Source organism: Oncorhynchus clarkii, chromosome 24 (assembly GCF_045791955.1).
Source record: "Oncorhynchus clarkii lewisi isolate Uvic-CL-2024 chromosome 24, UVic_Ocla_1.0, whole genome shotgun sequence".
Taxonomy (NCBI): Eukaryota; Metazoa; Chordata; class Actinopteri; order Salmoniformes; family Salmonidae; genus Oncorhynchus; species Oncorhynchus clarkii.
Window position 1 is genome coordinate 28128312 of NC_092170.1, and position 70981 is coordinate 28199292.

At 42.8% G+C, this 70981-nt stretch overlaps 4 protein-coding genes and 1 pseudogene across 6 annotated transcripts; 3 read left to right on the forward strand and 2 right to left on the reverse strand.

Moving 5' to 3' along the window:
• The first annotated feature begins 4913 nt into the window (after positions 1-4913).
• On the forward strand, positions 4914-11281 carry LOC139382443 (glia-derived nexin-like). Of its 2 annotated transcripts, none has more exons than XM_071126495.1 (9): positions 4914-5142; positions 6778-7080; positions 7401-7628; positions 7861-8058; positions 9042-9240; positions 9645-9742; positions 10115-10201; positions 10361-10444; positions 10708-11281. In XM_071126495.1, the coding sequence occupies exons 2-9, from the start codon at positions 6810-6812 to the stop codon at positions 10743-10745; spliced, it is 1203 nt and encodes a 400-aa protein (XP_070982596.1). In that variant the 5' UTR covers positions 4914-5142; positions 6778-6809; the 3' UTR covers positions 10746-11281. The 2 variants fall into 2 exon arrangements, with proteins under 2 accessions (XP_070982596.1, XP_070982595.1); XM_071126494.1 differs by having other exon boundaries at positions 4926-5242.
• Positions 11282-19645: 8364 nt separating this feature from the next.
• On the forward strand, positions 19646-38734 carry LOC139382200 (WD repeat and FYVE domain-containing protein 1). 2 transcript variants are annotated; one of them, XR_011628622.1, is made up of 13 exons: positions 19646-19821; positions 24536-24603; positions 26369-26442; positions 26653-26707; positions 27455-27605; positions 27752-27864; positions 32330-32456; positions 32687-32792; positions 34374-34475; positions 34859-34989; positions 35202-35310; positions 35801-38163; positions 38487-38734. XR_011628622.1 is itself a non-coding variant. In XM_071126082.1 (12 exons), the coding sequence occupies exons 1-12, from the start codon at positions 19685-19687 to the stop codon at positions 35858-35860; spliced, it is 1233 nt and encodes a 410-aa protein (XP_070982183.1). In that variant the 5' UTR covers positions 19650-19684; the 3' UTR covers positions 35861-38734. The 2 variants fall into 2 exon arrangements, 1 of the variants encoding a protein (XP_070982183.1); XM_071126082.1 differs by having other exon boundaries at positions 19650-19821; positions 35801-38734.
• Positions 38735-38809: 75 nt separating this feature from the next.
• On the reverse strand, positions 38810-46477 carry LOC139383060 (dehydrogenase/reductase SDR family member 12-like). Its single transcript, XM_071127363.1, has 10 exons — positions 46364-46477; positions 44947-45080; positions 44700-44782; positions 44499-44594; positions 44195-44276; positions 44054-44115; positions 43865-43969; positions 41490-41580; positions 41121-41258; positions 38810-40172 (listed from the first exon to the last, which is right to left on the reverse strand). The coding sequence occupies exons 1-10, from the start codon at positions 46432-46434 to the stop codon at positions 40057-40059; spliced, it is 978 nt and encodes a 325-aa protein (XP_070983464.1). The 5' UTR covers positions 46435-46477; the 3' UTR covers positions 38810-40056.
• An 808-nt stretch (positions 46478-47285) lies between these two features.
• On the forward strand, positions 47286-52439 carry LOC139382625 (AP-1 complex subunit sigma-3-like; annotated as a pseudogene).
• A 1297-nt stretch (positions 52440-53736) lies between these two features.
• On the reverse strand, positions 53737-57626 carry LOC139382684 (secretogranin-2b-like). Its single transcript, XM_071126777.1, has 2 exons — positions 57214-57626; positions 53737-56124 (listed from the first exon to the last, which is right to left on the reverse strand). Exon 2 carries the CDS (start codon positions 56110-56112, stop codon positions 54145-54147), a length of 1968 nt encoding a protein of 655 aa, XP_070982878.1. The 5' UTR covers positions 56113-56124; positions 57214-57626; the 3' UTR covers positions 53737-54144.
• Positions 57627-70981: the final 13355 nt, after the last annotated feature.

A 70981-nucleotide genomic window follows, 5' to 3' on the forward strand; every position in this document is an offset into this window, starting at 1 on the left:
ACCTACTGTTTTAGCTAGCTCTCCCAATTCAACACCTGTGATTACTGTATGCCTTGCTGTATGTCTCTCTCAAATGTCAATATGCCTTGTATACTGTTGTGCAGGTTAGTTATCATTGTTTTAGTTTACAATGGAGCCCCTAGTTCCACTCTTTATACCCCTGATACCTCCTTTGTCCCACCCCCCACACATGCGGTGACCTCACCCATTACAACCAGCATGTCCAGAGATACAACCTCTCTCATCATCACCCAGTGCCTGGGCTTACCTCCGCTGTACCCGCACCCCACCATACCCCTGTTTGCGCATTATGCCCTGAATATATTCTACCATGCCCAGAAACCTGCTCCTCTTATTCTCTGTCCCCAACGCCCTAGGCGACCAGTTTTGATAGCCTTCAGCCGCACCCTCATACTACTCCTTCTCTGTTCCGCGGGTGATGTGGAGGTAAACCCAGGCCCTGCATGTCCCCAGGCACCCTCATTTGTTGACTTCTGTGATCGAAAAAGCCTTGGTTTCATGCATGTCAACATCAGAAGCCTCCTCCCTAAGTGTGTCTTACTCACTGCTCTAGCACACTCTGCTAACCCTGATGTCCTTGCCGTGTCTGAATCCTGGCTCAGGAAGACCACCAAAAATTCTGAGATTTCCATACCCAACTATAACATCTTCCGTCAAGATAGAACTGCCAAAGGGGGAGGAGTTGCAGTCTACTGCAGAGATAGCCTGCAAAGTAATGTCATACTCTCCAGGTCCATACCCAAACAGTTCGAACTACTAATTTTGAAAATTACTCTCTCCAGAAATAAGTCTCTCACTGTTGCCGCCTGCTACCGACCCCCCTCAGCTCCCAGCTGTGCCCTGGACACCATTTGTGAATTGATCGCCCCCCATCTAGCTTCAGAGTTTGTTCTGTTAGGTGACCTAAACTGGGATATGCTTAACACCCCGGCAGTCCTACAATCTAAGCTAGATGCCCTCAATCTCACTCAAATCATCAAGGAACCCACCAGGTACAACCCTAACTCTGTAAACAAGGGCACCCTCATTGACGTCATCCTGACCAACTGGCCCTCCAAATACACCTCCGCTGTCTACAACCAGGATCTCAGCGATCACTGCCTCATTGCCTGTATCCGCTACGGAGCCGCAGTCAAACGACCACCCCTCATCACTGTCAAACGCTCCCTAAAACACTTCTGTGAGCAGGCCTTTCTAATCGACCTGGCCCGGGTATCCTGGAAGGACATTGACCTCATCCCGTCAGTTGAGGATGCCTGGTCTTTCTTTAAAAGTAACTTCCTCACCATTTTAGATAAGCATGCTCCGTTCAAAAAATGCAGAACTAAGAACAGATATAGCCCCTGGTTCACTCCAGACCTGACTGCCCTCGACCAGCACAAAAACATCCTGTGGCGGACTGCGCTAACATCGAATAGTCCCCGCGATATGCAACTGTTCAGGGAAGTCAGGAACCAATACACACAGTCAGTCAGGAAAGCTAAAGCCAACTTCTTCAGGCAGAAGTTTGCATCCTGTAGCTCCAACTCCAAAAAGTTCTGGGACACTGTGAAGTCCATGGAGAACAAGAGCACCTCCTCCCAGCTGCCCACTGCACTGAGACTAGGTAACATGGTCACCACCGATAAATCCATGATTATCGAAAACTTCAACAAGCATTTCTCAACGGCTGGCCATGCCTTCCGCCTGGCTACTCCAACCTCGGACAACAGCTCCCCCCCCCCCCGCAGCTACTCGCCCAAGCCTCTCCAGGTTCTCCTTTACCCAAATCCAGATAGCAGATGTCCTGAAAGAGCTGCAAAACCTGGACCCGTACAAATCAGCTGGGCTGGACAATCTGGACCCTCTATTCCTGAAACTATCCGCCGCCATTGTCGCAACCCCTATTACCAGCCTGTTCAACCTCTCTTTCATATCGTCTGAGATCCCCAAGGATTGGAAAGCTGCCGCAGTCATCCCCCTCTTCAAAGGGGGCGACACCCTGGACCCAAACTGTTACAGACCTATATCCATCCTGCCCTGCCTATCTAAGGTCTTCGAAAGCCAAGTCAACAAACAGGTCACTGACCATCTGGAATCCCACCGTACCTTCTCCGCTGTGCAATCTGGTTTCCGAGCCGGTCACGGGTGTACCTCAGCCACGCTCAAGGTACTAAACGATATCATAACCGCCATCGATAAAAGACAGTACTGTGCAGCCGTCTTCATAGACCTTGCCAAGGCTTTCGACTCTGTCAATCACCGTATTCTTATCGGCAGACTCAGTAGCCTCGGTTTTTCGGATGACTGCCTCGCCTGGTTCACCAATTACTTTGCAGACAGAGTTCAGTGTGTCAAATCGGAGGGCATGCTGTCCGGTCCTCTGGCAGTCTCTATGGGGGTGCCACAGGGTTCAATTCTCGGGCCGACTCTTTTCTCTGTATATATCAATGATGTTTCTCATGCTGCGGGCGATTCCCTGATCCACCTCTACGCAGACGACACCATTCTATATACTTCCGGCCCGTCCTTGGACACTGTGCTAGCTAACCTCCAAACGAGCTTCAATGCCATACAGCACTCCTTCCGTGGCCTCCAACTGCTCTTAAACGCTAGTAAAACCAAATGCATGCTTTTCAACCGTTCGCTGCCTGCACCCGCACGCCTGACCAGCATCACCACCCTGGATGGTTCCGACCTTGAATATGTGGACATCTATAAGTACCTAGGTGTCTGGCTAGACTCTAAACTCTCCTTCCAGACCCATATCAAACATCTCCAATCGAAAATCAAATCAAGAGTCGGCTTTCTATTCCGCAACAAAGCCTCCTTCACTCACGCCGCCAAACTTACCCTAGTAAAACTGACCATCCTACCGATCCTCGACTTCGGCGACGTCATCTACAAAATTGCTTCCAACACTCTACTCAGCAAACTGGATGCAGTTTATCACAGTGCCATCCGTTTTGTCACTAAAGCACCTTATACCACCCACCACTGCGACTTGTATGCTCTAGTCGGCTGGCCCTCGCTACATATTCGTCGCCAGACCCACTGGCTCCAGGTCATCTACAAGTCCATGCTAGGTAAAGCTCCGCCTTATCTCAGTTCACTGGTTACGATGGCAACACCCATCCGTAGCACGCGCTCCAGCAGGTGTATCTCACTGATCATCCCTAAAGCCAACACCTCATTTGGCCGCCTTTCGTTCCAGTTCTCTGCTGCCTGTGACTGGAACGAATTGCAAAAATCGCTGAAGTTGGAGACTTTTATCTCCCTCACCAACTTCAAACATCTGCTATCCGAGCAGCTAACCGATCGCTGCAGCTGTACATAGTCTATTGGTAAATAGCCCACCCATTTTCACCTACCTCATCCCCATACTGTTTTTATTTATTTATTTTTATTTTTCTGCTCTTTTGCACACCAATCTCTACCTGTACATAACCATCTGATCATTTATCACTCCAGTGTTAATCTGCATAATTGTAATTATTTGCCTACCTTCTCATGCCTTTTGCACACAATGTATATATAGTCTCCCCTTTTTTCTACTGTGTTATTGACTTGTTAATTGTTTACTCCATGTGTAACTCTGTGTTGTCTGTTCACACTGCTATGCCTTATCTTGGCCAGGTCGCAGTTGCAAATGAGAACTTGTTCTCAACTAGCCTACCTGGTTAAATAAAGGTGAAATAAAAAATAAAAATTGTTGGAAAAATTACTTGTGTCATGCACAAAGTAGATGTCCTAACCGACTTGCCAAAACTATAGTTTGTTGACAAGAAATTTGTGGAGAGGTTGAAAAACAAGTTGTAATGTCTCCAACCTAAGTGTATGTAAACTTCCGACTTCAACTGTATGTATGGATTTTCCCAAGTTTATACATTTGTTGGCAGACTTTTCTGAAATGGTGCATGCTGAAATTCAGTGTGAAACTTATGCAAGAGTTATAAATAAGGCCCCTGAAGTCTCCACCTGGGCAGAGGAGCAAAGGCTATGTCTCCGGGGTCTATTAAAGGGAAGGACAGAGAGGGCTCCAATATTTACTGTAGATATAGAGTAAGGGTCTATTAAAGGGGAAGGACAGAGATGGTTCTAATAACACCTGTAAATATACAGTACGGGTCGATTAAAGGGAAGGACAGAAAGGGCTCCAATATCTCCTATAGATATAACCAACAGTTGAGCATCTGTTATCAGCATACATGACTGTGCAGTCTGCAGGATCTGCTCTGCTTCTAGTTTCAGCAGCCTTTGAGCAGGACATGATGCCTCCCTCACCTGCTTTCATAACCTCATACTCCCCCTCCCCTTATTGATTACATGTACCTTCCCTCTTATTTAACTCAATTCCCCATACATTCACTAACACTTAAATAGTCATGTATTTTTATTATGGTGGAGGGGGTATAACTGAGCCAGGGCAGGGCCCCTCCTGTATGTGTATGTATGTGTGTGTGTGTGTGTGTTTGTGTCTGTGTGTTTGGGCAGCACACAGGTGAACAGAGGCACCGGGTGGTCCTTTTGTCCTGCCAACAGTTATCTGGGGGACCCATACAGGGACCACGGGGGGCAATTGACTTACAATACAAGCTGTCTTCCAATGTCTCCATATTGAGTGGGGGAGAGGTGAAGTTTGAGTTGGCTACTTGTAACTTTATGTTACAAACACTCTCTTCTGGGTCTGACATGTCATTGCTGGGTGAGAACACACACCTCCCTTGGGTGTGCATTAACAAAAATGAGTAAAGGCAATTAAGCACATTTTTTAAATCGGGCACCCACCACCTATCACATACACAAAGCTAAATGAAATACATGAACCATTTTAAATCACAAATGGTGGCTAACAGTTATAAGACAGTTATTTTTAACCGTTAAATAACAAGGACTATTCGATGTTGCGCGACATGTTCTTTGTCACTTCCTGTTGACAGCAGGCTACTAATTTAGTAGTAGTATTAAATACTTGCAAGTTGTCACTTTCTGCGTTGTTTTTTCCCGAATCGAGTTTCACTGTCGGGAGGGCGGAGTTCAACTCACCAAAACCCTCCATATTATAATCTAAGTGTCAGACAGAATCTTTACCTTTGGGACAAACATCGAAGGAGACCTTGTGCCTTGCTATTCACTCTTCTGGTAACTCGAGAGGCTGGTGTTGTATTTGTATTGAGTTACTAACCGGAGACGTTGTATGCTCAAATAACGTTTTTGGACCGTTTAAATCCAAACTATTCAAGTAAGGATCTACTATCTCCACATGGAGACGCGGTATACACTTTAAAAATGTATGTAGGATATGGCAATGTAACTATGTTTCAGGCTAGCCTACCTATTATGTTCTTTGTATAGTTAGAGAGAGATGAGTGACATTGCTGCCAGCCAGGATGGATTTAACTTCTAGTGCGACTCTTCAAAGTGGATGTATTCTAATTAGCTACTTTGTAAACAATGATCATTATTGGTCAACACTTGGGTCATATCCTCATTCTCTCGACTTCACGGTTACTGTACTGTTAGCAAAGCCTACACCCATTTCCATAACTGAAATGCAGAATTATACTTGTTTTTTTGTTTCAGTCATGGATAGTGTTTCTCAAAGTAAATGTCAAGGTGATTTAGTAGGCTGCTTGTCATCTCATTTCTTTAATCACATTTCCAGACTAGCATCCTTCATTTTTGTAACCAATTGTTTTGAATAGCCTACAGTAGGGCAGGCTTTAGCCTACATTTTCCTAGCCAACACACACAGAGCTCTGAAGGAGTTTACAGTCTGTACATGTCTGAACTGGAGTTAGTTTAATGAACTTGTGGAGGAGAGGAAGGGATATGTTGTCACCACCCTTAAATTCCTCTGCTGCAGGAGGCTATGACTGAGTGTTGTTGATAGTTCCTGGTCAAGATTGGGCTTGGTGTTGGGTTATCTTGTCCTGTATCTGTCAGTAGCCTACTTTTTGTTTCAGAATAAAGTAACTGTGAAGAGGATTAAAGATCCCAAGGAACATCAGAATTCCAAAGATTAGCATGGTAACTTAGTTGATATACTGTAGGCCATTGTGCAACTCTTTACAATTGTTTTAATTATTTTTATTTAACCTGTATTTAATTAGGCAAGTCAGTTAAGAACAAATTCTTATTTACAATGACTGTCTACCCTGGCCAAACCCTAACCCGGACAATGCTGGGCCAATTGTGCACCGCCCTATGGGATTTCCAATCACGGCTGGTTGTGATACAGCCGGGAATCAAACCAGGGTCTGTAGTGACACCTCTAGCACTGAGATGTAGTGCCTTAGACCACTATTTTTTTTATAATATAATTAACCCACCACATCTGTTTCTCATTCTGTACTGAGACAATGGCTGTCTGGGTTTTATTGCAAGCTGTTGCATAATTGAATTCATAAAGCCAGTATTTCCACAGGAAGGAGGCTAGAGCTAATGTGGTCTCCTAAAAATGTTATCTGACTTTATATGAACTATAGAGAGACTGGCAATAAGGTGCCAATAACAGGATAAGTAGTGCACTACTTGGTGCTGGTCTTGGGGCCTGACAGTGTCTATTAGTCATGTTTAGACAGCATGACTAACACTTCACTTGACAATGGTGATACTGAAGCCAGTGCCATAGGGGCACAGGACCTTGTAGCTCCTGTCAAAACCATAAGGAAGAAGGACATGCTAGACTGCTCTCTGTTTGGATTGTGGTGAACAACAGTGAGTCATAATCCTACATGCAAATGACTTCCATTACTCTCTCTCCCCCTCTTCCAGGTGGGTCAATCAATCAGTGAGTGAGACCTGAGATGGGCCTCCCCTCGTTACTTTGCATGTGTGTGCTGGTGACCCTGGGTGGCCACCGGGGGGTGATCTCCCAGGCCCCCTCCACCCCATCCTATGGCGAACGTGGCTCCGACCTGGGTCTCCAGGTGTTCCAGCAGGTGGCCCGCTCCAGACCCCAGGAGAATGTGGTGCTCTCCCCCCATGGTGTGGCATCCATCCTGGGTATGCTGCTGCCAGGCGCCCACGGAGAGACCCGCAGGCAGCTCCTCACAGCACTCCGCTACAAGAAGAATGGTAAGACTCCCTTAATACTAGTCCTTTCATAGCCTCATCCAGTGTCTCTCATTAAAGGGATAATGTGAGATTCTGGCAATTAAGCCACTTTTCTACTTGCCCACAGTCCGCTGAACTCATAGATACCATTTTTATGTCTCTGCGTGGTAGTTTTGTGAGCCAATGCTAACTAGTTTAACGCAATGACTGGAAGTCTACAGGTACACGAGCGTATGCTACTGTACCTGTTTACTGCCAGTCATACTCCTTCCCCGAGGAACGACACTGTTTTCAGAGAATCACAACATATCTCATTAAAATTCCCCAATTCTTCTTTCCAGGCCCTTATAAGATGTTGAAAAAGCTCCACAAGATGCTGACGGCCAAGTCCAACCAGGACATTGTGACTATCGCCAACGCTATGTTCTCCCAGCAGGGCTTCCCTATGGAGGAGGCTTTCATGTCCTCCAATAGGGCCAACTTCCAGTGTGAGAGCCGGACCTTGGATTTCACTGACACCCAGGCGGCTGCAGCCACAATCAACGTCTGGGTCAACAACCAGACCAAAGGTGAGACTCCAACTGGATTCAGAGTTACTGTTGGACAGTCAATAAAAAAATGACCATAGATCTCTAATGGTATGTAATTAGGCTACATTCATGTAGAACCAGATTTGATTTAACTAGGTCTTGTGATGATTTTACATTAAATAGAAGTCACTAACTTGAAGGTTTATTTTGGTCAGTGTGTCACTGGTGTTGGAATGATACATTTTTCTGACTGTTGTGTTCTCATTTACAGGCCACATCCCCACTCTGGTCAAGGCAGACATGTTGGATGGCGCTTTGACCCGCCTGGTGGCCGTCAACACCATCTACTTTAAAGGCCTATGGAAGTCCCGCTTCCAGACAGAAAACACCAAGATGAGAACCTTCAACGCGGGAGACGGCAATTCATACAAGGTCCCCATGATGTCCCAGCTGTCGGTCTTCAAAATTGGTGAGTTCTGCTCTAAACCTAAGACACCACTCTGAACCCTTCTGTCCTGCTCACTGGGCTAATATTCTGACCTGCTCACTGGGCTAATATTCTGTCCTGCTCACTGGGCTAATATTCTGTCCTGCTCACTGGGCTAATATTCTGTCCTGCTCACTGGGCTAATATTCTGACCTGCTCACTGGGCTAATATTCTGACCTGCTCACTGGGCTAATATTCTGACCTGTGTGTGAAATGATATACTGTCTGCTGTAGACCACACAATTCCATCTTGACTGTAGTTTAGCCATTTATGTGACGTGAGTTTGTCATGTCGGCCTAAGAGTAGTCGAGTTGGATATTTATCAATGCAGTTTTAGCACAGAATAGCTACTCTCTGGACGGTCTAGGATTATTTCCCTGACGTGCCTAGTTAATTTCTGAGAATAAATTGGGAAAACCTCTTGAATAAAATTACTGCAGTAAAACATTGCTCTTGGGAATCATTTCCACCCTCTATTTACAGAGAAAATGTTACAGAACAACACATTAGGCAAGTATACTTCTCAGACATAAATGACAGATTAAATCACTTTTGATATTTGTGAATAATGGGAAACATTGTTGCTTTATGACAACATGTGGAGTTCAGCTTTGATTACTTGTTTTATGGCTGTTTCACAGTATGACTGTATATAGTCCTGTCAATGATTGTGTTGTTGGATCGGTATCACTGTGGTTTTGGCGTCTTTGTCTTGCCATATCCCACCACAGATTTTTCTGGGAACCAACAAACTCCATCCTTCTCATTATGCAACTAAAGCCAAACTAGACTAGAAAACAAACATATTAATGTCACTATAGATGAGAGATATAGAATTTATTCACAAGATGACTATCCTCAAAGGTGTTGAATAATGTCAGAACTTCAGGTGGACCATGAATACAGTAACACTTCTTAGCCTACGGTATGAATACCCCTCACCCCTGACCCCTCATCTCCTAGGTCTGGCCAGCACACCCCAAGGGCTGAATTATAAGGTCATCGAACTACCATATCACGGCAACAGCATAAGCATGCTGATCGCCCTGCCATCGGAGGAGGACACGCCCCTAGGTGATGTCATCGCTCACATCAGCACAGCCACAGTACAAAGCTGGACCAAGCTGTTGCACCAGAGGAAGGTCCGCCTGCTGCTGCCCAAGTAAGACCCAAACACAACCCACTCACTGGTTCAAAAACCCTTACCCAGAATCCTGTACAGGAGGGTGCAATGTTCTAAACACATTGCAGGTAAACAATATATTGTATAGAGCTGATGTTATTGCCCACTACATGACAGAGAAGCGTGTCTGTAATGTTGCATCCCAATGACCAGGTAACTTCCAGGTATTGTTGCAGGGTCAGGTCAAAGACAAGACACACCCATTCCTAGCTCTTTTATTGACAGGAAGCACTTCCTGTCACCTGCTAACACTCATCAAATGTCACACATAAATGACTAACTCCTAGGTACAACATTGTGCAATCTTTCTATTTGTTATGTGTATGAAAAGTCTCCACTAATTGTTGAAGGAAAGGCTCAGTGTGTGTGTGTGTGTGTGTTAGGTTTACTGCTGAGGCCGAAGTGGACCTGCAAGCCTCCCTCTCAGCCCTGGGGATAACGATCCTATTTGATGAGGGCAAGGCCGACTTCAGACACCTCAGTGAGTGGCACTGGGATCATAAATCAAATATCACATAGAACTGTAATGTCTTCTTTCTGACAGTGTATCAATCATTGGTCTGTCTGACTTGACACAACAATGACTGGAGCTAATATATGAAAGGATTGTGGACTGTTTACTGCAGTGAGATCTCCAAATAGCCATGATTCATGACTAACTGTCTGGTGTGAAGTGCTGATAAAGCATAAGATGTTCTTTACTACTGACATCTTCTGCAGGCTTCCTTAAATTATGGATCAGAATTAGTGTGCATAATAATTGAGTTGTCCTTTAGCGCCACCTAGTGGGACATTGTTTTTAATCAATGGAACTTTACAGCACTAATATTTTGTCATCTAACTTTTCCCTTAGGTACAGAGCCTGTGTATATATCTAAAGCTCTACAGAAGGCCAAGATCGAGATCAATGAGGATGGAACTAAAGCAGCAGCTGTTACGAGTGAGTGGTTGTTGGTTTAGTCATTTTGGTTTCTGTTTGTATTTAGTTTAGTGTGTGTGAATTGGATTTTGCATCTGTGTGGATATTCTCTCTGAATATTAGAGATCAGGCAGGTTGAAGACTTAAGTGTTTTCATTTGTATTTCTAATTTTTCTCCAGCTGCCATCTTAATGGCCAGGTCTTCTCCACCTTGGATCATCGTAGACCGACCCTTCCTCTTCCTCATTCGGCACAACCCAACAGGTACAGCATGCTGTCTCTCTGTCAATCTCTCATTTTTCTATTACTTTTAGAATATACTCTAATGGCTTCAAAAGACTGGTATCCTCTTTGGCAAAGATCACTAGTTGTTGTGTAATTGACATGACATAAATCGGGACGCATGTCAGGTCAAATTCTGGTCTCTGGTCATATTCTGTCTTTGTTTTTCTTTCTTATTGATATGTTGACTATGTTAATTTTCTTCTATTTTCTGTAGAATTACTTGTTGTTTCCTTGGTCCTCAGGTACAATCCTCTTCATCGGCCAGGTCAATCAGCCTTGAGCCTTTCCTGCCTGCAGATATCCCTTTCACTGGAATGTGCCTTCCGAGCTTCAAAATAATACATTTTTAATATACACAGCACACACTTCCTTGCTCACATGCAAGCACACCTATACCACACTTGCACACAAACAAAATCCACACTGTCGTACTCAAAGACTTGTATTTGTGGACAATGTGGACATATTATGATGCTATTTCTTTTAAATGTTTGCATTTGATTTTACTTTTATTATGGTCCATAATATAGTGTTCTGCCAATGAGACATTTCCATTGTGTTTAATTATCCTTTCTAGATGATTTGCTACCTTTTTTAAATGACCCTGAATGTCAAATGTGTATATTATATGGAGTACATTTCAGTTTGAATTCATGTTATTGGTGATTTTGCATGTTCAATTTAAGATTGGAAAGTTACACTCCAAGTTACTGACTTAATTTAGTCACTCAAACCCATGTTTTGATAGGCATTAAACTCTGTTTGTTTCCAATACTTGTTTATTTTTTAAATAAACATCCTTTCTGTTGTCTCAAATATACAAAACTTTCTATAAAGTAAATTCATATTATGTAAAGGGTACCTTCTATTATTGAAAAGTACCTTTGATGTGCATTCGACTGGGAGATTCTCATTTGCGAAAAATACAGTATTCTCCTCGACTCCTTCATCCCCTCTCCTCCGTGACCTGGAAACGACACAAGTGATCTAGTGGTTGAGGAGAGTGTCAATTAATTAGTAGGCGAATGGAGGAGCATCCTCGCCTCATTCTACCAATGAAGCACAAGAGTCATGTGAACTAAAGTTTTGTGAGCATGGACAGGATAGAGATAGGCAGACTAGTAAATTGAGATAAGATGGGTATTGAAGAAAGGCCTTCTTTGTGTGTGTTCCCGAAAGCAGTATAGCGGACGAAGGCATGGCATAAGCATGGTGAACAGATAGACGTGATTATGGACAGCGAGGAAGAAGGAGAAGATGTTGAAGTACAAAATGTATCCTTCTGTCTCTGATGGCTCAGAAATTGAACCTGACCGAGTGAGAATTAATTACCTGTGGTGGCAGGTGGGGTAAAGACCTCTGAGTCCGAGCCTTACCGGGGTGGCGTTGAGGTGGATAAAATAAAAAATTCCCTGTGTCTGTGACGCCCACAGTTTGGTGTGACACAGACCCGGTGTTGAAACTGAGAAGACATTGTCCTTTTGAGATTTGAAGCAGCCTTTACCTGATAAAGTCATGTTAGGATATGTCAGTTATCCCGAGAGCATTTGTGCCGAACCCACTAAGGTGTTTCAGATGCCAAGCTTATGGTCATGTTGAAACAGTGTTTAGGAGGGAGAATCTAAGATGTGAGAAGTGTGTATGAGGGCATGGGACAAAGGAATGTGCAGTATCAGTGGAAAAACTTTGTCTATTGTGGGGGTGCCCATGTTGCTGGGGATCAGAAGGGCCCGGTGCGAGAGACAGGTTCAGGTTGCCAGGGTCAGAGTAGAACAGAAGGTGTTGTTAGGGTCAAAGTAGTGGAATGGGGTGGTGATTTTTATTTGATTAAATAGTGGTCTACAGATGGAAGGTTAATTGGTATGAAATAGTGGTATAGAGGTGGAGGGTTAGTTGGTGGAGTTTAATAGGGGTATAGAGGTGGAGTCGTTAGTTGGTGGTGTTTAATACTGGTATAGAGGTGGAGGGTTAGTTGGTGGTGTTTAATAGTGGTATAGAGGTGGAGTCGTTAGTTGGTGGTGTTTAATACTGGTATAGAGGTGGAGGGTTAGTTGGTGGTGTTTAATAGTGGTATAGAGGTGAAGGGTTAGTTGGTGATGTTTAATAGGGATATAGAGGTGGAGGGTTAGTTGGTGGTGTTTAATAGAGGTGGAGGGTTAGTTGGTGTTTAATAGTGGTATAGAGGTGGAGGGTTAGTTGGTGGTGTTTAATAGTGGTGGAGGGTTAGTTGGTGGTGTTTAATAGGGGTATAGAGGTGGAGGGTTAGTTGGTGGTGTTTAATAGTGGTATAGAGGTGGAGGGTTAGTTGGTGGTGTTTAATAGTGGTATAGAGGTGAAGGGTTAGTTGGTTGTGTTTAATAGGGATATAGAGGTGGAGGGTTAGTTGGTGGTGTTTAATAGGGGTATAGAGGTGGAGGGTTAGTTGGTGGTGTTTAATAGGGGTATAGAGGTGGAGGGTTAGTTGGTGGTGTTTAATAGGGGTATAGAGGTGGAGGGTTAGTTGGTGGTGTTTAATACTGATATAGAGGTGGAGGGTTAGTTGGTGGTGTTTAATAGAGGTGGAGGGTTAGTTGGTGGTGTTTAATAGTGGTATAGGGTGGAGGGTTAGTTGGTGGTGTTTAATAGTGGTATAGAGGGGGAGGGTTAGTTGGTGGTGTTTAATAGTGGTATAGAGGGGGAGGGTTAGTTGGTGTTTAATAGTGGTATAGAGGTGGAGGGTTAGTTGGTGTCTTTAATAGTGGTATAGAGGTGGAGGGTTAGTTGGTGGTGTTTAATAGGGGTATAAAGGTGGAGGGTTAGTTGGTGGTGTTTAATAGAGGTGGAGGGTTAGTTGGTGGTGTTTAATAGGGGTATAGAGGTGGAGGGTTAGTTGGTGGTGTTTAATAGAGGTGGAGGGTTAGTTGGTGGTGTTTAATAGGGGTATAAAGGTGGAGGGTTAGTTGGTGGTGTTTAATAGAGGTGGAGGGTTAGTTGGTGGTGTTTAATAGGGGTATAGAGGTGGAGGGTTAGTTGGTGGTGTTTAATAGAGGTGGAGGGTTAGTTGGTGGTGTTTAATAGGGGTATAGAGGTGGAGGGTTAGTTGGTGGTGTTTAATAGTGGTATAGAGGTGGAGAGTTAGTTGGTGGCGTTTAATAGAGGTGGAGGGTTAGTTGGTGGTGTTTAATAGTGGTATAGAGGTGGAGGGTTAGTTGGTGGTGTTTAATAGTGGTATAGAGGTGGAGTCGTTAGTTGGTGGTGTTTAATAATGGTATAGAGGTGGAGGGTTAGTTGGTGGTGTTTAATAGTGGTATAGAGGTGGAGAGTTAGTTGGTGGTGTTTAATAGTGGTATAGAGGTGGAGGGTTAGTTGGTGGTGTTTAATAGTGGTATAGAGGTGGAGGGTTAGTTGGTGGTGTTTAATAGGGTGGAGGGTTAGTTGGTGTTTAATAGAGGTATAGAGGTGGAGGGTTAGTTAGTGGTGTTTAATAGAGGTGGAGGGTTAGTTGGTGGTGTTTAATAGAGGTGGAGGGTTAGTTGGTGGTGTTTAATAGTGGTATAGAGGTGGAGGGTTAGTTGGTGATGTTTAATAGTGGTATAGAGGTGGAGGGTTAGTTGGTGGTGTTTAATAGTGGTATAGAGGGGGAGGGTTAGTTGGTGTTTAATAGCGTATAGAGGTGGAGGGTTAGTTGGTGGTGTTTAATAGTGGTATAGAGGTGGAGAGTTAGTTGGTGGTGTTTAATAGTGGTATAGAGGTGGAGGGTTAGTTGGTGGTGTTTAATAGTGGTATAGAGGTGGAGTCGTTAGTTGGTGGTGTTTAATAATGGTATAGAGGTGGAGGGTTAGTTGGTGGTGTTTAATAGTGGTATAGAGGTGGAGAGTTAGTTGGTGGTGTTTAATAGTGGTATAGAGGTGGAGGGTTAGTTGGTGGTGTTTAATAGTGGTATAGAGGTGGAGGGTTAGTTGGTGGTGTTTAATAGGGTGGAGGGTTAGTTGGTGTTTAATAGAGGTATAGAGGTGGAGGGTTAGTTAGTGGTGTTTAATAGAGGTGGAGGGTTAGTTGGTGGTGTTTAATAGAGGTGGAGGGTTAGTTGGTGGTGTTTAATAGTGGTATAGAGGTGGAGGGTTAGTTGGTGATGTTTAATAGTGGTATAGAGGTGGAGGGTTAGTTGGTGGTGTTTAATAGTGGTATAGAGGGGGAGGGTTAGTTGGTGTTTAATAGCGTATAGAGGTGGAGGGTTAGTTGGTGGTGTTTAATACTGGTATAGAGGTGGAGGGTTAGTTGGTGGTGTTTAATATTGGTATAGAGGGGGATGGTTAGTTGGTGGTGTTTAATAGGGGTATAGGGTGGAGGGTTAGTTGGTGGTGTTTAATAGTGGTATAGAGGTGAACAGTTAGTTGGTGGTGTTTAATAGAGGTATAGAGGTGGAGGGTTAGTTGGTGGTGTTTAATAGAGGTGGAGGGTTAGTTGGTGGTGTTTAATAGTGGTATAGAGGTGGAGGGTTAGTTGGTGGTGTTTAATAGAGGTATAGAGGGGGAGGGTTAGTTGGTGGTGTTAAATAGTGGTATAGAGGTGGAGGGTTAGTTGGTGGTGTTTAATAGTGGTATAGAGGTGGAGGGTCAGTTGGTGGGGTTTAATAGTGATATAGAGGTGGAGGGTTAGTTGGTTGTGTTAAATAGTGGTATAGAGGTGGAGGGTTAGTTGGTGGTGTTTAATAGTGGTATAGAGGTGAACAGTTAGTTGGTGGTGTTTAATAGAGGTATAGAGGTGGAGGGTTAGTTGGTGGTGTTTAATAGAGGTGGAGGGTTAGTTGGTGGTGTTTAATAGTGGTATAGAGGTGGAGGGTTAGTTGGTGTTTAATAGAGGTATAGAGGTGGAGGGTTAGTTGGTGGTGTTTAATAGTGGTATAGAGGTGGAGGGTCAGTTGGTGGGGTTTAATAGTGATATAGAGGTGGAGGGTTAGTTGGTGGTGTTTAATAGTGGTATAGAGGTGGAGGGTCAGTTGGTGGGGTTTAATAGTGGTATAGAGGTGGAGGGTCAGTTGGTGGGGTTTAATAGTGATATAGAGGTGGAGGGTCAGTTGGTGGTGTTTAATATTTAATTGAATATGTTTTATTTCACCTTTATTTAACCAAGTAGGCTAGTTGAGAACAAGTTCTCATTTGCAACTGCGACCTGGCCAAGATAAAGCGTAGCAATTTCAAATCAAATCAAATGTATTTATATAGCCCTTCGTACATCAGCTGATATCTCAAAGTGCTGTACAGAAACCCAGCCTAAAACCCCAAACAGCAAGCAATGCAGGTGTAGAAGCACGGTGGCTAGGAAAAACTCCCTAGAAAGGCCAAAACCTAGGAAGAAACCTAGAGAGGAACCAGGCTATGTGGGGTGGCCAGTCCTCTTCTGGCTGTGCCGGGTGGAGATTATAACAGAACATGGCCAAGATTTTCAAATGTTCATAAATTACCAGCATGGTCCAATAATAATAAGGCAGAACAGTTGAAACTGGAGCAGCAGCACGGCCAGGTGGACTGGGGACAGCAAGGAGTCATCATGTCAGGTAGTCCTGAGGCATGGTCCTAGGGCTCAGGTCCTCCGAGAGAGAGAAAGAAAGAGAAAGAGAGAATTAGAGAGAGCACACTTAAATTCACACATGACACCGAATAGGACAGGAGAAGTACTCCAGATATAACAAACTGACCCTAGCCCCCCGACACATAAACTTCTGCAGCATAAATACTGGAGGCTGAGACAGGAGGGGTCAGGAGACACTGTGGCCCCATCCGAGGACACCCCCGGACAGGGCCAAACAGGAAGGATATAACCCCACCCACTTTGCCAAAGCACAGCCCCCACACCACTAGAGGGATATCTTCAACCACCAACTTACCATCCTGAGACAAGGCTGAGTATAGCCCACAAAGATCTCCGCCACGGCACAACCCAAGGGGGGGCGCCAACCCAGACAGGATGATCACATCAGTGACTCAACCCACTCAGGTGACGCACCCCTCCCAGGGACAGCAATTTGACACATACAATAACACAGAGTTACACATGGAATAAACAAAACATACAGTCAATAATACAGCAGAACAAAATAAAACAAAAAAAGTCTTTATACAGTGAGTGCAAATGAGGTAAGTTAAGGAAATAAATAGGCCATGGTGGCAAAGTAATTACAATATAGCAATTAAACACTGGAATGGTAGATCGGCAGAAGATGAATGTGCAGGTAGAGATACTGGGGTGCAAAGGAGCAAAATAAATAAATAAATACCAGTATGGGGATGAGGTACTGTAGGTAGATAGATGGGCTGTTTACAGATAGGCTAAGTACAGGTGCAGTGATCTGTAAAATGCTCTGACAGCTGGTGCTTAAAGCTCGTGAGGGAGATGTGAGTCTCCAGCTTCAGAGATTTTTAAAATTCGTTCCAGTCATGGGCAGCAGAGAACTGGAAGGAAAGACGACCAAAGGAGGAATTAGCTTTGGGGGTCACCAGTGAGATATACCTGCTGGAGCGCGTGCTACAAGTGGGTGCTGCTATGGTGACCAGTGAGCTGAGATAAGGCGGGTCTTTACCTAGCAGAGACTTGTAGACAACCTGTAGCCAGTGGGTTTGGCGACGAGTATGAAGCGAGGGCCAACCAACGAGAGCATACAGGTTGCAATGGTGGGTAGTGTAATGGTGACAAAACGGATGGCACTGTGATAGACTGCATCCAGTTTGTTGAGTAGAGTGTTGGAGGCTATTTTATAGATGACATCACCGAAGTCGAGGATCGGTAGGATGGTCAGTTTTACGAGGGTATGTTTGGCAGCATGAGTGAAGGATGCTTTGTTGCGATATAGGAAGCTGATTCTAGATTTAATTTTGGATTGGAGATGCTTAATGGTTCATTGGTGGTGCAATTGTTATCCTTTCCCCCCTTTGTTTTTGCATCACAAAATGTAACATGATCGACCAAGCACATTAGGTGGCGGTATGCACAAACAAAATGTGCAAACGCCATAATACCAAAGAAGAAGAGGAAGCTCAAGAGTATCCTGTTGAGTCCTTCTCAGAAGAGTTTTGAAATCTGCCACACCTCTTTCGAATCAGCTGTTGTTTACTCGGAGAAGAAAAACATGCACATATTTAATAACGATGTGTTACTTTTAATTGTATCTATAAAATGTCTAGCACAACTATCTAAATGTCTTTTTTTTTTTACCTTGTTACAGATTTAATTTGGGATTCCACCCTTGTAAACACAGTTTGCGTGATGGGAGAGAAGTGAATAAAGAGTCATTTCATACAAGCTTATTTGTTTCCACATTTCCTCTCCTCGGTTACCTTTGACCCTTTTCAAAAGATGTTGAGGAGAGGACGGATGAGTTGGCAAACCAGTTGAGATTCTCCCTAAGTGTGACCACATAACAGTGACAGCAGCAAAGAGTTGTGTGCCCTAGTAGACAAGGCATTGGCTTTGGATGGACAGTTGAAAAACATATATTTCCATTTCTAAAATCCTGTTTTTGCTTTGTCATTATTGGGTATTGTGTGTAGATTGATGATTTAAAAAAATATTTAATCAATTTTAGAATAAGGGTGCTATGTAACAACATGTGGAAAAAGTCAAGGGGTCTGAATACTTTCTGAATGCACTGTAAAATGGATATTCGTGCTCCACTGGGTAGAAGTTAGGCCAAATGTAAGATTAAAGCCATTATGATAGATGGGACAGAGCCCTCCAAAGAAAGGTTGGTGGACCAAGATTCAATTTAGGAAGGAAGAGGTGGTGTTTGCTTTGTTGCATGTAGGACATTGTACATTGAACTGGTCATTGAATCTAGTTGACAAGCATGCAAATGGTTTCTGTCTGATTGATGAAACAGTGAAGAAATAATTTGTTGATGCGTTGTTGTAAGTACCGGTAGTGGGCTCACGAGTGGCACAGCGGTCTAAGGCGCTACGTCTCAGTGCAAGATGCGTCACTATAGACCCTGGTTTGATTGAGTTTGAGTTTATTTTATTTTTACAGGGACTGTGCACATTAATCAACGTTTCAGTAAAAGTGCCGGTTTTAACCAGCCGCCTAATTTTCAACCGTAGTCCCTGGGCAGGTTATTAAAAACAATTACAATATAGATAATCTTTGAGCAGTGAGTACACGCAGAGCAACATAGGACAAGCAAGACATAGCATACAGACAGAGCAACATAGGACAAGCAAGACATAGCATACAGACAGAGCAACATGGGACAAAAAGCAGCAAGACAACATTCAGAAAAGCAACAAAGTGTTTCCACACCTCACAAGCTACAGACAACAGACAACATGGAAAGCGGCAATATACAGCTAGGGATCATGATCACAAATCTGATTGACCTTTAGCCATGTATTCATACATTTTGTGAAAGTGTGATAGGTGGTGCAGTTATGTGTGTCTGATGGCAGTGTATTCCAGACATGGGAAGCTCTCACAGAGAAAGCGGATTTACTAAAGGTGCTTTTCCTTAAGGGAACTAACTATACAGTCACCTCTCATGGCAGACCTTGTGGATCTGCTGCCATATGTTTGGGTTTTCTGTTTAACAAAAATACTGAGTGGAGGGGGAGCCAGGCCATTTAGGATCTTGAATACAAGACATGCGTCAGTGTATTGCACAAGATTTTCCCAACTCAGGAGCTCATGCTTTCTGAGGATGTAACAGTGATGATGGCTATTGGGCTTCCTATCAAGCACTTGCTTCCAGGCTGTATCACAACCGGCTGTGATTGGGAGTCCCATAGGGTGGTGCACAATTGGCCCAGCGTCGTCTGGGTAAGGGTTTGGCCGGGGTAGGCTGTCATTGTAAATAAGAATTTGTTCTTATATGACTTGCCTAGTTAAATAAAGGTACAATAAAAAAAAGATGTGGAAGAGAGGGAAAGATTGATGTGTTGGGTTATTGAGGTTGGACAGGGATGGGGAGGTTTTGATAGAAGGGATATTTTTTGTCTTAGTAGAACAGGATTAGCTAGGAGGTTTTATTTTCTCTCAATGTTTATTTTCTTTATATTCATTTAGTCTGTAAACTGTGATTGACTACACGCCCCAATGCAGTAGGAAGCGCTGTGCACCGCTAACGTTTGTTTACGGGCCGCCATTGAAGAAGAAACAAAGTAGTGCGCTGCTATTCTAGACATTATGGTAAACCTACTGAACTTCCTTAGCCGTCATCTGATTGTCGAGTTGGGAGAAAAAGACAACATAGCCATGGCGGCAGAGATTCATTCGAGGCCTCAAAGCTCAAGACCAGTTCTTCTAAATAAAATCGAAGGACACTCGGACGCGGTCAATGCTGCAGTTTTGATACCGAAAGAGGACGGAGTGATCACGGTTAGCGAGGACAGGTAGGTTGTCTGACGCCCCATTAGCTGTTTTCCAGACCATTATCTAGCTCTTAGCCAGATAACGGTAACGTTAGCTAGATAGCCTGCTTACTGTTATTTTTTCCCACCTTTATTGAATTTAACAAGGTAGGCCAGTTGAGAACAAGTTCTCATTTACAACCAAGATAAAGCAAAGCAGTGCGACAAAAACAACACAGAGTTACACACAAACAAACGTACAGTCAATAACACAATTTGCCATGGGGACCAGACGGTGTTATTCTAAATTCACCGTCTGGAACATCATGACAGTGTTTGATTCTTGAAACGGTCCTCCTCTACAAGCCGGAATGTTGAATACAGTTATATTTTAACTTACTCAGCCTATTGTCTGATGTTGATCCTTCAAATTTTCCAAACTTTAGACAAAATATCTACAGGAAAATATTTAGTTGACTTTTTAGAACACCGGTATTGAAGTTTAAATATATATCACCTGGTACGTGCGCAAAACCATGTAAACACCTGCAAGACAATAGATATCCTATTCAACTAGAGGGGCTAGCTACAAATATTTTTATAACTAACCCAGAGCTTGTCATTCCAATGGGAGAAAATTAATCATAGTGGACAGAACAAGCAAGGAGGTAGGCAGGGCCAAGCAGGAGCTAGTGAGATCCTATTGGCGCGTTTTAGCCTTTATTTTCATATTTCCGTTAGGGAACGCGCACTTAACAGAGTATGCGCTCCCTAACGCAATTTTTAGAAACTTTGGCAAAAGTCTACTAACGCAGTCCACTGTTTGGAGATGAAATTATTAATTGAATATCGGGGAAAATCTATCTTGTTCCATCTTCTCCCACTGCCAGTCACTGGGGTTCCTCTCATCACCATATTTGGTAGTGAGTGGAAACGCCAACAGGATGCTTCACATGTATACATCCAGTGAAATATCTGTCTCATTGTTCTGTGTTAGCTTTGTCATAAACCCTAAAATGTGGGAAATACACATGCGGAGATCATCCTTTCACCTACTATGCGTCTCATAAAGACAAGGCGGTTGGAACCAAAAATCTCCAATTTGGACTCCAGACCAAAGGACAAATTTCCACTGGTCTAATGCCCATTGCTTGTGTTTCTTGGCCCAAGCAAGTCTCTTCTTCTTATTGGTGTCATTTTTGTAGTGATTTCTTTGCAGCAATTTGTCCACGAAAGCCTGATTCTCGCAGTCTCCTTTGAACAGTTGATGTTAAGATGTCTGTTACTTGAACTCTGAAGCATTTATTTGGGCTGCAATTTTTGAGGCTGGTAACTTGTCCTCTGCAGCAGAGGTAACCCTGGTTCTTCCTTTCCTGTGGCGGTTCTTATGAGAGCCAGTTTCATCATAGCTCTTGATGGTTTTTGCGACTGCACTTGAAGAAATTCTCAACGTTTTTGAAGTGTTCTGGAGTAACTGACCTTCATGTCTTAGAGTAATGATGGACTGTGGTTTCTCTTTGTTTATTTCAGCTGTTCTTGCGATTAATATGGACTTGGTATTTTACCAAATAGGGCTGTCTTCTTTCTGTATGCCGTCTCTACCTTGTCACAACACAACTGACTGGCTCAAACGCATTAAGAAGGAAAGAAATTCCACAAATTAACTTTTAACAAGGCACACCTGTTAATTGAAATTAATTCATGAAGCTTGTTGAGAGAATGCCAAGAGTGTGCAAAGCTGTCAAGGAAAAGGGTGGCTATTTGAAGAATCTCAAATATAAAATATGTTTTGAATGGTTTACACTTCTTTTTGGTTACTACATGATTCCATATGTGTTATTTCATAGTTTTGATGTCTTTAATATTATTCTACAATATAGAATAATATTATTCTACAATATAATAATATTCTACAATGTATAATAATAGTAAAAATAAAGAAAAACCCTTAAATGAGTAGATGTTCTGAAACTTTTGACCGGTATTGTATTTTATATACATTTTCTGTATGTGGCCTCTAAAATAAATGTAAACAGACCATAAATGTCTTAGATGTATTTTTCTTGGAAAGCTTTTAGTGCTATTATATGTTGGAAACAATATAAGTCCAACTTGTCTATCATCATCTGATTTGAGCCATTGTATGACTGTGGATTAACTGCATTGTTTGAATACAATCATTCCTCTAAAATTGACTGGTTAGCTAGCTAACACACATATAGTGCAGATCAATTCTTAAGTTAGTGTAAAACACTGAAAGTTATCACAGCACTGTCAAACCATTACCAACTCCCTGAGCAATATGGCTGACCTTTGGACCATCATATGAAGGTTCATGTCCATTTCTGGTATTCTAATTCTATGTGCAAGACTTGGGTTAGTATGCATGGTTCGCATGCGTATACTTCCGTCTTGTGTGTGTGCCTTCAGTCATGAGCAAAATACATCTTGATTACCAAACACATAGACCTGCGTTTTGAAGTCAGTTTAAAAATATTTTGTCTACAAATACCAACTGAGGGCCAACAACACAGACAGTCAGCAGAGTAAGTTTAAATAGAATTGTATTCTACATTCGTTACAGACTAGGGACATTTAGGATTTGTAAATGTGCGTGACGTTGTCTGCATAATTTGAAGACATCGCCACGTTTCGTGACAAGGTTATCATCAAACTAACCAAACAGCTAACTGTCCTCTGCCTAAATAACCTGTAAACCAATGATTTATATGTACACTAAACAATGGCTCATTTTTACCTTGTCAGCTCGGGGATTCAATCTTGCAACCTTACAGTTAACTAGTCCAACGTAAGTTGCTAGCTAGCATTAAACTTATCTTATAAAAAACAATCAATCATAATCACTAGTTAACTACACATGGTTGATGATATTACTAGTTTATCTAGCGTGTCCTGCGTTGCATATAATCGATGCAGTGCATATTCGTGAAAAAGGACTGTAGGTGCTCCAATGTGTACCTAACCATATACATCAATGCCTTTTCTTAAAATCAATACACAGAAGTGTATATTTTTAAACCTGCATATTTAGCTAAAAGAAATCCAGGTTAGCAGGCAATATTAACCAGGTGAAATTGTGTCACTTCTCTTGCGTTCATTGCACGCAGAGTCAGTGTATATGCAACAGTTTGGGCAGCCTAATTTGCCAGAATTTTACGTAATTTTGACATAACATTGAAGGTTGTGCAATGTAACAGGAATATTTAAACTTATGGATGCCACCCGTTAGATAAAATACGGAACAGTTCCGTATTTCACTGAAAGAATAAACGCCTTGTTTTCGAGATGGTAGTTTCCGGATTCAACCATATTAATGACCTAAGGCTCATATTTCTGTGTGTTATTATGTTATAACGAAGTCTTTAATGAAATACAAATGGTATAGAGAGAAATAGTCCTATAATTCCTATAATAACTACAACCTAAAACTTCTTACCTGGGAATATTGAAGACTCATGTTAAAAGGAACCACCAGCTTTCATATGTTCTCATGTTCTGAGCAAGGAACTGAACACTTTGTTTTTGCATTATTTAAACCAAATTGAACATGTTTCATTATTTATTTGAGGCTAAATTGATTTTATTGAAGTATTATATTAAGTTAAAATAAGTGTTCATTCAGTGTTGTTGTAATTGTCATTATTAAACATAAATATAAGTATCGGCTTTTTTTGGTCCCCCAATAATCGGTATCGGCGTTGAAAAATCCTAATCGGTCGACCTCTAATCACGATACATGGGTTACGGTACGTATTGAGATTCTCACGATTCTATATGTATTTCAATTCGATGTGCCAAACATCTTGCTCACCATATGTCTGCTGCAGAGGGATGAGAGAGCCATGAGAGAATGAGTTTTGATCAGCTATGGGAATAAAAGTCCTGAAAACAAATTGGCTGCCTATTTAAAAAGATGGAGAGCAAGCTATGAAGGAAAAATACTAAAGTTTTGGTACAGGTACAGCAAACTAACATAAAAACACTACCTAATACCCAATGGTAACCATTATTTGAGACATCTTAGGGGTATGCCTTATGTGAATCAATTGACAAGTGTTACTGCAACCCCAATTGCAGTTTAATTTTTATTTTGTTTTCAGTCATTTTGTACACCTCCTAACCACACAATTTAGACACGAGATGTAGGCCATTAACACCCAACTCCAAAAACTATTCATAAATGGTGAGGAAGAGAGTAGCATGGGCACTTCTCTAAAACGGGAGGCCATCTGCTTCTAGTCAACTTTAGGGCACCAGGCAGGCGTAGATCAGAGCAAATTAATGTGTCGTCATGCTTGGTCAATTGTACATTGAGGAGCAATATCATGAGCAAGGTATAGAGAGAATTTAAATCTCTGGAGCGATACCCTTCCTTGTCCCCAGTAGGATAAGCTTCTCATGGTTGACTAGAAAAGGAACATTTTTGAGGAAGGGAGAATCCAGTAGTATGAGAAGTTATTTTAAAAAAAAAATGTATATCTTGTGACTGGACTGTTGTAATGGCACTGTACTCTCCTTTTGTGTCATAATGATCTTGTGGCTTGAGAATTTCATGGTGTTCTAAAAATGGATTATATTGCAATAGAGGAGCTGACAGTCTTACAGACATTTTTCTCCCAAGTTCTAGTACTGTAATCCCTATTCACATTTGAGACTATCATGCTGCACCTTCAGGAGCAGTGCCAAGAGGGGCACTTGAAGTTTGAATATGACATTTCCTGTGTCCTATGTCCAGAACTATCCGGGTATGGCTGAAGAGAGACAGTGGACAGTACTGGCCCAGCATCTACCACACGGTCTCCTGTAAGTACCACAAGCGATTAGAAGTAGGCCTCAGCTGAAACATCCACTAACGTTAGATGCTAAAAAATACAGTGCCCTGCAAAAGTATTCATCCCCATTGCCGTTTTTCCTATTTTTGTTGCATTACAATCTGTAATTTGAATAGATTTTTATTTGGATTTCATGTAATGAACATACACAAAATAGTCAAAATTGTTGAAGTGAATTGAGAAAAAAATTACTTGTTTCAAAAAAATAAAAAACAGAAAAGTGTTGTGTGCATATGTATTCACCCCCTTTGCTATGAAGCCCCTAAATAAGATTAGTTAAAGAAAGTCCACCTGTGTGTAATCGAAGTGTCACATAATCTCAGTGTATGTATATATATATATATATAACACCTGTTCTGAAAGGCCCCAGAGTCTCCAACACCACTAAGCAAGGGGCACCATGAAGACCAAGGAGCTCTCCAAATAGGTCAGGAACAAAATTGTGGAGAAGTACAGATCAGAGTTGGGTTATAAAAAAATATCAGAAACTTTGAACATCCCACAGAGCACCATTAAATCATTATTAAAAAAATGGAAAGAATATGGCACCACAACAAACCTGCCAAGAGAGGGCCGCCCACCAAACTCACAGACCAGGCAAGGAGGGCATTCATCGGAGAGGCAACGAAGACACAAAAGATAACCCTGAAGGGGCTGAAAAGCTCCACAGTGGAGATTGGAGTATCTGTCCATATGACCACTTTAAGCCATACACTCCACAGAGCTGGGCTTTACGGAAGAGTGGACAGAAAAAAAGCCATTGTTTAAAGGAAAAAAAGGAGCAAACACATTTGGTGTTTGCCAAAAGGCATGTGGGAGACTACCCAAACTTATGGAAGAAGGTACTCTGGTCAGATGAGACTAAAATTGAGCTTTTTGGCCATCAAGGAAAACGCTGTCTGGTGCAAACCCACCACCTCTCATCACCCCGAGAATACCATCCCCATAGTGAAGCATGGTGGTGGCAGCATCATGCTGTGGGGATATTTTTCATCGGCAGGGACTGGGACACTGGTCAGAATTGAAGGAATGATGGATGGCGCTAAATACGCGAAATTCTTCAGAGAAACCTTTCGGTCTTCCAGAGATTTGAGACTGGGACTGAGGTTCACCTTCCAGCAAGACAATGACCCTAAGCATACTGCTAAAGCAACAATTGAGTGGTTTAAGGGGAAACATTTAAATGTCATGGAATGGCCGAGTCAAAGCCCAGACCTCAATCCAATTGAGAATCTGTGCTATGACTTAAAGATTGCTGTACACCAGCGGAACCCACCCAACTTGAAGGAGCTGGGGGCAGTTTTGTCTTTAAGAATGGGCAAAAATCCCAGTGGCTAGATGTGCCAAGCTTATAGAGATATACCCCAAGAGACTTACAGCTGTAATTGCTGCAAAAGGTGGCTCTACAAAGTATTTACTTTTTTTTTTTGGGGGGGGGGGGGGGGTGAATAATAATGCATGCTCAAATTTGAAGTTGTTTTGTCTTATTTCTTGTTTGTTTCACAATAAAACATATTTTGCATCTTCAAAGTGGTAGGGATGTTGTGTAAATCAAATTATACAGGCCCCCCCCAAAAAATATTTTATTTCCAGGTTGTATGGCAACAAAATAGGAAACATGCCAAGGGGGTGAATACTTTCGCAAGCCTCTGTAGCTGAAGCGTATACTATCGAATCAAAACATTGGCCATGCACAATTTGTTTTTTTCAAGACATATTTTTCATCTCTGTACTAGCGCCATGCTCCTGTATGTCATACCATCACGACAGCAGGCGCATCTTCATTGGACAGGACAACGGAGCCATTGTGGTGAGTGAGATGAAGCCTTTAAGATGACCTCATGTGTAAACCCCAGTCTCTGTGTTTTGAGTGGACCCATAACATTCCAATCTGGTTCACACTGACCCCGTTTCTAATGTTTCCCTGCTTTGAATGAGAAACAAGCTACAAGTATGAAGTTACATGGAATAAGAGTGGGACGGGTAACTGATCTTTACTATTGTTTGGTGGTGCTAACAGGAATTCCTTCTGTCTGAAGATTTCAACAAGATGAACCATGTGAAGACCTATCCTGGTGAGATCTTAGTGGGGGGTTTCTGCCTTTACAAAGCCAATGAAAACTAAGAAGCTTTGGTGACGTAGACATGATATGATCTCTAGTGTTCAGTAATGGAGTCTTGTGTAACAGTATATATCAGTGATAATGGCCCTTTAGTGTACATTAGTGTGTGTACGTGTGTCTACTGGGCTGTGTTCTGAAGCACTGCCCAGTCCCATGAGAAATCATCTGGTCCCTACCCAGCATGCCTCTGGGGAAATGTCCGAACAGGAAATAGAGACCGACGTCATTGCTGCTTAGAACACATGCATGCACACACTCACAGACCCAGACCCACAGTGAAAGAGGATAAGTCATTATTGTTCAAGCAATCCCAACTTGATGATGATGATCTACCACCACCTCATATTGTCTGACTATTAATTTGTTATTACAGTCACCTTCCCCCAGGCTCAGAGAATATATGGTCTCTGTTACTAACAGCCTAGCCATGCAGTCTGGACCCTCCTCTCATCACTGGAAAATCCCTGCTTAGGGAAACTTGAGTTGTTGTTTTTTTAAGCATTAAATGCCAAAAAACATTTCTCTGGAAGTTTGTAGCAGTTCTCATCCAGCAGTGAAACTGGGCCCAGAACAGAATATCTCCATTAAGTGATCTATAGTCTTTCTACTCGCTAAAACCTTTTGCAGAAAGAGAAAGTTGAGTGGAGAATGAATTCAACATTTGTGTGTATTTAACCCATTGTGGCTGTGTGTGTCCAGCCCATCAGAACCGTGTGTCAGACATGGTGTTTTCTCTGGAGAGCGAGTGGGTGGTGAGCACCGGACACGACAAGAGTGTGAGCTGGATGTGCACCCAGAGCGGCAGTATGTTGGGGCGCCACTACTTCGGCTCCTGGGCCTCCTGTCTACAGTATCCTTCTCTGTTTGCGTGAGAGCTGGACAGGGGTCAGTTTATTGTTAATGTTCATATTCCTAAGAATGACTTCTTTGGTCAAAGGTAACTTCCTATCTGTCCTATGTGCTCTTCCTGTGTATCTTCCTTGACTCTGTGTCTAGGTATGACAATGACACCCAGCATGCCTTTGTAGGGGACTACTCAGGACAGATCACCCTGCTGAAACTGGAGAGACAGACCTACTCCACCATCACCACACTGAAGGGCCACGAAGGTAACGCACACACCACAGGAGGTTTGTGGCACCTTAATTGGGGAGGATGGGCTCGTTATAATGAGTGGAATGGTATAAAATACATGCTTTTCAGGCGTTTGATGCCATTTGCTCCATTCCAGACATTATTATGAACCGTTTGCCACTCAGCAGCCTCCTGTGACACACACAGGGACACACGGACAGCCTATGGACAATATGGAAACGGACGCTACAAATTGCTCAGATGCCATCTCTAACTGGCAATCATTTAAAAAGAGGAAATGTTGCTGGCAGATTGTATGGCGCTATACTGTATTGTCATGCAGTGGGGTAACAGTTTTTGTACTTAGTCAGCCACCAATTGTGCAAGTTCTCCCACTTAAAAAGATGAGAGGCCTGTAATTTTCAACTATGACAGACAAAATGAGAATAAAAAATCCAGAAAATCACATTGTAGCACATCTGGGACATCATGTCTCGCTCCATCCACCAACAGTGTTGCACCACAGACTGTCCAGGAGTTGGCGGATGCTTTAGTCCAGGTCTGGGAGGAGATCCCTCAGGAGACCATCCGCCACCTCATCAGAAGCATGCCCAGGCGTTGTACGGAGGTCATACAGGCACGTGGAGGCCACACACACTACTGAGCCTCATTTTGACTTGTTTTAAGAACATTACATCAAAGTTGGATCAGCCTGTAGTGTGGTTTTCCACTTTAATTTTGAGTGTGACTCCAAATTCAGACCTCCATGGGTTGATAAATTTGATTTCCATTGATAATTTGTGTGATTTTGTTGTCAGCACATTCAACTATGTAAAGAAAAAAGTATTTAATAAGAATATTTCATTCATTCAGATCTAGGATGTGTTATTTTAGTGTTCCCTTTATTTTTTTGAGCAGTGTATATATTGTGTGTGTGTGTGATTGCACATTATGTTTTTTATGAAAATTGCGTGTGTGTACCAGTCAGGTTTGGACACACCTGCTCATTCAAGGGTTTTTCTTAATTTTTACTATTTTCTACATTGTAGAATAATAGTGAAGACATCAAAACTATGAAATAACATGTAGTAATCGAAAAGGTTTTAAACAAATCAAAATTGATTTGAGATTCTTTAAAGTAGCCACCCTTTGCCTTGACATTTTTTACATACTCTTGGCATTCTCTCAACCAGCCTCGCCTGGAATGCTTTTCCAACATTTGCTGAGAAGTTGTTGGCTGCTTTTCTTTCACTCTGTGGTCCAACTCACCCAAACCATCTCAATTGGGTTGAGGTTGGGTGATTGTGGAGGCCAGGTCATCTGATGCAGCACTCCATCACTCTCCTTCTTGGTCAAATAGCCCTTACACAGCCTGGAAGTGTGGGTCATTGTCTTGTTGAAAAACAAATGTTGGTCCCACTATAAGCGCAAACCAGATGGGATGGTGTACCACTGTGGTAGCGATGCTGGTTTAGTGTGCCTTGAATTCTAAATAAATTACAGACCGTGTCACCAGCAAAGCACCATCACACGACCTCCTCCATGCTTCACGGAAGAGGGCCCTATTTGGTAAAAGACTAAGTCCATATAATGGCAAGAACAGCTCAAATAAACAAAGAGAAACGACAGTCCATTCCTTTTAAGACTTGAAGGTCAGTCAATATGGAACATTTCAAGAACTTTTAAAGTTTTTTTCAAGTGCAGTCGAAAAAAACATCAAGTGCGAGGATGAAACTGGCTCTCATTTCCCTTTGACTCACCCCAACCTTCTAAAGTCAATCAAATTGTATTTGTCAAATGCTTCGTAAACAACCGGTGTAGACTGAAATCCTAATTCAGAAAGTTTTCAGATCCCTTTCCCTTTTCCACATTTTGTTACAGCCTTATTCTAAATAACATTTTCCCTGACAATACCCCATAATGACAAAGTGAAAACAGGTTTTTAGGAATGTTTTGCAAACGTATTTAAAAATAAAAAAAACAGACCTTATGAGACTCGAAATGGAGCTCAGGTGCATCCTGTTTCCATTTATCATCCTTGATGTTTCTACAACTTGATTGGAGTCCATCTGTGGTAAATTGAATTGATTGGACATGATTTGGAAAGGCACACGTCTCACAGTTGACAGTGCATGTCAGAGTAAAAACTAAGCCATGAGGTCGAAGGAATTGTCTGTAGAGCTCCAAGACAGGATTGTGTCGAGGCACAGATCTGGGGAAGGATACCAAAAAATGTATAGTATTGAAGGACCCCAAGAACACTGTGGCCTCCATCACTCTTAAATTGAGGAAGTTTGGAACCACAAAGACTCTTCCGAGAGCTGACCGCCTGGCCAAACTGAGCAATCGGGTGAGAAGGTCCTTGGTCAGAGAGCTAACCAAGAATCCGATGATCACTCTGACAGCGCTCCATAGTTCCTCTGTGGCAATGGGAGAACCTTCCAGAAGGACAAACGGCTTTGCTGCACTCCACCAATCAGGCCTTTATGGTAGAGTGGCCAGATGGAAGCCACTCTTCAGTAAAAGGCACATGACAGGAAACTTGTCACCATTCCTACAGTGAAGCATGGTGGTATTTTTCAGCGGAAGGGACTGGGAGACAGGATCAAGGGAAAGATGAAGGGAGCAAAGTACATAGATTCTGTATGAAAACCTTCTCAGGACCTGAGAATGGGGCAAAGGTGAGCCCGATCGAACATCTCCGGAGAGACCTGAAAATAGCTGTGCAATGGCGTGCCCCATCCAACCTGACAGAGCTTGAGAGGATCTGCAGAGAAGAATGGGAGAAACTCCCCAAATACAGGTGTGCCTTGCATGTGGAGTCATACCCAAGAAGACTCTACGCTGTAATCCCTGCCAAAGGTGCTTCAACAAAGTACTGAGTAAAGGGTCTGAATATGTATGTAAATGTCATATTTCATTTTTTTTTATTTGCAACAAAAAAAAGTAAACATGTTTTTGCTTTGTCATTATGGGGTATTGTGTGTAGATTGATGAGGGGGGAAAACTATTTAATACATTTTAGAATAAAGCTGTAATGTAACAAAATGTGGAACAACTCAAAGGGTCTGAGTACTTTCTGAATGCACTGTATGTGACTGGGTACCAGTACTGATTCGATATGCAGGGGTACGAAGTAATTGATGTAGATATGTACATATAGGTAAGGATAAAGTAACTCGGCAACAGGATAGATAATTAAGCAAAGGGGTACGAAGGGCTGTTAGCCGTGGTATATTGACCATATATAAGGGTTGTTCTTATGCACAACACTGAGTGCCTGGATACAGCCCTTAGCTGTGGTAGTGTATTGGCCAACAAACCCCAGAGGTGCCTTATTGCTGCTATTATTATTACCAAAGTAATTAGAACATTAAAAAAATATGTTTTGTCATACCCATTGTATACAGTCTGATATACCACTGCTTTCAGCATCTTGGAGCCAAACTACTTGGTTTATAATAAACATTATACTATGGCATTGTTGAATACTCATTTCTGATTGGCTTGAAGGGCATTCTTTGTAGCGTGCATTATTTCTCTATAATGCACATGTTCTATGTTTGAGCTGCTTTAGAAAGCAAAAGTCGAACTGAACATTTATTGGTGTTGTTGAATTTGATTTTCATACTAGCAGTAGGGCTGATGGTTTGGTTAGCAAAACATGCAACTATGTTTGTTTGGTCACCAAGGCAACTAGCTACTGTACTAAACTTGCTAGCTACTTAGTGGATGTTGAACACATTTCTAGTGGCAAATGTGGTAAATTATTTATTTTTTTATTTAACCTTTATTTAACTAGGCAAGTCAGTTAACATAAATTGTAAATTCTTATTTACAATGACAGTCTACCCCTGCCAAACCCGGACGATGCTGGGCCAATTGTGCATCGCCCTATGGGACCACCAATCACGGCCGGATGTGACACAGCCTGGATTCGAACCAGGGACTGGAGCGATGCCTCTTTCATTGAGATGGAGTGCTTTAGACCGATGCTCTACCCGGGAACCCAAAATGATGCACCTTCCACATCATTCATAATTTTCCATAGAATGCATAGCCCCTTGTTGATTTATCCATTTTTGCACCAGAAAAAGTGCAAAAAGGGTCCATGCAGATAGTAGCAATTGGTTAACTTTTTAGCAATCTAATGCCGTTGGGTTAGAAACTGTTAAGGGTCCTGTTGGTTCCTGACTTGGTGCATCGGTAAAGCTTTTCTGTGCGATAGCAGAGAGCTTAGTCTTATGACTTGGGTGGTTGGCGTTTTAGAACATTTTTAGGGTTTATCAGACACCACCTGGTGTAGGGGGCCTGGATGGCAGGAAGCTCAGTGATGTACTGGGCTGTACGCAATACCCTCTGTAGCGTCTTGCGGTTGGATGCCAAGCAGTTACTATACCAAGCGGTCACACTACCAACCACCCGTCTGTTGTCATAACTTCCTGGTCTCTCTCTCCTTCTCACTTCCCATCATCCTTTTGCCCCCCCCCCCCCCCCCAGGTAGTATTGGAGCTCTGTGGTGGGATCCTGTTCAGAGGCTTTTGTTCTCAGGAGCGTCTGACCACAGTGTCATCATGTGGGATATCGGGGGCCGCAAGGGACGAACACTACTGCTCCAGGGACACCAGTAAGAGGGAGGGAGGGAGTGTGTGTGTGTGTGTCAGCCAGTGCATATGCTTATCAGTAGCAGGGCTCTGTAGGTCAGTACCAGTTGTCGCAGGGAGCTGTTCACTTCCTAATGTTTTATTTTGATGTTTTACCATCTGGGAGCTCCTCAGATGGCGTAACTATCAGACCAATTTACATCTGGAATTCTTTGGAAGATCACTCTATTTTCTACATCCCCCCCCCCCCCAGTGAACGAGTGCAGGCGGTGCGATACCTGCAGCTGACCAGACAGCTGGTGTCCTGTTCTGCAGATGGCGGCATCACAGTGTGGAACATGGACACTCCCAGAGAAGAGGTAGGTACAGTGCATTCGGAAAGTATTCATACCCCTGGACTTTTTCAAAATTTTGTAAAGTTACAGCCTTATTCTAAAATTGATTGAAGTTTTGTTCCACTTATCAATATAAACACAATACTCCATAATGACAAAGGGAAAAACAGGTTTTTAGAAATGTTTGTAAATTGATTCTAAATACAAAACTCCTATCACTTTTACGTAAGTATTCAGGCTCTTTACTCAGTACTTTGTTGAAGTACCTTTGGTGACGACAGCCTTGAGTCTAATTTGGTATGGCGCTACAAGCTTGGCACACCTGTATTTGGTTGAGTTTATCCCATTCGTCTCTGCAGATCCTCTCAAACTCTGTCAGGTTGGATGAACAATGTCACTGCACAGCTATTTTCAGGTCTCTCCAGAGATGTTCGATTGGATTCAAGTCCGGGCTCTGGCTGGGGCCACTCAAGGACATTCAGAGACTTGTCCCGAAGCAAGTCCTGCATTGTCAAGGCTGTGTGCTTTGGGTCGTTGTCCTGTTGGAAGGTGAACCTTCACTCCAGTCTAAGGTCCTGAGCATTCTGGAGCAGGTTTTCATCAAGGATCTCTCAGTACTTTGCTCCGTACATCTTTCCCTTGACCCTGGCTAGTCTCCCAGTCCCTGCCACTGAAAAACATCCTCACAGCATGATGCTGCCACCACCACATTTCTCCATAGGGATGGTGCCAGGTTTCCTCCAGACCTGAAGCTTGGCATTCAGGCCAAATAGTTTAATCTTGGTTTCATCAGACCAGAGAATCTTGTTTCTCATGGTCTGAACTCCAAGTAGGCTGTCGTGCCTTTTACTGAGGATTAGCTTCTGTCTGGCCAGTACCATAAATGCCTGATTGGTGGAACGCTGCAGAGATGGTTTTCCCATCTCCCCAGAGGAACTCTGGAGCTCTTTCGGAGTGACCTTCGGGTTCTTGTTCACCTCCCTGACCAAGGCCCTGCTCTGACATGCACTGTCAACTGTGAGACCTTATATAGACAAATATGTGCCTTTCCAAATCATGTCCAATCAACTCAATTTACCACAGGTGGACTCCAATCAAGTTGTAGTAACATCTCAAGGATTATCAATGGAAACAGGATGCACCTGAGCTCAATTTCGAGTCTCACAGCAAAGGGTCTGAATCCTTATGTAAATAAGGTATCTGTTTTTATTTTCAATTTTAAAAAATGTGCTTTGTCATTATGGCGTATTATGTGTCGATTGGGGGGGGGGACGACAATTACATTTTAGAATAAGGCTGTAACGTAACAATGCAGGAAAAAGTAAAGGGGTCTGAAGTTTCAGAATGCACTGTAAATCAGGAGCCAGGAATACATCTCAATGCCTCACGTCACCTATATAAGATAAAGCAGAGGTGGGTAACCTTTTTGGCACATGTTGTAGTTTTCCCACCCCTGCCTTAGATGCTGCTGAACTCACAATCTCCTTGTTAAGGAGCGACGTCAATTCTCTACTGCCCTTTGGTGTTGAAAGTTGAACATTGCTACAAAGTAACATCACTCCCCCTCTACTCTGTAACTTTCTCTTCCTGCTTGACTCTCTACAGGCTCCTCAGTGGTTGGACAGTGACTCATGTCAGAAGTGTGAGCAGCCTTTTTTCTGGAACGTCAAACAGATGTGGGACTCAAAGACCATTGGGCTTCGGCAGGTGAGAGGGCAGGCAGCCTCTGGCATAGTCCAGAGCCTTGTATTGAGAATATAATACAAGGCTCTGGCATAGCCATTACTGTTGTAAGAATGACCTTGTAACTGTATAATAGTAATGGTAGAACTATAGGAACTAGGGAGTGATCAGTTAATTTTTTTTGACCCTTGGCTAATACTGATGTGGGACTCTAAGACCATTGGGCTTCGGCAGGTGAGAAGGCAGGCAGCCCCTGGTGTAGCCATTACTGTAATGCAAATATCCTTGTGACTCTATTGTAATAGTAGTGGTAGAAATATAGATATAGGCACATAGAAATACAGGAACTAGGAGTGATCTGTCTTTATTATTTGACCCTTGGCGAACCCTTGTGTTTCCTGTTTTAGCACCACTGCAGGAAGTGTGGCAAAGCGGTGTGTGGGAAGTGTAGTTCCAAGAGCACTACATACCCTGTGATGGGCTTTGAGTTCCAGGTGCGCGTGTGTGACACCTGCTACGACACCGTCAAGGACGAGGAGTGAGTATGATCAACGAGTAATAGAACATAATTGTGATAAAACATCTCAAAACAATCTTAGTCGCTGTTATCCAGAGCGACTGTCTGCTAGATGACTTAAATGGAATGTCACTAATAATACTGTAATGGAGTATAATAAAAATGTGATTTACATTTGTCTTCTTCATCCCACCCCCTCATTTCCTCACGTACCACTTTGTCTCATCTTCCAGTCGTACTGCATTAGCAACGTTCCATGAGGGGAAGCACAACATAGCCTTTATGGACATGGACCCTTCCAGAGGCCTGATGGTGACCTGTGGCAGCGACCGTGTCATCAAGGTCAGACATACTATCAGCCTTGATCAGTAACTAGTGGTCAGATACAGTCCCTGATGAGTGGGTTTTAGACTCAATACTACTAAATGTTTTTTAATATGCTTGGAAAGCGGTAACGTTCTAGAACGTCAAAGTTAACATTACTGGAGACCTTGCCGTTTTGGAGACAGCATCGCCTTTGCTAGAAAAGAGATTTACAGTGGCTAATTTAACAGTAAGTAAGTGAATTGTTTCGCCCCAAAGTTAGCCAAGAATATTAGCTTGTCAGATAAAATTGTTTGCAGTTAGTTAGCAATCGCCTCTACACTATTTTGCTTGCTACAGTAGCGCTGACATGTCAATAACCTGCCTCCAAAAATGTTGAGGTGTTGGTTGTTTACATTTTACCATTGTGATGTGCATCAATGCGTGTCTACTTTCTATGCGAATGACTGTCATCTTTACATATTCATCTGACTTTACCGAATCCCTGATTGGCTCTTTCTTTCCACAGATATGGGACATGACGCAAGTGGTTGGCTGCAGCATAGCAACAGGCTTCTCCCCACGTTGATTAACCCCATCGGCCCTCAAACTCTGTCCTCTACTCTACTGACAGGTGTCTCTGTCATTGGGACCTCCTCTGTCTCCTCATCTTTCTGGCTCCTTTTCTGTCCGGCTGCTTCTGTTCACTCATCTCCCACTGGTCGTTTGGATGAAGATACGAATGCGTGTGTTGTGTTGTGTAAGTGGGTGGGTACTAGTGTTGGTAACCCTTTGCTTGATTTGGTGTCAGTTTTGTACGTGAGAATTTGAGTCTCAAATGTGTCTCAGGTCTAACTTCCAGTGTGTACCCGTTCAGCGGTTTGCCAAGCACAATGTTCTGTTCTAATGTGTGAATGGAAGGGAGCAGTGTTTGTGTTTACGTATGTTCCACCTCTGTCTGGTTTCTTTGACATAGTGGGTCAGCTCTAATTCCTTTTGCACTGTAACATTGGACTGCTAGACCCGATAATCCACAAAGCCCTGCCCAACAGACACACAGGGCTCTCCTATTGGCTGCTTACTTCAACTTTCTACATTTTAAATATTGCAAATGCTAACCATGACAACACAGCTTTTGTATACCCATATGCATAGTGTGTACAGTATGAGATGGAGTGTGCTTATCGCTCTATATCCCTCACTGATCATGAGGTCAGTTTCTCTCTTTCCTCGCTAGTTGTTCTTTCCCTCTCTTTCTTTCTCTTCACTAGTTGGCCTTAAACTCACTCGTTTGTCTCAGGAGGAGGAGATGGAAGAGTCATTAGAGGGCATGGCTGTATGTGCCATCACCATGGCAACCCTGGCCGAGCTGTAGCCACAGCTGTTCTCCCACAGACCTTGTCCAACTTCATCTCAGACACCTAAAACCTCTTTCATCAATTTACACAACTGTACAGATATCACTTCTAGTCCTGATAACCAAGACCCCATACTCAGTTTGCGATTAGTTAAGAAGAATTTGCGTATAATGAAAAACGGTGTAAGGTTTTGAACAAGAGGTTTTTATTTGATTTTGCTCTCTTTACAGGCACATAGGTATTGAAATGGTACTGAATTAAAGTCAATGTAGCGCTAAAGTTCCCATGCACTGATGTTGTACGCTGTTTAATCTCTCACTGTGGGATTGTGGGTAAAATTAGAAGCTGCTTGTGTTTCCTCTAAGGCCTTAAGAGAGCGGGATGGACCAAGCCTTCTAGAACCTTCAAAACTCTCACGACTGTTCTTACACACACTACTCTGTAGCATAGCTGCATTTTTCTCTCAACACTCACCCATGAATACTAAGCATTCAACACTATTTACTAGTTCCTCTGTCACTCTCCCGCTCTGTTTTGTTTCCAGAGGCCCGGAAGGTTCTCAACTGCACTTAAATGCACTAATTGGGGTTTAGAGAGCAGATGTGCGTTATGTATTATTATTTTTTTTAATTTTTTGGGGGGGGGATTTGCTTCGTTATGGCTTGAGTTGCATAATGTCCTTAAGCTGGTAGATATTTGGCTAATTTTATGCTAGGTTAGACTAACGCTTGCCTTAAGGTAAAACTGAACATGACGTGGGAGTAACGATTTTCAAATGTAGTCCCATTCCAGTTTTGATCACCTACTGTATTTTTCTATTTGTAGCAAAATGTTTGATTGTTTCTTGATGTTTACTTCATGTACACTTCATGTATAGGATGGTGGTGAGGTCACACAGACAGGATGATGTTTTGATGTCACTGAGAAATCTTTCACAGATGTGCTTGCAATGTTATGTCAGAAATGTGATGACATCTCTGGGAGACATGTTTATGTCACAGAGAGGTGTTGACATCATAAATACATATTGTGGACATCACAGAGATACAGGGGTGTGCATGTTTCACAGAGAGGAGTTAATATCACACAGAACATGCTAATGTCTCAGAGGGACATATCAAGGTCACAGAAGCTGCAGGCAGCCTAGCGGTTAAGAGCGTTGGGCCAGTAACCGGGAAGTTGCTGGTTCGAATCCCTGATTCGACTAGGTGAACAAAGCACATAACCCTAATTGCTTCTGTTAGTTTCTCTGGATGAGAGCGTCTGCTAAATGTAAAGTACAGTCATCAGGGATGTGCAGTGTTCTTGGGAAACACTTTTGCTACAGCACAATCAAGGCTCAAGATCAGCTTTTTTAAAATTGTGTTCGATCAAAAGAAATCTCTCTGTAAGAGAATATCTGTGACCGTTAAATGGAGTCCCAGTGATTTCTGTTCCCAACTATAGATGAATTCCAACTAGATCGATTTCTTTGAGTAATCGAGAGCCACTAACGTTTAGAGGCTAACATTTGTGATTCCCTCCACAAATGATTGTTCCCACCACAATTGTGATCAATACAGTTCTCTAGGTATGTTGGTTTGTAATAAGTCCGTTTATGGGGTCGATCCCATGAAGAAGAATTTCTATACTTTTTACTGGTTCTTATATGTAATTTGACTAAACTCAATCCACGTTTTCACACGTATAAAATAGAAAGATCTCAAATTGGAGCCATATCTAGCAGAGGGGTCTAGTGGGAGGAGCTATAGGAGGACAGGTTCAAGGGATGGATGGAACGGAGTCGTATCGTGGTTTCCATATCTTTGTTTGATACCGTTCCATTTATGCCATTACATTGAACCCTTCATGCTATAGGTCCTCCCACCAGCAGCGTCTGAATTCTACAGTATACATTCTCTACTACTCTGTTAACCTCTTTGTTGCTGTTTGTCATTTTATCATGTCATACTGCTTGTAAAATAATCTTGTTCCGACGTTGTTGTATATCTCTAATAATTGTATTTTTAAAGAGAAACTCCTGTTGATAATGTTGACCGTACTGACTTTAGTCTCCCTGTGGCACTCTGTTCTGTCAGAGCTTAATAAAGATATCCATTCAGACATGTTAAGTCTAACGCTTGTGTTGGATGCCTCCCCCATCTGCAATATAGTAACACTCAGAAAATACTTTACATCGGTTGGGTTTTACATCAGTGTATTTATTTTTTTTATTCAAGGATGAAATCACAAAATACATGACTGCCTCATCAATAAGCATATTTATATATCTCATTACCACCAAGCATTACCACCAAGCATTTCGCTACACTACAAGCATTTCGCTACACTTGCATTAACATCTGCTAACCATGTGTATGTGACAAACAAAATTTGATTTGATTTAAGTGCCCCTTAAACATCAAGTGTTACTTAAATATATCTTAGCTGTATTGGCCATGTCAGGTACAGCGATGGGAACCTCTGGTCTGAATAGGTCAAATCTCCATCTACCTGCTGATAGTGAGAGGTTTCTTCATGCCTGGGCTCAGTATAACCACCGAGGGGTTTATTATAATGCAAGTTCAATGATTTAAACAGCTAACTTGCCAAAATATTCAGACTATTATACTTTTGTAGATAAGCATTGAATGAGGATGGTGTAATTGACTGAACAACCAAAATCACATATCTAAGTTTACCTTTTAATTGATCTTTCTGGTTGTTAATCAAAGTTAGCTGGCTAACTCATGAATCCTGCTCTGTCGTTTTGCCCTCGTGATGTAATTTTGATAATGCACACCAATGCATTTAATCAGTTATGTACACAAGCGTTGTAGACTTTTCATGGATCAACAGACAACTTCATGAGGTTGTAATACTGAAGAAGCACTTGGGTAAAATAGTTTGAACATTTTCAAAGCAGAGCAAACCAACAAACCCTGTGTTGTTAGGCTGGGCCCATAGCAACAGGCTGTGATGTGATTGGTGGATGGATAAGGGAGTGACTTTGGTCACATCAGACTCCCATCTGATTGACAGCTTTCATTGAGTCACTGCTTGAAGTGGTAGAAAAACAACATACTGTGTTTGTTGGGTTAAATGTATAAAGAACTTAAAAGTGCTTTCCCTATCAGCAGCTCAAAGGCTACAAGGTAAATAACTATTTTCAGGGAACCCCAAATCAGCATCATCAAACACTGTTCTGTTTTAGCTTAGAATATTAAGTGTTTTAAGCCATGTGGAGGTGATATATTTAAAAAGTTTTAGGGGTCAATAAATATCTAAACTGTTAAAGTAGTGCAAATAAAATATAGTAGGACCCCCCCCCCCCCCCTCCTGACAGGTATGTGTGGACTGTTAGCTATGCTGAACTGGTTCCCAGTATACGGCACTGGTTCCAGTGTGTACTGTAGTACTGGTAAGGTACTTGTGTGTGGTAGTGGTCTCAGTGGGGCTGGAAGGTCTTGGCCAGATCCTCCATCACACTCATGAACTTCTGCTGCTCCAACTGGGAACTGTGGGTCCAGGCCAGGGGCAGGTGGGCCGACACCATCCTCCGATCTGACACACACAATACAATCTGTTTTACAACCTGGTTTTTTAAAAGATAAGCATTTACTATTCACATTGTGATTGATCCATCCTATAGCCGTGTCAATGAAGTTAGCTAGAAAATACAGTTCAACCAAAACGTAGGCCTAGCTGTTGACCCCAGATCCCCTGACATGTATTGTGTACATGCAGCCACAGAGATGAGAGGAGGTGTCTGTGTTAGTGACTCTATTGAAGTGTTTCTTTTCTATCCTGCTGTGCTGGGGAAGGTCACTGAGGTCGCCGCATTGGAGGGAGAGGGCATGCGTCAGAGGGGGGTTCCACTGTACTCTCTGGCAGTATCTGGTACCGAGAGCTCCAGCTGCAGTGGACCAATGCCAGAAACCCAGCCCAACCCACCGCCCGCCTGCTATCTCCAACCTTCCCCATCCTCTCATGCCCTCAGTCCAACCCACACAGACAAACACTGCATTCAGACAGCACTCGTCTTCTTTCTCTTCTTCTTCCCCACTCTCTAAACCCCTACCATACGCTCCATCCTCTCTCATCTCTTTCTCTCTCTGTCACTATTCTTCTCTCTCTCCCCTTTCCCTCTCCTTCGACCTCTTTTCTCCAATTCTGACTGAGGTCCACTGTACCGAGAAGCCTGGCTGTTTTAAAGAGCTCTTGTTTTCTCCAGAAGCACATATTGAGAATGGGTTGTGAGGAGAGAGAGAGTATGTGGATCTGACAGTTAACCCATGACACTCTACGCTAGACCTCACTTTGCTGTCTTACTGTAGCTTTCTCTGTCGCTCGCTCTTCTGGTCATGACCTCAGATACTTTACCATATAACACATATTAAATTGTTACCTGTAATTGCTAAACAAATGGGACGATCCCATTCTTCAGAAAATGCTTCACTTTGTTTGCGATACTTAATTTAGAACTTGTGTGTTCTGTGTCTTACTGCCTACCCTGGAAGAAGCTTCCGCTGGGCTTGGTGGCGGCGGCCTCTGAGATGGCCAACCACACCGTGGTGTCAGCCCCCTGCTCCGGGGTCCTCATACTGTCCTTCATAGACTGGTGGAAGTCAGGCATGGCATTGGCCACCGCTACAACTCCAGAGAGAGACGGGTCAGTAACACAGTTATCTTAGTTTCTTATTATGTTCAAAACTGTTTTAGACAATATTAAAACAGCATTGGATTTATGTATTGAAATAGTAATTCTCATTTGAAAATGTCAATCTCCAAATGTGGATATGTGTTTACAATGTTGTCATACTTAGAACCAAAGCTGTTTGCTGCTGGTGATTATGTAGTTGTGGTGTATTGATACAGTACCCGGCGTGTCCACCCAGCCAGGGTGCATCACTGAGAAGTGGACGTTTCTATGGGTCTTGGCCCACTGCTCTGTCATCACCACCTGTTGCCTCTGAAACACACACAATACATACACACACACCAGTAGCTGGGACCAGTTCAAGCACAAATCTCAAACGTGTCATGACTGTCCTGATCAGGTCAGGTTACAGGAGACCACAACCCTACAGATTATCTCTCAACCCCAACAGAGGAGGAGAGATCTAGAGGTCTGAAGATGTGGGGGTTTTATGACCCCTCACGCCCCTGGTAAATCTCAGGCCACAGACAAATTCCTTTGTCCTGCTACTATGGAGAACCAGCCTCAGAACATGAAATAAAGGGACCTTGGAACAATGGTTTCCGTCAGCCACAATGGTGGTCATGACGATAGATGGAATATGAAAATGTATGTCATTTTTGTTTTGTTATTAAAGGTTAATAGATGACGTTATTACGAAAACATTGTAACGTGAAGAGTTTTCCTAGTATATGTTTGATGTTTATATATTGTACGTTGTATGAAAAATGCCCAAATCAAAGAGAATGTTTTGGGAAAGATGAAATGTGAAGTTAGTTGTCTAAAATTGGATTTGAGTCAAATCTAGACCTTGCCCTCATAACTTGGTACGCCCAGAGAATTGCCCTAAAGGCGGTTACGCCCACTTCTGACCCAAGGGTATAAAACCTGTGAGTAAAGAATTTACAGACAAGACTACGTGACCCAAGCTGCAGCCAAGGTCTAAAAAGTCAACAAACCCAAAACGCAACCCAAGTTTGAAGACAAAGAAATATTTTTCTACCCAAGCTACGGATGAGTAGCTATGTCTAAGCGGGGGAATTCAAGTCGAACCACCTAGCCTCCAGCTCCCATCGAATCGTGGTATCTAAAGGGTTTCATTCCAACGCTGTGAGCTCTGAGCTACAGAGCTGTCCGTCCTCAGAAGACCCCTTCCAGAGCAAGGGTGAGGAAACAGACTCCTAAGACAAAAGGACACTGACATCGGGAGGACGATCAGAGAGGTGCGCCGGAGAGGTGCATCATCGAGCAGCTGAACGGTCCCTTGAACGATCCACACAGAGAATCCTCTGAGATCTTCCTCACGTAATTACATCATTATATTCTGACCCATAAGAGCGGCAGTTTGGGGCAAGGCTAGGGTTAGAGTAGCATAGCTGACAAATTCACCCAAATGTATATTTCTCTCATGTACTTTCTGTTTTCTCTCTCTCTTTGAAATCCCCGCGCCATAGTGTGTTGGCCTGTTATACTAAGTTCTAATCAATAGCCTATAACGTGTTTTGTCAATGTGTATCTTTTATCATCATTTTAGCTTTCTCGTAAATAAATATTCAACTAAAATTTGGTGTGTTACGAACTCATTGGTGAGACCCGGGTCCGTGCAGATTCACGGACTATATGACGTTCAGAACGAGATTGTAGAGGTAACTGGTTAATTAGCGGCTGTTGTAAAATCGATATTCTGATATTCTTTGAGTTAATTTGGGAAATAGAAACTCAATAAAAACTGGTTTTCCCATGGAGCCCCAGGTTAATGAGTTAACAGGTTAATGAGTTAATAATTGCTTGATTCAGATAATCACGCAATTAGAAACTTTTAATCATTCGATGAACAACAGTCGTCACTAATACAACGTCATGACAAACGCAACATTAAAATCGGACCTAGACCATGTCACACAAGCACAGACCAGCAAGAGACCACCACATTATGCATTTAATGGAATTGTCTCCAACCTTGTATGGCTCACTGGGGCCAAGCTTCCTCCTGCCTTCCAGAACCTCTATACCAGGCGGTGTCAGAGGAAGGCCCAAAAATGTGTCAAGGACTCCAGCCACCCAAGTCATAGACTGTTCTCACGGCAAGCGGTACCAGAGTACCAAGTCTAGGTCAAAAAGACTCCTTAACAGCTTCTTCTCTCAAGACATAAGACTGCTGAACAATTAATCAAATGGCTACCTGGACTATTTACATTCCCCCCCCCCCCCCCCCCCCTTAATGACCTTAATTACCTCGACTAACCTGTAACCCCACATATTGACTCGATACTCCCCTGTATATAGCCTCGTTAGTGCTATTCTATTGTGTTACTATTTGTAGTTTTCTCAACTCTTATTTTCTTAAATAAGCATTTCACGGTAAGGTCTACACCCTCTGTATTTGGCGCATGTGACAAATAGCATTTGATTTGATGTCTGACGCAACAAAATGTGACATGTGAGGCCCTGCTCCCCCGCCCTCCCGCCCCCCCGCTCCCCTGCCCTCCCGCTCCCCCGCCCTCCCGCTCCCCCGCTCCCCTGCTCCCCCGCCCTCCCGTTCTCCTGCTCCCCTGACCTTGTGCTGTGCGTAGACCATGGTGCCGTCATAGCGACCTATTTCTGTCTGCAGGTTCCCTGTCCTCAGCTTCTGGACCAGCATCCCTCCAGATGAAACTGTGATCTGAGGAGGAGGATTTAGTAAAATTACATCTAAGGACAATAACCATCAGTGGTGGTGCCAGTGGGTTGTGGGTTTCAAACTCACCACTCTTGGCTCTGCACTCTTCTCCAGTAAGGGAATCAGGCCCTTGGTCAGGATATACACACCTAGAGATAGAGAGAGATGTGTGTCTTTCAAAGGGTATTGAGACTGAAGTATTCACATTCACCTCTCTCATTGACTCACCCATGACGTTACTGGCAAAGCTCTTCTCCAGCCCCTCAGCGTTCACATCCCTCTCACTCATGATGCAGCCTGCATTATTTATCTGTTCACACCAATCAGTCAGTAAATAATCCTACATTATGAATACTGCACACATGTAATAATACATCAAACATGGGAAGAAGCCCTACATTATGGGAAGGATGAAAGACAGAGGGAGCGAGAGACAGAGAGGATGATGATGAAAGGCAGGGTGATGAATAGAGGGAGAAAAATATATGTTACAAGGTTATCACTTTGAGTCAAACATATGTTCCTCACTCACCAGTACATTCAAGGCTTTGTACTTCCTCTTGAAGGCCTCTGCAAACTCCCAAACCTTCCGTGTCTCAGACAGGTCCAGAATGTGGACATATATTTCCTGAAATTACATGATTATTACACTCTGGTTTATAATATCCAAACAGTGTAAAAAGTCCCCCACACAAACAATTTGAAGGTGAGAGAGAGGCCCAAACTCATTCACTTTATTTCCTGACTCCTTGACAATGTCAGTCCTGGCCTCCTCTGCTTTGTCCTTGTTCCTGCACACCATGTGGACTGTACCACCTGTAGACGGGATGGGGGGATAACAGTAGAGCAAGAGTGGCTGAACCAGCGGTGTATTCAGTGCGGTGAAACGTGATGATTCTCTTCCTCCAAAGACACACATGCACACACTCACTCACACTTGCACACACACACTCTCTCTCCTCTACAGACACACACCGTACCCCTCTTGGCGATGGCCATGGCTGTAGCTCTCCCTATGCCACTGTTGGCTCCGGTGATCATGAAGACCCTGCCTGCCATGGACACCTCCAGGTCCTTTTCCACAAAGTGTTTGGCGGCAGAGAGGAACGCACTCCTGCAACACACACAGTTAGACAGACAGCGGTTAGGTGGAGGATATCAATCCACTGCTCCACTCCACAGGGAGGTAGAGAGGGACTGAGGAGCTCAGTAACAATACACCCTTTTCCACTTGAAATGATTGAATGATCGATTGAAAACAGATTATAAGAAAGTAGGTCAGTGCCAGCGTACATAGATGTCCTGGGGTCAGATAGATGCTGTCTCCCGCTCCAAACCTAAAATGGAGCAAATTCCAAACAGTTTAGATATTCAATCAGCAAGACAAAGGTCTAACAAAGGGAAAGACTGTCGCATCTCTTAGGTAATGTGAGAAGGAGAGAGGAGGCGGTTCTGAGGCCACCGCTGGTGACACTGACAGCGGCCTGTGTGCCGCGTCAAGGGGTTCAATGGCAGCCATTGTTCCCAATGGGGGATTAAGGGAGCAAGGCGGTGCTGTGCTTAGGGATTGTTTTTGGCTAAATGCATGCTCTGTTTGGTGGTGTCATGCAGCGTAAACACTAGTGGAGTCCAGGGTCAGGGAGACTGGTTGGTCTCTGCAAGAAAACACAACATTGAACAAAGGAAGTGCTGAATAAATGTCAAAGACACCTCTTCAGTTGGATTTGATTGCTTTGTTTTAGAATGAGGAAAGGCAGTGTGTGGTCTGATGCTATGTTTTGTATTTAAAAATAAAATAATGTTTTGGTCTGATGCTATTGATAAGCCATTTATCAACAGTTCCACATGACGGCTTTGACTTGAGCTGGTGCATTTCCAAATAAGATTGCAAGCTTTATAGTAAGCATTGATAACCCAATTTATTTAGTAATATGATGGCAGAAAGTAAACAGTTCTTCAACAGTTTTGTCCATTTAGCTGTTTTGACACCACACATCAGTAAAGGCCCAGGCCTATCCTGATTTTTTTTGCCTATCCTGATTCTTAATCAAATAGGGTAAAACAAATCTAGAATCTATCTGAAACACTGTGATTAATGTAATACTATCATGCCAAAGGATGAACACACATACAAACAAAGAGAGAGAATATACACATTGTTCTGGAAATGGGAAAGTATTTTGTATTATTCAGTTTTATACATTTTATTGATTTAGTTTATATTTGTGACATTTGTAGCCAGGGATTTAATTCCATGAAATAACCTGAATCTACCATAACAAATGTGTGCGTATGGACCAAAAGGTGTGGGACCAGTTATCAGTTGCCTACTGTTCTCCAGAGTGAATATAAAAGCATGAAAGATGATGATGACAGACACACCATAGCAAATCTTACCTGGTGAATTCAGTCATTCCTTTCAGAAACCAAGCAGAGTTGCGGTAAAGAGACATCGTTGTATTACCCATGGAATCCTCTCGTCCCGTCGTCTGTTATTGCACGCTCTCCTCCGGTTTTATCTTGGGCCAAACCCACGTGTTTGAATTTACATTGGATGACACCTTCGGCCACCCAGCGGCGACTAGGGAACAATAACTGAAGCACAATGAAATTCAGTGTCAACTGGTGTCAGCTCGACACTGTCCTTGATGTCTATAGGCTTGAATGAATGAAATAAAATATATTTCCTACTGAATCTTCAATAGGCTTACATGGCAAATTCATGATTCGCTTGCACAGCATTTCAAATGTAAATTAAATGTATTTCAACAACCGCATATTTCAGTAACAGAATAACATTTTATCAGGGAATTATTGATAACGCTTCTGGGGGAAATTAAGCTATTGTCGGTTTTTATAGGCATGTAGGCTACAATAGAAAAAGCTCAAATAACACTCAATGTGTCTGGAAATGAAATAATAGACACACAAACACATCATTTGATTTGACAAGCAGGATGGCTTCTATATTTTATCCCAAACCAGAGTGTACAGTACACTGCAATCCACCTTTCCCAGGAAAGCTCCTGCGACAGGTGTGAACCAATTTCGACCAAGCAAAGCGAAAAACGGGGCGCGGCACAGTCTAGAGAAGGTGTGGTTTCGCAATTTAACCCACAGCATTGTGGGAAGGTTAACGATGCCTCTTCCATATGAATCATTTTTACGCAATAATTTAGATAACATATTTTTCCTCAAGATTCGGCCTTAGCCTCACATTGCAGCTTCACGATGGTGAGTCAAATGTCGTCATTTGGTTCCATGTTCAAGTTTTGACATATTTTACAGGGTAAGTAGGGGGGCAAGCTCTCTTTATAACATGCACCTGTCCAAAAGGTGAGTAGCCTACTGTAACTAACTGTGTGGTCAATGGCGCTCCAGCACACTTAGTTATTTTGGCTGGTCGTTGAACTTGAGTCTTGTCGCCTGAACCTGTTTGCCCAGAGGCTACATTAGCCGAAAGAAGCGTTGCTGTCATGTTTTTATAGTAGAACGTCTTGAAAGTCAAACTGGCCTTAAACTGGCCATTATAAGGCTGTCCGTGGAGAATTGTGAAATATTGTTTATGTCTGGCACAACAACCACTTATCAGTTAGAAGTGTTGTTTGGATTACTACACATCTAGGCATAATGAGTATAATTGTGGGGTGTGTTCAAAGTGTCTGAGTATGTGTGAGTGAGTAGACTTCATGAATATGTCAATTTGTGTGTTACATGAGCATACTATGTATCATTCTGTGTATGTGAATAAGTATTAATGCAGTTACTGATTAACTAGGTCGTTAACAACATGGTTTGACCTGAGTGACACCAGATAACCTAATGAACAAGAGGAACTACTCTGCTTCAATCTGTTGCCTGCAATAATACCCATTCTAGTCATTCTACTTCTATGATTTGGGTCCAAGTGGGTCAACTTCCTGCCCCCTCTTCCCACAGTTGCGCTTCCTGCTGCTGTTCAGCCGGCAGGGGAAGCTGCGACTGCAGAAGTGGTTCACTCCGGTGACTGAGAGAGAGAAAAAGAAGGTGATCAGGGAAATGACTCTGATGGTGCTGGCTCGCCCTCCCCGCTCCTGTAACTTCCTCCACTGGAGGGACCTCAAGATTGTTTACAAGAGGTGACTGAGGAAGTAGATTCTCTGTTTGGGGCTGGATCTGTCTGTGGTTTACCTTTGATCTTGTATACCCCCTTCTCTCTCTTTGATTTGGTTTATTTGGCAGATTATTTGTTTTCCTATTTTTGACTTCTGTCTTTTCTTTTGTCTGTTTGTCTGCCCTATTGCTGTCTGTTTCTCTGTTGACCCCTATTGCTGTCTGTTTCTCTGTTGACCCCTATGGCTGTCTGTTTCTCTGTTGACCCCTATGGCTGTCTGTTTCTCTGTTGACCCCTATGGCTGTCTGTTTCTCTGTTGACCCCTATGGCTGTCTGTTTCTCTGTTGACCCCTATGGCTGTCTGTTTCTCTGTTGACCCCTATGGCTGTCTGTTTCTCTGTTGACCCCTATGGCTGTCTGTTTCTCTGTTGACCCCTATGGCTGTCTGTTTCTCTGTTGACCCCTATGGCTGTCTGTTTCTCTGTTGACCCCTATGGCTGTCTGTTTCTCTGTTGACCCCTATGGCTGTCTGTTTCTCTGTTGACCCCTATGGCTGTCTGTTTCTCTGTTGACCCCTATGGCTGTCTGTTTCTCTGTTGACCCCTATGGCTGTCTGTTTCTCTGTTGACCCCTATGGCTGTCTGTTTCTCTGTTGACCCCTATGGCTGTCTGTTTCTCTGTTGACCCCTATTGCTCTCTGTTTTTCTGTTGACCCCTATTGCTGTCTGTTTCTCTGTTGACCCCTATTACTGTCTGTGTTTCCCCCCTTTCACTATTGTCTCTGGGCTGGAACAGACTATGGTGCCTGTGTACTGTAGGGGTGTGGAGGGAGGGAGGAAGGGGGTAGACTGGAACCATCCTTGGCCCTTTTTATTAGTGGTTAATGTTTAACAGTAACACGTAATCTAACAATTTCACAACAACTACCTTATACACACAAGTGTAAAGGAATTAATAAGAATATGTACATAAAAACATATGGATGAGCGATGGCCGAACGTCATAGGCAAGAAGCAGTAGATGGTATAGAGTACAGAATATACATATGAGATGAGTAATGTCAGGTATGTAAACATTATATAAAGTGGCATTGTTTAAAGTGGATAGTGATACATTTATTACATCCAATTTTTATTATTGTTAAAGTGGCTAGAGATTTGAGTCAGTATGTTGGCAGCAGCCACTCAATGTTAGTGATGGCTGTTTAACAGTCTGATGGCCTTGAGATAGAAGCTGTTTTTCAGTCTCTCGGTCCCTGCTTTGATGCACCTGTACTGACCTCGCCTTCTGGTTGATAGTGGGGTGAACAGGCAGTGGCTCGGGTGGTTGTTGTCCTTGATGATCTTTATGGCCTTCCTGTGACATCGGGTGGTGTAGGTGTCCTGGAGGGCATGTAGTTTGCCCCCGGTGATGCGCTGTGCAGACCTCACTACCCTCTGGAGAGCCTTACGGTTGTGGGCAGAGCAGTTGCCGTACCAGTCGGTGATACAGCCCGACAGGATGCTCTCGATTGCGCATCTGTAAACGTTTTTGGTGACAAGCCAAATTTCTTCAGCCTCCTGAGGTTGAAGAGGTGCTGCTGCGCCTTGTTCACCACGCTGTCTGTGTGGGTGGACCAATTCAGTTTGTCTGTGATGTGTACGCCGAGGAACTTAACTTACTACCCTCTCCACTACTGTCCCGTCGATGTGGATAGGGGGCTGCTCCCTCTGCTGTTTCCTGAAGTCCACGATCATATCCTTTGTTTTGTTGACATTGACTGTGGGGTTATTTTCCGAGGGCCCTCACCTCCTCCCTGTAGGCCGTCTCATCATTGTTGGTAATCAAGCCTACCACTGTAGTGTCGTCTGCAAACTTGATGATTGAGTTGGAGGAGTGCATGGCCATGCAGTCATGGGTGAACAGGGAGTACAGGAGAGGGCTGAGAACACACCCTTGTGGGGCCCAAGTGTTGAGGATCAGCGGGGTGGAGATGTTGTTTCCTATCCTCACGTCAGGAAGTCTAGGACCCAGTTGCACAGGGTGGGGTCGAGAACCAGGGTCTCAAGCTTAATGACGAGTTTGGAGGGTACTAGGGTGTTAAATGGTGAGCTGTAATCGATGAACAGCATTCTTACATAGGTATTCCTCTTGTCCAGATGTTTTAAGGCAGTGTGCAGTGTGATTGCGATTGTGTCTGTGGACCTAACAATCATTTTTCCACCTCTCCCACACTAACTTTACAAAATTCTAACTTGCACTGCTTTTCTTTCATTATTTGTGTTTTATGCATGAATATAATTGCTCACTGTTTGTTGTGGGCATTTCCTGCCTAAGTTTGCCCACTTTGCCAATGAAATAATTGGCAACATCAAATGGTTTTGTGATGAATAAGCCATCTGATTCGATGAAAGATGGAGTTGAATTCGTCTTTCTGCCTGTAATTTCATTTAAAGTACTCAAGTTTTTTTCCCATCATTCTTTATATCATTGATCTTTGCTACATAATGACGTTTCTTATTGTTGAGTTTAGTCACATCATTTCTCAATTTGCAGTAAGTAAGCCAGTCAGATGTACAGACAGACTTATTAGCTACTCATTTTGCCCCATCTCTTTCAACCATACAGTTTTTCAATTCCTCATCAATCCATGGAGCCTTAACAGTTCTTGCTGTCAGTCAGTACTTTGGGTGGTGGACCATTCTTAATACACACCGGAAACTGTTGCGCGTGAAAAACCTAGCAGCGTTGCGGTTCTTGACACACTCAAACCGGTGCGCCTGGTGCCTACTACCATACCCAGTTCAAAGGCATTTAAATATTTTGTCTTGCTCATTCACCCTCTGAATGGAACACATTCACAATCCATGTCTCAATTATATCAAGGCTTCAAAAACCTTCTTTATCCGGTCTCCCCATCATCTACACTGATTGAAGTGGATTTAACAAGTGACATCAATAAGGGATCATAGCTTTTACCTGGTCAGTCTATCATGGAAACGGCAGGTGTTCTTAATGTTTTGTACACTCACTGTACAAGTTAAACACATAACAGACTAGAGCAGTATGTTCTACCCTAAGTCACTATTTGGCTTAAGCATGAACCTCTATAGTAAAGTGACTCTCTTGCATATAAGCATAACAACCATAACCCTGTTCCTTGACCTCTAACCCCCTTGCAGGTATGCCAGCCTCTACTTCTGCTGTGGTCTGGAGGACCAGGACAATGAACTGTTGACCTTGGAGGTGCTGCACCGATATGTCGAGCTGCTGGACAAATACTTTGGCAACGTAAGCATGATGTACAGGCAATGCAAGGGCTGTTCATTGGCAGGTTAAGGTCTCTTTGGGGGACAATTGTTCAATATAACACAGGGAAAGTTCCGATTAAATTGGTGAATAGCAACTAGATGTGCTTTAAAATTTTTTAAAAAAGTATAATCTTAATGGTGTCTAATTCCTCTCATTTGATGTGCTGTTGTCGGCCTGTCTGCTCTGCTGCAGGTCTGTGGGTTGGATAACATCTTTAACTTTGACAAGGCCTACATCATCGTGTGTGTGTGTACACGTTTTAGTTTACTATTCCCAAGAATAGTAAACAAACAAAAATTCAGATAAGTAGGAAAAAGTATAAATGAGTCAGTCAAATACATCAACAGGAGCATACAGACAAACAGACACTAGTTCAATCTAATTGTTACACTTTCAGATCACTTTTGTTTTGTCAGTGTATCAGGAATCAGGATCCATAGTAAACAAATCATACTCATCCTGAGTGCTGCCTCCTGACAGAAATGAAAGTGACTGCATCACCCTGATGTGCGACAGACAGGACTTGATAGTCAACCAAAATAAAAGACCACTGGCTGACGATAGCCCCGTCATAGGCACCTCCCATAGCGCACGGTCTCTTTCTGAAGTCCCCTACAACCCTGCCTCATTCTTTGGTCGATCTTGGGCGTGAGTCATCGATGGACTTTAACTGTGTACATGTGCATGCACACTGCAGGTGTGTGAGCTGGACATCATCTTTAACTTTGAGAAGGCCTACTTCATCCTTGATGAGTTCCTGATGGGAGGAGAGATCCTGGAGACCTCCAAGACAGCTGTGGGCATTGCTATGGAGGAGGCAGAGACACTACAAGAGGTGACCCCCCCCCCGCCCCCCCCTCACACACACACACGGTCACTTAAGTCTGACACACTTGCCAAAATATGTAAATATGTTTTCTGTTCTCTTTACAGACAATGGAGGAGTATATGAGTAAACCGACCTACTGAACCAATAACGGGGACATGAGTCGAACCTTAAGACTGAAGAATCCTTTCCTCAGTTGCCATAAGTGCCACAACATTTAACCTATTAAACTGTAATACACTCTTCCATTCAGACATCACACATAATAAGTAATACACTCTTCCACTCAGACATCACACATAATAAGTAATACACTCTTCCACTCAGACATCACACATAATAAGTAATACACTCTTCCACTCAGACATCACACATAATAAGTAATACACTCTTCCACTCAGACATCACACATAATAAGTAATACACTCTTCCACTCAGACATCACACATAATAAGTACACTCTTCCACTCAGACATCACACATAATAAGTAATACACTCTTCCACTCAGACATCACACATAATAAGTAATACACTCTTCCACTCAGACATCACACATAATAAGTAATACATTCTTCCACTCATACATCCCACATAATAAGTAATACACTCTTCCACTCAGACATCACACATAGTCTGTTTTATATAAGCACTTTCTAAAAGATGCATTAGGAGTTTTAGAATTCAGGAGTTTGTTTTAAAACACAGTTTTACTTTTTTTACTTTGAGATATTTGTTTGTGTTTTTAGTTTAAACTATTTTATAATGACATTATATTTGATAGGATCATACAGGTTTAAAAAAATTGTAGCCTACTTTGCCTTATGTGATTTTCAAGCAAATCAATGTTATTTTAGAATATTGCAGCTGCTTTTTCAAATGTTTTAATTCAGTTGTGAGTTGATACAAAGGATGGTAACAACATTAGCATTTTGAAAGTCACATTTATTATTGTAATTCTATGTTGGCTAACGTAGCCATTGCCTACACAAGCATAGTGCCTTATTGTAATATTTATCAGTAGTCAAGCTCTAGCCAGAGGGTTCTAAGGCTGAAGTTAAAGGTGGACATTTTGGAAAGTGTTGCAATACCGTTAAAGTTGTACTATGAGTAGTTTTGTTTCCAGAATAGTCTTTTAAATGTTAGTTGGAGTACGTTGTTTCCAACTTTTGAAAATTGATTATTGCTACTTTATTGCTACGTTATTAGACTATCTCTTGGTTTTATAGCTGGAATTGACTAGAACAACCCTGCTTGCCCCAGGCTAAGTTCGTTGCAACCTGAGTTGACCCATGGTGCTAAAATCATAGAAATAGAATCTCATTCTGTGTGTCAGAAATGCCCAATTTCACATTTGCTCATTATTGTAGCTCCAAATGGATTACAATATACTACTAGCTTACCTGTCAAACTAAGATATTTGATTGATCGAGGCTACATGTTGTTGCTGACACATTGAGGCAGATGGTGTTTTGAATGTGATATTCTGCAGCCTGTTCACCATCTCTGTTCATCATCTCTGTGAGGTCCAAATGAGTAAACACTACACAGTAAGGAAAAAATAAAGTCAATGCTTTATTCATCTCATACGTCACACATTACCGAACACATGTACGAAATATAATTTACGAGGAAGAACACAAGTGGATGTGAAGAATCCAACACTGATTCGGCTGTATGTGCACTGAAATGTATGGCTAGTTTAAAGTGGTGTGTTGTGTTTTATCTAGCCTATCAAGAACATTGAATATTATGCCACACACCCAGTTACAACCATCAATAGGCACTCCCTTATAGCTACACCAGATCAAGTTCATGTATAAATTGGCTATTAAAGCATGAGCTGTAGTAAATCTACTGAAGAGACTAAACTCCATTGCATGTATTTATTTTTCAAAATACTTTATTATGATTCCCCCCCCCCCCCCCATCCAAAACAATTATATAATATGTAGCTGCATCTCCCCCATCTACATTCCTTTGGCAGTTTTTGCGTAAAGGTCCTTATCTTCGCCCTCTTCGGTCTCTGGGTTCAGATAGCCTAGAACTTTCAGCAGCATGTCGTCATCCAAGCCATGCATTTGCAAAGCACCGCCTGTGTCCTCGGGACCTGATTTCCTTTTCTGAGGCTGGCTTTTTTCTGAGTCCATTTGGTCAAAGTAGTCCTGTACCGCCTGCTCGAACTTTCCCAGCACAAGCTTATCGTCTTGTGAGGGAGGCTGCGATGCGCGTTTTTTTTGGTCTGCCTTGTTTGCTGCCTGCGGGTACTGCACCAACATCTGGGCAGCCAGATACGTCTCCAGCTCGTCTTCGTCGACAGTGTTGTCGTAGTCGCCCTTTCCTTTCTCTGGGATGTTTGGCTCAGAGAACATGTAGTCTTTCTGCCTTCCAACTGGTGCGTAAAACCTTAACGGTGGGCTTGTATGCTGTTTCTGCTTGTTGAGCGCGGGTGCGTTCTGATTTGCCACACTTCCCATCCCGAGGATTTTTTGAATGTCTTCTGTGTTTATTTCGTATGGGACGTTGCTTGTTTGGGTCTCAGGCAGCCGTCTGTTGAAGAATGTCTCTAGAGGGATCTTTTTTTTCTTAGGGTAGATCTGAGTTAGTTTGTCCTCTACCCTGGCCAGATCGTTGGGTGTCAGAGAATGTGCTTGTGTCCTCAGTGGTGTCCTGTCTTGTTTTGTCATCTCCCCACTCTTCAGCATGTCCATCAGGTCTTCTGGTGGGATCTGTAGTTTCTGGGAGATTTGGATGAGCTGGTAAATGGCTTGTGGATCTACCGGCTTGCCGCTGTACAGAGTTTGAGTTGTCCTCCTCTCTTCCCTCTCCTCTTCTTCTAGCTCTCTCTTCCGCTCCTCCTGCTCTGTTTTCTCTAACACTTTCAGAAGGTAGTAGTCGACCAGTTTGGTGATGTCATCTGCGTCATGTTCTCCCGGACCCGGGTGGCTCGATCGCTTGACCTCATCAATCTCCTCATCTTCATTATCATCATCCTCTTCATCATCCTCCAAGCCTCTGTCGAACTCCTGCCTGTTGTCACTCTCCTCGTCCTCCGTCTCCACCTGCTCCTCTAAGGGTGCCCAGTCCTCTCCCCCCATCACATCCTCATAGGCCAGATTCCTCACCCGGAACATGTCGTCGTCATCATCATCCTCTTCATCATCCTCAGTCTGGCGTTTGTGCCCAGCCTTGGCGTTGGCTATCCTCCCCAGTTCCTCAAACACAGACTGCAGGTTGGCCAGGTTCTGGGGTGTGTACTTCCCTTCCATGTTCTCATTGGTGCGTTTGAAGGGGCTCTCGCGGCCTGGGGCTCTGCTTTCTTCCTCACCGTCCTCATCTTCAAACATCAGTGGGTACTTCCTGTGAGGCCGGTTGGTATGCTGCTGCTGTGACCATGGATATGCCACGCCCTCTCCCAACTGGCTCTCCTCATTCCCCGGTCTCTGCCCTTTGCCCAGAGTGTGGCGGGCTACACTGGGCCTCACAGGGGCTGGCTTGGGGCCCTTCTCGGTCTGCTGGAGGGTACTCAGCACCGCCTGCAGCCACTCCTGGGTCTTTTCCTCCTTGTTGCGCTCCCCTTCCTCATCCTGGTCCTGGCCGATATTACGCTGACTGGTCTGGGCAGGAGAGGCTAGCCTCAACATGGAGCGGAGTTTCTCTGAGTCTGTGTCCATGTTGGTGGTGTCGTAGTCTGGGGTGAGTGGCACCCCTCCCCCGGTACGCTGGCGGAGGCTCTCAATGTACTCCAAGGCCTTGAGCATGTCTGCGTTGGTGGGGAGGTAGGGGGTGTCTACTTGCTGGGGGTCCAGCTCACTGCCTTTCAGTCTGTGTTCTCTGAGAGAGGCCCCCTGGACACTGCCAGAGCCCAGGAGGAAGAGGAGGAGCAGGGAGAAGAGGAAGGCCATCCCTACTGAGGAGAGCGTGGGGAGTGATGGCATGGTGTCTTTAGCCTGGAGACGACAGACACAACAGGAAGAGAAGTGTCAATGCTGCTGACCTTTAGGTTTAGGATAAGATTTTTTTCACTGGTCAGACCATTATGTACATATTTCTTTCAAACAAGAATATGTTAAAGGACTGTGCAGTCAATCGTGATTTTCTTGTGATTTTATGTATATTTCCACACTGAGGTTGGAATAATACTGAAAATTCATGCTGGAGAAATTGCTCTTTAATTTAACATAATCCCAGTAAAATACTTAACTGTTACCCAGAAATGATTTGATATTGAGATAAAATGGCTGCAATGGACCTTTTGTAATGACAAGGCCAGTTTAAATGCATTTTGTAATGATCAGCTCTCATGATCCTCATTTAAATTCTGAAACCTTTCCTTTTCAGACCTACCATTTTATCCCGTTTGACGCTTCAGATATATTGCTATAGTTTACCAGTGATAGTGATATGCAATGCGATTTTAAATCTCTGGATAAAAACTAATCTGTTGAATGCCCAAATTATTGTTTGCGGAGCAGTAATAGCATGGGTATTCAGCTCGCCTGTAAATCTCATTAGTTTTCAAATTGCTGCCTTCCGGAATGAGTCACAATCTAGTTGTCTAGGTAACCCTTCGGCTGATGCTGGCTGCTGTCGAAACACAACTACCTACACACAAGATATCTCTAGCGCACCAAAACGCTGTTGTATTTGTTGCACGAGCTTTTTACTGATAAAATGCAATGGAACTTTATAATCATACACCTAATTTAGATAAAGGTATTGAACACGGCTACTTATAAACCAACTAGTGGATTAATTGGTTTTGAAATCAAATTATTGCTTAATTTAGGCTACTTATCAGTTTAGCCTACATAATTACTGAAAACAAACTATAATAAACTTTAGTTAATCTGTTCTGTCATTCTTAGACTATGTATATCTTCACTGCGGCAGACCAGTTTGCAATGCATCAGGTTGGTTGCAAAGCTAAACGGATTTTAAAATGGACAAACATATTAAACGAACTGAAAATAGTCTAATTAAAATCAATTTTCTCAAAATAATAATAATTTCGATGTAGGCCCTGTGTAAAGTCTTACCTCTGCAAAATAGTTTCAATTGATCGTCGTGAGTGAATTTAGCATCTCTTTCTCAGTGTGAGCGCGAGCAGGGATTCTGTGTTCAGCACCAGGGACAGCTCCTCCCATTATATGAGGCGCCACCTGACTCGTGCGTCACTGCGACATACGCAATACTAGATCCAAAGAAACATACAAACCCAATTAGAACTGGCTCACATTTGTTAAATTATTTTATAATCTCTTAACCTCAACTTTCAATTGGAAATGCTGTCATGTCTAATTGTATTGGTTAACCAATAGTGATGAATATCTGGACATTAAGGACGTGATTAATTAGCCCACAGCACAATGTCTATTTAGATGGTCATAGACCTATACAACCATGCCCACGAGTTCGCCAGTGTATAGGCTAATTATAGATTACAGGCCCAGCTATAATAATTTGTACAGGGACATGAGACTACGTTAAGTATTTCGTATGCTACATAATGCTGCATTATGTGTGTTTACAACTAAACAGTTGTGTAGGCTATTACAGAAACCCTACACAACATTTTGGATAATAATCCTGGCCAAGCAAGGAGAAATGAAACATCTATTGATTTAAAACATATTGGTAGAGATCACTTCCTGTTCCCGTATTGCGCCTCATCTCCTCCTAATCAGGTAGTCTACCATAACGGCTGATGTTCGCAGTAAATTGTGATTTGTACCTATGCGTCAACAAAAAGGCGTTCGCGGGCGACCCTCGTGACAGAGAGTAAAGTCCATCGATGACTCACTCACGCCCAAGATCGGCCAAAGAATGATGCGGGGTGATGAGGACTGCAGAGAGACCGTGCGCTATGGGAGGTGCCTATGACGGTGCAATCAATCGTCAGCCAGTGGTAATTTATTTTGGTTTCCGGTCAAGTCCTGTCTGGCGCAGGTCAGGGGGAAGCCGTCAGTTTCATTCATACATTTACGTCGGGAGTCGGCACTCAGATATGTACGGTAGTATGATTTGTTCACCTGATTCCAGATATGCTTTCAGATATCACTTCTGTTTTGCCATTGTAACAATTAGAATAGACTGGTGTCTCAGTGTGTCTGTATGCTTCTGTTGATGTATTTGGCTAATAGACCAACCATATTTTACATTCAGCACAAGCCTCCACTTCATGTAATTCCCTATTTACCGCAAGCATGCACACACACACACACACACACACCAAGCAGTAAAGGAAGTAAGGCTCAAGCAGCTTGGCTAATTGGTTGTGGGGATTCTCCGGGTAAACAGAAACCAATTACCACTCAGTTCCACCCTCTCCCTCCTCCTACAGCCCATCCACCCAAAACACTGGCCTTTAAGGTCAAATAGAAACTTTCTTGCAGGCTTTTAATTAGCAGCAGTCTCAAGTGTAATTACAGTAATATACATATTGTTGTAATATCTGCATATCTTGTGCCATCTGTTTGATGTAATATCAAATTGTATCAGCCTATTAGAGAAACATAACCCGTTATCTCCAAGTGCCTCATACTAATCAACCTGCTTCCTCCTAGGCTGTGGTTGTAGCCTGAAGACACTGTCTGATTTCAATAAGATAACATCAGTGAAATTCAGACCAATTGGTTCTTAATGCTTACTTGGCATCATATAGACATTGATCTGTAGTAGGCTATTGCTCTGTTCAGTATCAGGAATACCCATACATCTGACACATCTGTACTAATTCTATTTGAATTGATCTAATCAATCAAATTGATTCCAATGCCATACCAATTATCCATATCACATGCTGATGTCATATCATAGGGAAACTGCATCATGACTGATACTACTCCTTAACCCCACCTGTAAATGTCCTGGCAGGGTGGAAGGAGGGAGAGAGAGGGATACATTGTATTGGTCTAGAAGCTTTGACGGCACGGTCTCAATTTTCAGGTGGGTCATGTCCCTCTTTGTGTACGTATGATATGGGCTGGTTGTCTCAACTGTTGTCTGCATGTGTTTGCACATATCTCTCTGTCTGTGTTGTGACTCATGTTCATGCCCCCACTGAATTCTGTACATTTGTGGCAATGGCAATTTGCTTCAGATATACATTTGTGTGTGTGAAGCACTTGAGTGTGGGAAGACTGAAATTATTTCAATATACTCCAGCCTCCAGAGCCCCAGAACGCCATATGAATACTCATCAATGTGGCATAGGCCTTGTTATTGTGAGGGGATTTACAGGTAGATTACAAAGGCGTCAGTATTATCAAATAAGTTTTAATGTCATGTGCACAAGTACAGGGAAATGCCTTCCTTGCCAGCTCTAAACCCAACAATGCAGTAATCAATAATAATGTAATACTAAAAATAGCATAAGGTAGAACAGAAACACGAGAAATAAAAATAGGAAGAACATGAGAAATTATAGAGTAGATATGTATAGGGGTATCATGTCTAACCTTATGTGTAATTTGTGAGGCATCTGTGTGTGGTTGTAATTGTAGCTCGACATACGACTCTTACATAAATGTGCCCTTTTTTTATTTTTCTGTTTTCATCTCCAGCTAAAAAAAGAACACTATTTGTTTATTTCAACAAGAGGATGAGTCAGACGTAGCTTTTCTACTGACAGATTGTGCTCAGAGCGAGAAATCGGAGACGAACACAAACATCCTCTGCTGTTGGTGGATGTGAGATGAAATTATGAAGAGAAATGATAGATAAAACATAGTGGTGCTCATTGGCCATAAACAATACACAACAAGTTGGAAATCGCCAATTCAACCCGTATGCCATAGTTTGTACATCTCAATTGTCAGTAGAAACCACATTTGTTTAATAAGCAAGTCAGCCATATCAGCTATGTTTTTTTTTTAAAGGCAATAAATTAGGCTGAATGAACTGTTTCACTGCCAGACAAGGCTCCGCTGATAGCTAGGATAGCTAGGCGTAGCAGTGGTAAAGTGTTGGGACTGCTGTTGAGAAGCTTTATGTAGGCCCTAACAGTTTGTGGGCACCATTTGTCACTGTTATAGTGCAATTAATGTAGTGTTGTGTAGTGGCTTTGTGGCATGCATCCCCAATAAATAAATAAATGTTTGCCACACCAAGATTTACATGCTAAAATTGCCACTGATGTTGATCCATAACAATTTTGAATATTTCTCAGAATATGTCTTTGAGTTCAAATGCTGTGATCCACAGTGAGTCAGAATTCTACTGGTTACCATGGTGCACACCTTTCTTTAGTATTTAGCATCATGTGATAAAGAGCCCTCTAGGTAAAACTCACTGCATTTGGAAAGAAAGTTTCCTTTAGAAATAAAAAGGGTTCTATCGCTTGCATCATAAACTCATCAAAAAAATAAATGTCCTCTCACTGTCAACTGCGTTTATTTTCAGCAAACTTAACATGTGTAAATATTTGTATGAACATAACAACATAGCCCTCACCCTCCGATCCAACAGGTCCCAGTTGTGCTCAATGGGATTGAGATCCGGGCTCTTCGCTGGCCATGGCAGAACACTGACATTCCTCTCTTGCAGGAAATCACACACAGAACAAACAATATGGCTGGTGGCATTGTCATGCTGGAGGGTCATGTCAGGATGAGCCTGCAGGAAGGGTACCACATGAGGGAGGAGGATGTCTTCCCTGTAATGCACAGCGTTGAGATTGCCTGCAATGACAACAAGCTCCACCTCCAAATCGATCCCGCTCCAGAGTACAGGCCTTGGTGTAACACTCATTCCTTCGATGATAAACACGAATCCGACCATCACAACTGGTGAGACAAAACCGCAACTTGTCAGTGAAGAGCACTTTTTGCCAGTCCTGTCTGGTCCAGTGATGGTGGGTTTGTGCCCATGGGCGACGTTGTTGCCGGTGATGTCTGGTGAGGACCTGCCTTACAACAAGCCCTCAGCCAATAAGCCCTACAAGCCCTCAGTTCAGCCTCTCTCAGCCTATTGCAGACAGTCTGAGTACTGATGGGGGATTGTGCCTTCCTGGTGTAACTCAGGTAGTTGTTTTTGCCATCCTGTACCTGTCCCACAGGTGTGATGTTCGGATGTACCGATCCTGTGCAGGTGTTGTTACATGTGGTCTTCCACTGTGAGGACGATCAGCTGTCCGTCCTGTCTCCCTGTAGCGCTGTCTTAGTCTCACAGTACTGACATTGCAATTTATTGCCCTGGCCACATCTGCAGTCCTCATGCCTCCTTGCAGCATGCCTAAGGCACGTTCACGCATATGAGCAGGGACCCCGGGCATCTTTCTTTTGGTCTTTTTTAGAGTCAGTAGAAAGGACACTAAAGAGGCATACGTTTTCATAACTGTGACCTTAATTGCCTACCGTCTGTAAGCTGTTAGTGTCTTAACGACCGTTCCACAGGTGCATGTTCATTACTTGTTTATGGTTCATTGAACAAGCATGGGAAACAGTGTTTAAACCCTTTACAATGAAGATACATTAAGTTATTTTGATTTTTATTCATTATTTTTGAAAGACAGGGTCCTGAAAAAGGGACGTTTCTTTTTTTGCTGAGTTTATATGGAACCCCTAAAAGTTCTATATAGAACCCTTTTATATGGTTCTTTGATCAGAAGCATAGAGGTTGTTCCACATAACATTTGTTCCGTATAAAACTCCTGGTGCTGCCACTTATGAATTACTACTCTTAAATAGTCATATTTTTAGCTAAGAATATAATTTAATAAACAATTCAATATTGGCCAAATGAATACCAGCATTGTTGTTTTGTTCAATTTGTCATTATATGCAAACATGCACTGGTGGCCAGGGAGGCATCTTTTTGTTTGAGTGTTGGCCCATGTCAACTCTGACTTCTGACTTCTTTCACAATACAATACAACTTTGTCCATTAGTTACATTGAACAACAAAACATTTTTATTCTGCTCCATTCTCAACCTCCCCAAACAGCAGACCTCACACACACACAATTGAGACAAGCACAGGTTCAAGTTGCAGTGCAGCACCCCTGGATGGAGAGCATATTGTGGGGTTAAGGGCCTTGTTCAAGGGCCCAAATGTTGGACAATGTTTTGAGGATATGAACCCAGCAGCCCTCCAGTTGTCAGATCAATTCCACCCATTTTTTTTTTCCAGCGGCAGGGATTTGAACCGGACACCATTCGGCCACAGGTCAAACTCTTCAGAAATAAGCACGTGTTAATCTGCCAAAATGAAGACAAAATGCCATGCAGATTTATAATAAAATTATAATGTAGAAGATCAATTTACATGCAGTTGTTGTCAGCAGTTGTTGTCAGCAGCAGCGAAATAGAGATCCTCTGCCTCTGATAGTTCTGGGTTACTGTCAGACTGATAAAAACCTAGATGGTGTGTTAAAAGTCATATAATGATTAAATAGGCTATTGAATTACCAATACTTACTCTAAATAATTTATTATAAGTCATTTATACTTACCTCCTCTCAGTCAGAAACAGTCTTCTAATGTCTTCATGAAACAGTCCCCTCAATTGAAATAAAAGTAACAATTCGCTAATTGCCAATATCAGGCTGGCTCTGTAGCTCTATTTGGCATATCCCATAATAAAATATGTTTATTTGAAAGGGTTAGCTGACTAGCTTCTAAAGAGGTGAATTAAAGTAGCCTATCTTTTTCTGTTTAGCTAGCTAGCTTACAAAAGTGCTCATATTCTAACATTTCAGCTTTATTTATCTAGCCTATAGTTTATCATATGACTTTGGCTTCATATATTTGAAATAAATAATAGACTTTGCTTACCTTCATGTGAGATGGCGCCGGAGAAGAAGGCAGACGTTTACTTGCCCCTAGCCGATTGTGTTTTGTTGTTAGTTTATTTGCGTTGTTTGTAACTTAATTTTTTACTTATTTTGTACGGCGCTCCTAGTAGCCGGAGACTTTAATGCAGGGAAACTTAAATCCGTTATACCAAATTTTTATCAGCATGTTAAATGTGCAACCAGAGGAAAAATAACTCTGGACCACCTATACTCCACACACAAAGACGCATACAAAGCTCTCCCTCGCCCTCCATTTGGCAAATCTGACCATAATTATATCCTCCTACTGTCTCTTACGACTGAAAATAACTTCTAGACATCAGGCCTGCGATTAAGCCCCTTTTTTTCCTTTCACTACTCTGACGAGCCCTACGCGAAGGATATACTGCTTCCTCGGGAACATCCCGTGATATGTGTGAAGAGGAGGCGGAGAAAGAGGGGCCTTCTGAGAATTTGTAGGCGCTTGAATACCCCCCCACTTCCCTCCATTCTGCTAGCAAACGTGCAATCTTTCGAGAATAAAATCGGTGAGTTACGCAGAAGATTAAACTACCAACGGGACATTAAAAACTGTAACATCTTATGCTTCACGGAATCGTGGCTGAACGACGACAATATCAACATACCGCTTGCTGGTTATACGATGTACCGACAGGATTGAACAGCAGCGTCTGGTAAGATGAGGGGTGGCGGACTGTATTTTTGTAAACAACAGCTGGTGCACAATATCTTAGGAAGTCTCGAGCTATTGCTCGCCTGAGGTAGAGTATCTCATGATAAGCTGTAGACCATACTACCTACAGAGAGAGTTTTCATCTGTATTCTTTGTAGCTGTTTACATACCACCACAGTCAGAGGCTGGCACTAAGACAGCATTGAATGAGCTGTATTCCACCATAAGCAAACAAGTAAACTTTCACCCAGAGACGGGGCTCCTAGTAGCCGGGACTTTAATGCAGGGAAACTTAAATCCGTTATACCAAATTTTTATCAGCATGTTAAATGTGTAACCAGAGGAAAAATAACTCTGGACCACCTATACTCCACACACAAAGACGCATAAAATGCCATCCCCACAGTGACTGTACCTACATACCCCAACCAGAAGCCATGGATTACAGGCAGCATCCGCACTGAGCTAAAGGCTAGAGCTGCCATTTTCAAGGAGCGGGACCCTCCAACGAACCATCAAACAGGCAAAGCATCCAAACAGGATAAAGATCGAATCGTACTACACCAGCTCTGACGCTAGTCGGATGTGGCAGAGCTTGCAAACCATTACAGACTACAAAGGGAAGCACAGCCGAAAGCTGCCCAGTGACACAAGCCTACAGACGAGCTAAACTACTTCTATGCTCGCTTCGAGGCAAATAACACTGAAACATGCATGAGAGCACCAGAGGTTCCGGAAGACTGTGTGATCACTCTCTCCGCAGCCAATGTGATTAAGACCTTTAAACAGGTCAACATTCACAAGGCCGCAGGGCCAGATGGATTACCAGGACATGTACTGCGAGCATGTGCTGACCAACTGGCAAGTGTCTTCACTGACATTATCAACCTCTCCCTCTCCGAGTCTGTAATACCAACATGTTTTAAGCAGACCACCATAGTGCCTGTGCCCAAGAACACAAAGGTAACCTGCCTAAATGACTACTGACCCGTAGCACTTATGTCTGTAGCAATGAAGTGCTTTGAAAGGCTGGTCATGGCTCACATCAACACCATCATCCCAAAAACCCTAGACCCACTCCAATTTGCATACCGGCCCAACAGATCCACAGATGAAGCAATCTCTATTGCACTCCACGCTGCCCTTCCCCACCTGGACAAAAGGAACACCTATGTGAGAATGGTATTCATTGACTACAGCTCAGCGTTCAACACCATAGTGACCTCAAACTCATCAATAAGCTAAGGACCCTGGGACGAAACACCTCCCTCTGCAACTGGATTCTGGACTTCCTGATGGGCCGCCCCCAGGTGGTAAGAGTAGGTAACAACACATCCGCCACGCTGATCCTCAACACAGGGGCACCTCAGGGGTGCATGCTCAGTCCCTTCCTGTACTCCCTGGTCAGTCATGACTGCACGGCCAGGCACAATTACAACACCATCATTACATTTGCTGATGACACAATAGTGGTAGGCCTGATCACCGACAATGACGAGACAGCCTATAGGGATGAGGTCAGAGACCTGGCCACTGGTGCCAGGACAACAACCTCTCCCTCAACGTGATCAAGACAAAGGAGATGATTGTGGACTACAGGAAAAAGAGGACCGAGCACGCCCCCATTCTCATCGATGGGGCTGCAGTGGAGCAGGTTGAGAGCTTCAAGTTCCTTGGTGTCCACATCACCAACAAACTAACATGGTCCAAGCACAACAAGACAGTCGTGAAGAGGGCACGACATTGACATGCATATTATTAATATTAGCTCCAAGGGCCAGCCGTGCTGCCCTGTTCTGAGCCAATTGAAATGTTCCTTAAGTCCTTTTTTGTGGCACCTGAAAAATGATTGAACAGTAGTCAAGGTGCAACAAAACTACGGCCTGTAGGACCTGCCTTGTTGATAGTGTTGTTAAGTGATGCTCTGCCATCTTATTATAGACGGACTTCTCCCCATCTTAGCTACTACTGCATCAATATGTTTTGACCATGACAGTTTACAATCTAGGGTTACTCCAAGCAGTTTAGTCATCTCAACCTGCTCAATTTCCAAATGATTTATTACAAGATTTAGTTGAGGTTTAGGGTGTAGTGAGTGTTTTGTTCCAAATACAATGCTTTTAGTTTTAGAAATATTTATTAACTCATTCCTTGCCAGCCACTCTGAAACTAACTGCAGCTCTTTGTTGAATATTGCAGTCATTTCAGCCACTGTAGTAGCTGACGTGTATAGTGGTGAGTCATCCGCATACATAGACACTCTGGCTTTACTCAAAGTCAGTGGCTTGTTGTAAGGAAAACTTTAAAAATGCAAGGTGCCTAAACAGATACCCTGGGGAATTCCTGAATCTAACTGGCTTATATTTGAGAGGCTTCCATTAAAGAACACCCTCTGTGTTCTGTTAGACAAGTAACTCTTCATCCACATTAAAGCAGGGGGTGTAAAGCCATTACACACGTTGTTCCAGCAGCAGACTATGATTGATAATGTCAAAAGCTGCACTGAAGTCTAACAAGACAGCCCCCACAATAATTGTATCATCAATTTCTCTCAGCCATTCATCAGTCTTTTGTGTAAGTGCTGTGCTTGTTGAGTGTCCTTCCCTATAAGCATGCTGAAATTCTTTTGTCAATTTGTTTACTGTGAAATAGCATTGTATCTGGGCAAACACATTTTTTTCCAGAAGTTTACTATGGGTTGGTAACAGGCTGATTGGTCTGCTATTTGAGCCAGTAAAGGGCGCTTTACTATTCTTGGGTAGCAGAATGACTTTAGCTTCCCTCCAGGCTTGAGGGCACACGCTCTCTAGTGGGCTTAAATTGAAGATGCGGCAAATAGGAGTGGCAATATCATCTGCTATTATCCTCAGTAATTTTCCATCCAGAATGTCAGACCCCAGTGGCTTGTCATTGTTGATAGACAAAAAAACAAAAACAAACTTCCACACTGACTTTACGGAATTCAAAAGTACAATTCTAGAGTACAATTTGGTCCGATATACTTAGATGTGTAGTGTCAGCGTTTGTTGCTGGCATGTCATCCCTAAGTTTTCTTATCTTATCAATGAAAAAGTCATTCAAGTAGTTTCCAATATTAGTGGGTTTGTGATGAATGAGACACCTGATTCAATGAATGAAAGAGCTGAGTTGGCTTTTTTCCCAAAAATGTCATTTAAGGTGTCTCAAAGCTTTTTACTATCATTCTTTATATAATTTATCTTTGTTTCGTAGTGTAGTTTATTTTTATTTAGTTTAGTCACATGATTTCTTAGTTTGCCAATCAGTTGGGCTGCCAGACTTAATTGCCATACCTTTTTGTTTCATCTATATCTCAACCATACAATTTTTCAATTCCCCATCAATCCAAGGGGATTTAACAGTTTTTACAGTCATTCTCTTAATGGGTGAGTGCTTATTAGTAACTGGAATAAGTAGTTCCATAAATGCATGAAGTGCACCATCTGGTTGCTCCTCATTACACACCACAGACCCGCAAATATTCTTCACTTCATCAACATATGAATCACAACAAAGATTCTTGTATGACCTCGTATACACTATATTAGGCCCAGCCATTGGAACTTTGGTTTTTCTAGATATGGCTGTTAAATTGTGATCACAACATCCTGTGTGATCAATACATGTTGCTGATTTAATTCCTGTGATGTTTGTAACTACCCTGGTAGGTTGACTGACAACCTGATCCAGTTTTGCAGTTTTGATCCAGTTTTGCAGCCACTGGTTACAGTTTGACATTTTTTCCTGAGTGGGCAGCTTGATGATAGCCAGTCAATATTTAAATCACCCTGAAAATATACTTCTCTGTTGATATCACATACATTATCAAGCATTTCACACATATTATCCAGATACTGACTGTTTGCTCTCGGTGGTCTATAGCAGTTTCCCACAAGAATGGGCTTTAGGTGAGGCAGATGAACCTGTAGCCATATTACTTCAACAGTATTTAACATTAGATTGTCTCTAAGCTTTACAGGAATGTGGTTCTGAATATAGACTGCAACACCGCCTCCGTTGGCATTTCTGTCTTTTCGGTAGATGTTATAACCATTTATTGCTACCACTATATTATCTAAGTGAGTTTCAGAGATGGTCAGAATATGAATGTCATCTGTTACAAGCAAGTTATTGACTTCATGGACCTTGTTTCTTAGGCTAAATATGTTAATATGGGCTATTTTTTGCACTTTTCTGGGATGCTTGATTGTTTTTAATGCTTTACTGGGAAGCTTATCAGAGGTAGACCAAATAACCAAAATGTTCTATATAGAACCCCAAAGAACCCCAAAGAAGTGTAGGTAATGCTCAGTCTTCTAACAGATGATGTTTACTGATGTTCAGAATCTCCACACGGTAGTGTCTATTCTGGGCTCCTTCATCCAGTACTGTCATAACACATTAGACCACAACAGGACTTCATCACAACCACGCTACAGTGGTGCCACATCTTTCCTTCACATTACTTCCAATGTATTCCTTCCCTGTCTCCTTTGCCTAAGGCAGCTAACAAAGCCACTGGAAGAGTCCAGAAAAATCAACAAAACAGAGCAAAAAATAAGTCTGGCTAGAAAGGGGTCATATGATATTTTAATTTCTCTCTCTTGCTTTTCTCTCTCTTACTTTATGTCCCCGACAGTCAGTCACAGCTTCCCTTCTTTCTGAATCTGTTCTGCCATGTTACACAATAAGACACGCTCAATTCTGTTTGGGGTGTATAAATGGCTTCCCTTGGAGTCTTAAGATTCTTGCTGCACGTCAATACAGGCCTTGCTGTATCCCTGCTTGTTCTGATTACATTGTCTTGGGCTTTGATGTTGTTATTTCGAGCAATAAGGGGGGGGGGGGCTTTGATTGGCAGATGCTTTGTGATTGGCACAGAGAAGGAGACCCATGGTAGCTTGGTTGGTTGTTTGTTTACCACTTCTGAAAAATGAGTCTCAGTTAAAAATATTCTCTCCCCACCCACAACTGGCATTTTGTAGAAACATCCCTTTCCTGCGGTGACATAAACAGGTTGTAATTGGGGTAGGAGTCACGCGGGACTTTCCCAAAAGAAACATCATATTACACTTTAATACTGTACATACCCACAACTGGGTGGAGAAAATAGGAAGAAAGGACAAAGAGGGAGATAAGCTGTTCACCCAAGTAGAATGTTGTCTATGCTTGTCTGTGTTCGTTCCAGTGGGCACATGCAAAGGCGCTTCTCTTCAGCAGCTTGGCTCCGTTTCAGCCCACTGAGTCCACATTCAATTTAGAGGAAATTCAACCTCCTTCCAATCCCCACCTGAACTAAAAATAAGCAGACAGTGGAGGAAACCACCACGGTACTATATGCTAATGAATATTAAGTATTTTTTTCTCCCAAACACCACTGGTTCCTTTGATCCCATTCCAACCTTCTCCAACATTCTCATGCCACAGGAGTCAAAAGAGACTTAATATTGACATCACAACTAACATCAATTTGAACACCAAGATCTATTTCCAGATGTATAACATGTTGAATTAATTTACCCTCTTGTGTGTAAGGAGGAAGTTAAAGGTTATGTTGTGAGAACTAGGCCTTTTTTTTATCCCAGTGTGCCTGACTTCCTGTAGCGGTGATCTGAGTTTTCCCTAATTGACAGTTCAACATGCCACGCACCTAGCGGTTGCTAAGTGCCCATTGAGACAGGAAGCTGCATAGACAGGAGGCTGTCTGCTCTACTAAAGCGTCTGTGAGATCCCAGAGAGAGAGGGATGGAAGAAGAGAGGGAGGGAAAGAAGGGCAGAGAGAGAGAGGGAGAGACACAGGAAAGAGGGGGAGAGAGAAAGAAAGAGAGATTAGAGAGAAGAGATGAGAGGAGAGGAGAGGAGTGAGAGTGAGAGAGTCTGGAAGTACAGCCAGCATGACTCATAGGTCAGATTTGAATGAGTGAGACAGACAATGTATGTGTGTACAGACATCTTTGGCTGTATTTGTGCATGTGTGTGATTGCGCTTCTTGTGATATGTGAGAAATAAGAAAAACAGAACCACCTGATTTTAACTCACTCCTAACCCATGGTACCAAAACACCAGTGTCAGTTAGAAAGTGTGAATCATCATCTATGGATGCCCAAGATGATCACTCTATAAAAATAAGTGATGGATATGACAGCAAGAAGACTCGAGGCTTCAAAATAATTATTTCCCATGAAATGTGGTTTCTGCTATTATACTGACCCAGCTAGCACATAATGTTCTGAACCATATGTTTCTTAGAGCTTGGTGAGAGCATGGTTGTCCTATAGTTATTTTGCATACAACCTTCCCACAACTGTCTGGGAATGGTGCAGGATAGTGGCTTGGCTTTGGAACATTCTCAGCACATTTCAGAACATTTCCTAAAAGTAAAAGGTTCAATTTTGGTAATGTTCTAGGAACGTCCTCCAACTTGTTTGACATTGCAAATGTTTTCAAATAGTTCAGAGAATGTAAGAAACAACGTTCTTCTGTGGGAATTTCAGTACTTCAGCATTACCTTTCTTACAGGTTTCCTCATGGTTCAAGTCGTTTCTCAAATTGTTTTGATAACATAAAGAAACTTCCCATAAAAAAAACACAAGAAAACTTTAGTAACCCTCAGAAAACGTTCTAGGAATGTGCATTTAATCTCAGCATCAACAAAACACTCTCTATCCTCTATCTCAGGGCTGCCCAACCCTCTTCCTGGAGATCTACAGTCTTGTAGGTTTTCAGTCCAACCCTAATTTAGCATATCTGATTCATCTTGTTAAGGTTTTGTTGAGCATCAAATCAAACTTTATTTGCCACATGGGCCGAATACAACAAGTGTTCACTTTACTGTGAAATGCTTAATTACAAGCCCTTAACCAACAATGCAGTTCAAGAAGAAGAAAATATTTACCAAGTAGGCAAAAATAAAAAGTAAAAATAAAAAGTAACACAATAAGAATAACAATAACGAGGCTATATCCAGGGGGCACCGCTACCAAGTCATTGTGCGGGGGTACAGGCTAGTTGAGGTAATCTGTACATGTAGGTGGGGGCGAAGTGACTATGCATAGGTAACAAACAAACAGCGAGTAGCAGCAGTGTACAAGGGGGTCAATGTAAATTGTCCGTTGGCAATTTTTATGAAATGTTCAGCAGTCTAATGGCTTGGGGGTAGAAGCTGTTGAGGAGCCTTTTGGTCCGAGACTTGGTGCTCCTGTACCGCTTGCCGAGCAGAGAAAACAGTCTATAACTTCTGTGACTGGAGTCTTTGACAATTCTATGAGCTTTACTCTGACACCGCCTATTATATAGGTCCTGAATGGCAGAAAGCTTGGCC

What these genes read in the sequence shown, in the direction of transcription:
- LOC139382443 (XM_071126495.1), top strand. Translation starts at nt 6,810, where the DNA reads ATGGGCCTCCCCTCGTTACTTTGCATGTGTGTGCTGGTGACCCTGGGT. An exon ending in GGTCAACAACCAGACCAAAG is followed by an intron (nt 7,629 to 7,860) that starts GTGAGACTCCAA and finishes TCTCATTTACAG; the next exon opens with GCCACATCCCCACTCTGGTC. An exon ending in TAAAGCAGCAGCTGTTACGA is followed by an intron (nt 10,202 to 10,360) that starts GTGAGTGGTTGT and finishes ATTTTTCTCCAG; the next exon opens with CTGCCATCTTAATGGCCAGG.
- LOC139382200 (XM_071126082.1), top strand. Translation starts at nt 19,685, where the DNA reads ATGGCGGCAGAGATTCATTCGAGGCCTCAAAGCTCAAGACCAGTTCTT. An exon ending in GACACCGTCAAGGACGAGGA is followed by an intron (nt 34,990 to 35,201) that starts GTGAGTATGATC and finishes CTCATCTTCCAG; the next exon opens with TCGTACTGCATTAGCAACGT. An exon ending in GCAGCGACCGTGTCATCAAG is followed by an intron (nt 35,311 to 35,800) that starts GTCAGACATACT and finishes TTCTTTCCACAG; the next exon opens with ATATGGGACATGACGCAAGT.
- LOC139383060 (XM_071127363.1), bottom strand. Translation starts at nt 46,434, where the DNA reads ATGGGTAATACAACGATGTCTCTTTACCGCAACTCTGCTTGGTTTCTG. An exon ending in CATGGCCATCGCCAAGAGGG is followed by an intron (nt 44,783 to 44,946) that starts GTACGGTGTGTG and finishes TCCCGTCTACAG; the next exon opens with GTGGTACAGTCCACATGGTG. An exon ending in TGGCTGGGTGGACACGCCGG is followed by an intron (nt 41,259 to 41,489) that starts GTACTGTATCAA and finishes CTGGAGTTGTAG; the next exon opens with CGGTGGCCAATGCCATGCCT.
- LOC139382684 (XM_071126777.1), bottom strand. Translation starts at nt 56,112, where the DNA reads ATGCCATCACTCCCCACGCTCTCCTCAGTAGGGATGGCCTTCCTCTTC.